General features: G+C 41.0%; 6 protein-coding genes and 1 long non-coding RNA gene across 9 annotated transcripts; all 7 read right to left on the reverse strand.

The window, feature by feature from the left end:
- Positions 1–2,380: 2,380 nt before the first annotated feature.
- On the reverse strand, positions 2,381–4,125 carry LOC120045466 (homeobox protein Hox-B1b-like). Its single transcript, XM_038990355.1, has 2 exons — positions 3,469–4,125; positions 2,381–3,154 (listed from the first exon to the last, which is right to left on the reverse strand). Exons 1-2 carry the CDS (start codon positions 4,061–4,063, stop codon positions 2,850–2,852), a joined length of 900 nt encoding a protein of 299 aa, XP_038846283.1. The 5' UTR covers positions 4,064–4,125; the 3' UTR covers positions 2,381–2,849.
- An 888-nt stretch (positions 4,126–5,013) lies between these two features.
- On the reverse strand, positions 5,014–12,076 carry LOC120045467 (homeobox protein Hox-B3a-like). 3 transcript variants are annotated; one of them, XM_038990356.1, is made up of 4 exons: positions 11,933–12,076; positions 10,692–10,789; positions 6,757–7,172; positions 5,014–6,486 (listed from the first exon to the last, which is right to left on the reverse strand). In XM_038990356.1, exons 3-4 carry the CDS (start codon positions 7,079–7,081, stop codon positions 5,855–5,857), a joined length of 957 nt encoding a protein of 318 aa, XP_038846284.1. In that variant the 5' UTR covers positions 7,082–7,172; positions 10,692–10,789; positions 11,933–12,076; the 3' UTR covers positions 5,014–5,854. The 3 variants fall into 3 exon arrangements, with proteins under 3 accessions (XP_038846284.1, XP_038846286.1, XP_038846285.1); XM_038990358.1 differs by lacking the exon at positions 10,692–10,789; XM_038990357.1 differs by lacking the exons at positions 10,692–10,789; positions 11,933–12,076 and adding an exon at positions 10,437–10,538.
- A 9,421-nt stretch (positions 12,077–21,497) lies between these two features.
- Positions 21,498–22,857, reverse strand: LOC120045468 (homeobox protein Hox-B5b-like). The gene is made up of 2 exons (XM_038990359.1): positions 22,266–22,857; positions 21,498–21,745 (listed from the first exon to the last, which is right to left on the reverse strand). Exons 1-2 carry the CDS (start codon positions 22,855–22,857, stop codon positions 21,498–21,500), a joined length of 840 nt encoding a protein of 279 aa, XP_038846287.1.
- Positions 22,858–24,011: 1,154 nt separating this feature from the next.
- LOC120045470 (homeobox protein Hox-B6b-like) lies at positions 24,012–25,717 on the reverse strand. Its single transcript, XM_038990360.1, has 2 exons — positions 25,153–25,717; positions 24,012–24,573 (listed from the first exon to the last, which is right to left on the reverse strand). The coding sequence occupies exons 1-2, from the start codon at positions 25,568–25,570 to the stop codon at positions 24,320–24,322; spliced, it is 672 nt and encodes a 223-aa protein (XP_038846288.1). The 5' UTR covers positions 25,571–25,717; the 3' UTR covers positions 24,012–24,319.
- A 5,124-nt stretch (positions 25,718–30,841) lies between these two features.
- Positions 30,842–32,553, reverse strand: LOC120045471 (homeobox protein Hox-B8-like). Its single transcript, XM_038990361.1, has 2 exons — positions 31,860–32,553; positions 30,842–31,524 (listed from the first exon to the last, which is right to left on the reverse strand). The coding sequence occupies exons 1-2, from the start codon at positions 32,275–32,277 to the stop codon at positions 31,229–31,231; spliced, it is 714 nt and encodes a 237-aa protein (XP_038846289.1). The 5' UTR covers positions 32,278–32,553; the 3' UTR covers positions 30,842–31,228.
- Positions 32,554–33,373: 820 nt separating this feature from the next.
- Positions 33,374–43,543, reverse strand: ttll6 (tubulin tyrosine ligase-like family, member 6). Its single transcript, XM_038990362.1, has 13 exons — positions 43,446–43,543; positions 42,577–42,695; positions 42,350–42,480; positions 39,670–39,826; positions 39,210–39,353; positions 38,821–38,906; positions 38,477–38,702; positions 37,774–37,952; positions 36,851–37,039; positions 36,541–36,691; positions 35,949–36,191; positions 34,822–35,095; positions 33,374–34,673 (listed from the first exon to the last, which is right to left on the reverse strand). The coding sequence occupies exons 2-13, from the start codon at positions 42,595–42,597 to the stop codon at positions 34,429–34,431; spliced, it is 2,046 nt and encodes a 681-aa protein (XP_038846290.1). The 5' UTR covers positions 42,598–42,695; positions 43,446–43,543; the 3' UTR covers positions 33,374–34,428.
- A 107-nt stretch (positions 43,544–43,650) lies between these two features.
- LOC120045473 lies at positions 43,651–49,976 on the reverse strand. The gene is made up of 3 exons (XR_005476710.1): positions 49,894–49,976; positions 48,800–48,913; positions 43,651–43,812 (listed from the first exon to the last, which is right to left on the reverse strand). It is a non-coding gene; the product is annotated as an uncharacterized LOC120045473 (long non-coding RNA).
- Between the last annotated feature and the right edge of the window lie 5,957 nt (positions 49,977–55,933).

The raw sequence follows: 55,933 nt of genomic DNA on the forward strand, positions 1-55,933 counted from the left end.
TAGCGCTGCTTCGTTACTCTGCTTTTCTCCCGTTCCTGTTTTTCTTACGCCAAACAGCCATGGTGAACTGACAGGCACACCGTGGCAAACTATTAGGGTGGCCATTTGGATCCTGGAGGCAATTCCAGAAAGTATCAAGACGTTAACCCTGGCCCAGCCACTTGTCCCTCCTGGTTAGCCTGCATATAGGGTAGAGAATGAATGCAGTTGCTGGAGCACTCATGAGGGGTTGGCCTGCAAGTTGGCTTGGGGATGCAGATATGAATGAGCCTCCCAAGGAGGAGGAGGATTTTTGGAGACACTTACCTTGGCTCAAATGAACCACTGTCACAACAAAGGAATCACGCAGAAGCGGGACATGTGCCATTCTCTTTGAGGCCTACTGAACACCTGTAAGAAGCTTTTATCCTGGTTCTAAAATGTTTAGGATACCACCCTGATTTCTGCCTCGATAATCAACAAAAGGGATCTCTCTGTGCTGCCCCTGAACTCCCCAATCCCCAACCCCCTAACCTATGAATACTGTATCCAGTTCAGATCCTTTGAAGCCTGCTGTCCCTGCCTTGAAGCCTGCTGTCTCTGCCTTGAAGCTTGGTGTCCCTGCAGTGTGACGTGCCACAGTGGAACCAGAGACCAAGGAAGTGAGCCAGGCATTCAACTTGTAAAAGAGCTTGCAACAACTGCAACCAGCATGGGGCTCACTATTCATTTCTTTGGTGTCAGAAAATGTTACAGTGAAGAGATAACGATGTTCAAAAAAATGTTACTAAATGTTGACTTGTTGCTATGTATTATCGATCTTTATGTTTCAGCTGGCATTCATGCTATAGCTTACGCCATTACCATTGTACCTAGTAGTATTCTCTGCCTGCGTTTCTGCCTTTTGCCTCTCTTTGTTCATTGCATGTTAAATCCCTGGCCCTGCTTGTTTTACGTTCTCCAGTTAGAGCTGTAGTGCCACACTGACAGGCTGGTGAAAAATCATCCTCCATCTCCCTGGTTGAACATCTGTCTCCATGGTGCTGGCTCCTCCATTGCTGGCTGTGACGCAGGTGGAGAGCCCAGTGGGAGGTCTGAGGTATTACCGAGTGAGAGGACAGGAATCACACCTCTGGGTTCAAGTCCTGCACTTAGTCCCTTCCCTGTTTTTGTTGGACCTGTCAACCTTCACTATATCTACCGCCATCACCTCCCAAGGCCCCATTGTGACTGTCAGGGTAGAGAAAAGATACATGGCAACTAACCCGACATATTCTCTTTGGTGACGCTCAGTGTAAAGTTTAAAGTGAAACGATGATTGGTTGAAAATCTATCAATTATTGACGCCAATTGCTAGAAGAGAACGTAAAACCTCATTCAGATGTATTTCAAATCATCATGGCTTGCCTGATGACTGTTTGTTTCAAACAGTCTGATGGGGCAAATGGGAGGAAGAGAGTCAGCTTCAAAAAGAGACAACGAGGGAGAGGACCACATGGGTTGTGGCAGGAGGCAATGAGGCAGATAGGTCTTTTAATGGAATGATCATCATCAAGCACCAGTTCCCTCTTTGTTAATAATTCATGGTAAAAAAAAATGTAAGGAACTATGATGACACTACAATTGTCTAATAAGCCATACAATATGTAGATGAAAAAATATCCCCTGCCGCTTTTTAGTCTTGAATATTAAAAGCAAAGAAAAGGAAGAGGGGGAGCCCTTCAGTTGACTCGTCGAAGCCATTCTGGTGTCCTGACAGATTGACTAGAGGCCTTTGTGAATCCATTTGTGGGTGAACTTTGAATGAACCTCAGCTTTGGGGGAGAGGGCACTGACAGGCCAGTGCCGCTGGGGCAGGAACTGTGCAAACCTAACACCCAGTGCAAATATTGAGCCTGCCTATAACATCAGGAGATGAAACAGGGTTGTCAAGCCCCTGCCAGCTTTAAGGAAGAGCTGAGGGCAGCATACAAGGTTCAACTATAAATTTAGCTCTAGTGGTGGTAGAAGATTATCCAATTACTTTTCTAATGAACTATTATAGCAATCAGAAGAGAAAGTGGCAAGTGTAAGTGAGAACCTGTACCAATTGTTTGTGGATCTCAGGGCATGGCATTTGTGCATAGCCAAATTGAATTTGGGTAACAAATCTAGTGTGAAACCTGGCACCCTGGAGTTTGTTGTCATGTTTAGAAACCCTGGGGATATTCTGAGGTGAAGAGGTCATTGGTAGCCACCCCATGTGTGGTGAAAGACTCCTCATGTCACATTATGCAAAGGAAAAGAATGGTTTAAACTCAACAGCAATGAAAGACAGAACATTATATATTTGTTAAAGTTTAATTTTGTAAAAACTATTATATAGAAATCAGTAATATGTGATTGTCATTATGAACTGCATTTCAATGAAAATTACATATTTTTCCATCTGATTCCTAATTTCATGAGTAGGCAGATATAAAACAGTTTCAACAACAGTTAAACAATGTTGACTTCCAAAATACTATTTGCGTAGAAAGAACATCGAAGAACAATTCAATTAGTTCCATAGATTTAGATTTTCTTATCCTTATTGTCACATTCAATAAATACTTTATAGCCTACTGTATGGGAACATTTCATTCGCTCACAAATGTACAAATCAGCACAAATACAGACTTTTCAAAACAAACATTTTATTTCTAACTTCTCACATAATTATCTAAATGTATTTGTAGAAAATACCCGTAAATAGTGCAAACATTAAACTAAATTGTTTGCAGAAATTAGTGCACCTAAACCCTGAAACCTGCAGTATCCTTGAAAATGTGACAAGTAAAGTGCAGCACCATGAGTGCGGTAATTCAAATGTTATTTGTAAAACGATTGCTTTATGCGGTCTTCGAGCTTGGTGACACATCAGGAGATGAGGCGATCTCTCCCAAATCATTTGCCGGTACTGCTGTGTTTAGAAAGACAGTGCCTGCTTTCTCACGCTTTTTCTGCTTCATCCTGCGGTTTTGGAACCAAATTTTCACTTGAGTTTCGTTGAGCTCGAGAATAGCGGCAACTTCCACTCGCCGGGCCCTGGTCAGGTACTTGTTGAAATGGAACTCCTTCTCGAGCTCTGTCAGCTGCTTTGTGTTGAAGTTGGTACGGATTACATTCTGTTGACCAGGGACTCCATATTCTGAAACTGTAAAAGTTAATGAATGAATGAAGGAACTGATGGAATAAATTGAATTTTAAATTAAGGAATGAAAACAGGAATAAACTGTATTATGATTATGTGATGATTGTGAGCAGCCAAGCAAACAGATTCTGTATTTGATCATTTATTTTACGCACCACGGCACATTTTACGCAATAACATGCAAAGCACAAACATTGATTAGGCAGTGTCTCTATGTATATATATATATATATATATATATATATTGTAATATTGTCTATAAATTACCCTTTGTCATGACAGTGTTATTTATGACCATGTCCCAGGAGCTAACAAACCTGTTTTAGGGGGATTCCTCTTAACTTTCATCCAGTCGAAAGTTTTTGAAGTTAAATCTGCATTGAAATCATCCGAATCCTTATCACTATATTGGGAAGGAACTAATCTCGAGTAAATACTCTCCAAGTATTCTTGTTGCCCCTGTTCTCCACTGCAAAAGTGCAGATACTGGCTGCTTGGTGCAGACCCTGGCTCACTGTTCCCTTCGGCCAGGGGGGGCATGTTCGTTCCAATGGCTGACACAGGAATCCCAGGCGACTGAATGAAACCTCGTTCTTGTTCATGAATTAGAGCGTATTGATGAGGTCCATAATCCAAGTTTGGCCCTGTTGGCGAGCCATACACCGAGTTTCCCGTTGAGCCAAACTGGAGATCTATATGATGTAGCAGGGGCTGGTGGAGAGGGTGGCTCGAAGTCTGGTGCACCGAAGAACCGCCAACTAACCGCCCATCCGACACAAAACTATCACTTGTTGCGCATGAATTGGAAGATAAGGAGGACATGTATCCATGGTTTAAATGGTGGTATCCGGCATTGGCGTTGAATATGTTAGTCCCCCTGTTACAAATGGTATAATCTAAGTAAGAGTTCATCCTGTATTGTTATGGCAAAATTAATGAAGACGGGTCAGTCCACCTTAATTGCTCTTCCCTGTGCCCTACAACCTCTAGGTAGTATGTCAAATCTGTAAAACTGCCTACCAGGCTCATATCACCTTAGTGACAGACCATGTGACTCACTTTACGCCAATGGCAATTGGGACCTATAGCAGTTTGTCAGGTCAGGATCGTCCATCAAACGTCTCACATTTACATGACAAATGCTTCAGTCAAACTCGCCCATCAATCTGATAAGAACACAAACACGTCACACCACTTCTGCAAGGACCTTCTGGTCAGAGTGAGGGAGAACGATAGTCTGAAAAAGTGAAAGATTTAGAAATTATTTCAATTTCGTCTCTCGGTAATTTAGAGTTTGAAGCAAACAGTTGATTGGATGGTGTATGTGATCGAAATAGTATTTTGGCTGTGCTTTTTTAACAGTATTATAAGAGTAAGTAAGTTTAGTGAACTGAAATGTTTCCATTGTCATTCATGCAGTTAACAAGAGGATATAAGATTGGTGTATAATACCAGGCGTCCTCTATGAGAATTATGTTGCCCAATGTGTATAAGTATAGCAGCTCATGTGAATTACTTGATTAGCTCGGCGTGTTCTTCTGTCTGAGAGCTAATTTTACAGAGGAGTCTTGAAATTAATGCGACGATCAATCTTCTGCTCCTCTAAACGCTTGACAGCTTGTTCTCCAATTTGCTCGAGAGAGAACAAAGAACAGCCTAAATCATTGTGCCTTTATGGACTTTTAACAATTTATTATTGTATATAATCTTTACCAGACTATACCTAATGTGGCCTATTTCATTTGACATATTTGAATATATTTTGTATGTATTTTACTCTAACTAGACACATTTAGACTATATATAGGTAGATCAAGCTCTTTTTGATAACAAGATGTGTAAAAAAAACGTTCTGCAGAAAGTCTGAACAACAAATGCATTTATTCAACAATATACAGAAATTATTCGTCAGCATAGCCTACACATGCATTTCAAAGGGTATCCAAAAGGATTTCACAATTAAATTACATTTTGAGGAACATTGATTCAACTGTCCCTGAAGCATAAGAGTCTGTCTGTAAACACTAAGCCCTATGATAAAAAATAACAAAATACATTACATTCCCATAAATTAAATTAATAAATAACATATAAACAACATTGTAATAAATATGTTTGTAATATTCCAATGCACACAGTTGGGTCATGACCTGCTCCACTTATAAAAGTGCATAATGTCAAGTCTTGTACAAAAACATAAGTGAGAAAAGTTTTTGCTTGATATTGATTTAAATTCAATGTTTTACATTACCCGGTGGTTTCATATAATTAAATAATTTCAGGTTTATCCTATATGGATAAGAAATCAAAATAGAAAAACAGAACTGTCCAACAGGATCGAATAGCCTATGCAGGTGCTGATCTGTGGGCGGGATCACGTTGACTCTAGCAATACTTATAAACACTCTATTCGAATTAACTCTGTGTTTAACCTCCGACTCTAGTGGTCACAATCAGTCGCTTAATTCCCAAAATAGTTAAAGCTGCTCTTTTCGAGTAAAATATGAGTAACTCTGCTGTAATGACTCAACACTATTTGCATGCATTTGGATACAGCGAATAATTGGCCTTTTGCGCAACAAAAAAATATTTTTACGTGTGCATACCTGAACTTTGGATTCGGTCCACTAAGGATCTGATTATGGTCAAGGGACATATTGACTACATATGCTATAAATGAGTCCGTTTAGGAGCTTGCTTGATTCATTCTTGAGAAGAATGATGCCCCAATAGGTATGATGTGTTTGGATCATATAGTGTAGGTTTAGGATGGTGTTGGCTTGACGTCATCTGTGCAGTATGATTACACTGGTTATTTATCCCGCATGCAGTGAATGGCAAGTTCACATCAACATGAACAGGGTCAGCTTGAGCATAATGAATGGAAAAACTACTATCATTGTCCTGCATACTGCAAGGAGCATATTCTGGGGTTGTGGCATATTTCTGTTGCCCTTTCATTGAGTTTGGATAGACTGATGCACTGACATAATCGTTTTGTTGATGCTTTAAAGATGGCGGGGAAACAGTGTCATAATCCTCCCCCATTGCATTAATATAACCAAGATTGGTAAGAGTTCCAGGGCTACCTAAAGAAGAGCACAGTCCTTTAAACTTTCCATCTTTCTTGCACTTCATTCTCCGATTTTGAAACCAAATCTTGATCTGCCTCTCCTTTAGACTGAGTTGGCTAGCCATCTCCACGCGCCTGGGGCGGCAAAGGTAACGATTGAAGTGGAACTCCTTCTCGAGCTCAACCAACTGGGCGCTTGTGTATGCAGTGCGCGCCCTTTTGGAGGCTGCAGTTGTTGGGTTTTCCTCGTCACCAAATAGTTCTGCCGAGAGAAAATGAAATGTAACATCATTCATAAATTGAATAGGCCTACAGTACCTAAACAAAATCTTAACAACATTAGGTTATATTACATAACATTATATCAACATGTAAGCTTCTATCGAAACTGGAAATGCAATTAGCCAACGCCCATTGGTCGTAATCATATAATACAATTAGGATTTATCAAGCTTAAAAAAGTATTATTTGTAGACCTAAATGGGAATTTTACTGTCCAACTATTTATTGGGCTAGGAATTTGAATACACACCATTAACTTCTAAGGGATTGTCTCCGTTGTTCTTTATACAGTTCTGAATTGTCGACTTCTTCATCCACGGGAATATGCTTTTAGTGAAGGTAGAATTTGAGTTAGGGTCAATCTCTTTTGGGTGCTGTGATTTGCTGTTGCCATTTGACTGCGATGAGCAATCCAACTCCTTCAAGTTGATCTGGCTCTCCAGGTAGGCCAAGGGTTGGTGGGCTGGTGCGTCATGATTGGATCCAAATCCACTGGCACCTTGGTATGGGGACTCTCCAAATATTGCTATGGCGTCTTGGTAGGTATTTCTCTGCATTGTCAAGAAATGTCTCATCAGCTACTGGGGCCCTTTTGACCTTCTGAAGGAACATTGGCAACCAGAAGTCACGTGACAGTTTCCTTCCAATGACCTCTTGGTTGCTGTTCTGAAAGGTTATGAAAAAACACAGAATAAGGGAGGTGACAGTATGAATCCATCTTATCAACTCAATAGCACCATGACGTGAATAGGACCCTTTCAACCTGCTTACAGAGGCAATGTCAGACTATACGATAGTCTCTAATATCTACTTTCCCTTCTCAACCCTAAAAAAAGTAATTGTTTGTTGAGAAACAAGTCACCAGTTTTTAGTCCAGTAGTGTTATTCAGCATAGGCCTACTTTTGCAGACCCGTCAATGGGCTTAAACAAATAAGAATGCAAACAACAATGCAATTTGAATTCCATAAAGGCAAGACATTATTTTATATTTTCAAGAATTTAATGCTAGAATGCTTGAGGCCTGTAGAACTTGTGTGAAACTATGCTATTTTAGAGAAAAACTAAATAGCCCTACATGTTAAATTACTAGCCTAAATAAATACAACTAATTAAAGACACATAGGCTATAGGTCTTACATAGGCTAATGATAACATTATTATAATATACAACTGTCGTTAAAGATTTAGCCAACAAAACTCGACAAAAAAAACAAGGTAACTGTGTCAAGTCTCCTACATAAAGCCCAATATAGGGGGAAGAAAACAGCCAATTTCTTTATTCAATATCAGATCAGCTTAACCGTTAATGGTAGCCTATAATTGTATATGTCTAATCACGTTTCCTTACATTTCCATTGAAATCTTCAACATGAACAAAATATTCAAGGTCTCTGAATTCATTATAACGATTATGCTGACTATGCCTTTATAAGCAACAAAAATAAGTAAAAACAGAAGATGATTAAATAGTTTAAGAGAAAACGAATGTTGGATGGTATGGAGGCATAGCGTACAGCTTTATGAACTCTGCTTGAACCGCGCACGAGTCATATGGTCGTAAATCACAAAGAAAATAGCCGACCATTCACCAGCTCGGCTTACCTTAGCGTATAACGTAGATCCCACGAATACTGACTAGATATGATTCATTTCACATCCAGAATCAATAACGACAGGTCTCTCCTTTCAAAAACATCGAGGAGTATTATAATCCACTTGCAATGATAGGCTTGCTATTAACTCATTGGGAGTCGCCCACAGCATGGAAGATGTCGAACGAGAACATGGGTAGCCTTTGCGCAGTTGACTAGACAGTGAAGAAGAATTCTGGCCACATCGCCAATTTGAAAACACTATTCGCCGAAAACCATGACCTCAGTCCGTAAATTATGAGACAAATACATGTGGATACATTACTCCATGATGCTTTGTAAGGGGCTGTCTGCAGTTAGAGCAGCCTATTTTAAAATGTGTGTTTAGGATAGCCTTTTCACAACGAAAATTATGGTAATTGCAGATGTGGTGGGACGGGGCTAGTGGCCTTTGATCGATTTGATTCACACGAGAGCAATCTGCATTAATGAACTGACCTGAGGCCCCAACTTTTCTCTATGGCATAGCCATAGAGCTAACATAGCCCAGTCTATACTTAGGCCTACTCAAAGTAGCCTATCTCATTGGATGTTATATGTCAGATTTTACCAACAAAATAAATATAAAAATCAAGAGACCAGTGTTTGGAGATGACAACAGAAACCAAATAACAATTTGAGAGTAGTAGCCAAAATATGGAATGGCATTGGTGTCTTAAAATAAAGAAAGGAAATCAAAACGCACCAATTGAACTATGCCAAACTAAATTGTCAAAATGGGGTTATGATTTTGATTTGGTCAATTTATGACTTTGCGTACTATTGCATGACTCCTGCATTAATAATGTATGATGTCAATGTGAAATTTGCCAAAAAGTTCGTGTTGAGTGTGACTGGCTATCAATATAATGTATTTCCATGATATATGAATTTAGATTTCAAGATTATGCGGTTGTCTAACCTGGCAGACAACCATATCGAAAAGTTAACTATTTTGCACACATCAGGACAAAACACACCAACCCAACACTCAAAACACACCAACACTCATATTCAGTTTTGGAGAGGTAAATTAATATTCCAGCATATTAGTGCTCAAAAGGCCATGGACCCAAATTGCGTCAGTTTCTTTTGAGAACCATCTGCCTCTTGGCTGTACAGGTTAGACATTGAGCCTACTGGAGGTGAGGATCAAACATGCCGCTATAGGATTGTTGTTAGTGGATCGATACCCATTGGGACTGTGGCGGTGCTTTGATCTCTTATGTTAACCTTTTAATTGAAAATGCTCAATCCCCTCGATTCATTCATTAGGGACAATAGTTAATACCCCAGGCAGGATAGCTAATGTTTAACTACACGAAAGTAATTAGGCTACAACACAAAATCATCTAAACATTGACCAGTCTTTTGATCAAAGACGTCAGGACTGCCAATCTAACGAAATTTAGCCGAGGTAATTTAGCCGTGACCGGTTCAGACCATGCACATGGATTTGTTGAATTTAGCTATCAAATGGATAACGTACATCTCCCACTTTTTCTATCTACATTGTCATACTACATTTATAGGATGTCTGCCTATAGCCTAGCTATATAATCTTTCAGTGATCAAATATATCTGTGTGCCTATTCTTCGAATCGCAAGACAAATTCCTGCCATATACACTGTCATGAAAATACTATAATAATCGTTTCAAATCATATTCCATAAAAAGCTCCTATCCTGGGGGAACGATGATCAATTCGAAATGATGCATGAATATGTGGCGTCGAGATTAGACAATGATTTATTTCAAGGTTCTATGGCTTAAAATTAAACGTTAAGGCTCTGTAATTGCCAAGTTGATGTAACCCGAGACCTCCAGGCATAAAGTCTTTATATCGGTCTGCTCAGCCCAGATGAAGGATGGAGAAAGACAATTAAGAGCACCGATTAATCGTATCACTTGTGGATCTGTAGATTAATGCACATACAGCTATAAACAAAACAAAAAGAGTATTCCAGAAACACAATGGCAGCTGTCTCTGACATTGGCTCACATATCATTAGGCTATAAATCAAAATGGAACGACTGGCAGACAGGAAAGAGAGGCAGACAGTGTAGGATGAAATGTATACATCACCTAAACCATCGAAATCAATTAAATAGAGATAGATAGTCTAGCCCATGGATCTCTCGCCTATTGAAACTTCAATATAGAAAATCAAACAACATAATGTGTCATGCTTGTTGTAACATTTCTTGAATTGGACCATACATTTCCTGCAATGTCATTCATATAGCCTAATTAATACAACATCAGATTCTCCAAAAAATGCTATCCATATACTTACAATACATTTGCAGGATCTTCTTCATTCCAGCTATGTAGACTTTAAGAAGATACATTGTACACCAGCGGGCAAATCACTACAGTGGTTGGCCTGATGAATGCGTGCATCTACTCTGCAACCTCTTATTTAATGAATCACGTGACATGGATGGTTGCTCACCAGGCTACTCTGACCTATGATGTGGGAACTGGCTTCAGAGCAATGCAACTGTGTTGTATTATTTGCACGGCGCTGCAAATATAAAATAAAACCTACCCATATCGCTTTTGATTTGCACTGTAGTGCTCTCTTCGAGAACGGAGATAAGAACTCTGTGATTTCTTTGGCAGACGGTCTGGTCCTCTATAGATAAGCTGTATAGCAAAACAAAAGTGTATTAAAGAATGAAGAAATACATGTTATCCTGAACGATGCACACATCTTAGGCCTATACTGAAACGTCGAATGGAGCCGTTCATTTCTCTGTCAGAAAATGGTTGGTCGGTTAGAATCTAAACTCATGGATTAATTCAGATTGTTACATGGCAAATTATTATTTAAAACGGCAAGGGCTCCTGCTGACCTCATGCAACGGCAATTGATAACAGGCGCATAAATACAATAAACAAGATTTACAAATCAAATGGATTTACTAATGTTCAAACAACTGATTATAGTCTATAAGAGGCTGACATATTTACGCCAGCAATTAACTACCCTAAATAAATTTAGGTAAGGTAAATAAGTTAACACACCCTCTGAGTTTTGTCTACAACAGCGAAAATAATTTTTTAAATGCATGAGGATATAGGCAGTTTCAGACCCAAATATTCATTTCAGGCCTCATGGTCAGCATGACTAAATTTAGGACAGCATACAGTAAACATTCTAGCATTCAGACTTGAACCAAAACAGACTGCCTCGTCAAAGTATTGATCCATCCCTAACCGTGTGGGTGTGGGTGTGTGCGTAAAAAGTACAAGTAGTATAAGTATAATGAACGTTCAAATGATAATGGGTCCAAAAAGCATGTCTCACCATGGGTTTGGTATACAAATCATCTTTGATAATATTTAATACCATGAAAAATAACATCTTATCCAACTTCCTTACACTTTTAATAAAATGTAGTCAGCACTAGCCCAGTTTGCACTAGCCCAGTCAATCAATATCGTATAGGCCAGGGCTCTCCAACCCTGTTCCTGGAGAGCTATACTCCTGTATGTTTTCAATCCAACCCAGTTGTAACCAACCTGATTCAGCTGATCAACCAGCTAATTATTAGAATCAGATATTATGATTGGAGCCAAGACCTACAGGACCATAGCTCTCCAGGAACTGTTTTGGAGAGCACTGTCATAAGTTGGAAAGCTTTCATATAATAACGCTTTGTAGAATAGATATAACACCTCATGGCTTACACATCAGTTGCATTGAAAATACATGAGACGTGCATTTCGTTATGACAATAGACCTATGTTTGAAAACTGGAAGTAATGAGCAACAGTGGCACTTACCGAGGTTCTCCAAAAACGTATCTTATTATCCAAAAGACAAAACTCGGGCGTGAAGGTTAGCACTCGGTATTCGCCAGTAGCTAGTTTTGCGCATTAGAGTTTTCAAAGGAGACATGATGGATATGTCGGCGAAATGAATGCAGACGGAAGGCTATCGTCAGTAGTAACATGGGGCTGTCTATAGACGGGGCACTTGACGCTGAGTGGGTAGGGCTACCTCCCCGAACAATGTAAACCTTGGCTCGCCCCATGTCATTGCTGTTAATCTTTAGACGGATTCGCGGTCATTACTAGCCAAATAGTATGGATTATATTCAAAGTAGTGATCCTGGGATAAGAAAAATAACAATTTTGATCTGGATCGTGTGTGCATTACAGCAACAGGATTAAATAATAATTAAAAAAGGCATAATGACAGAAAGTTTATAAACTAGATTTGGCACACATCTAGTCAAACATGAGGCTCTCTCTGTCAAAAAGGTCAGCAGGCTCTGTAGAGGGTAAATAAAGAATTGCATGTATCCCTGTTGCACAGTGGCTCCAAAGCCCATGATTGACATCTCAGCCTGCACCTTCAGTGGGGTATGGGGGGAATAGATTACAGGTATTCTTCAGTGGCGCCTAAATCAATAGCAACGAAATCCTAAATGTCTTGTTTAAGCATTTTTTTGTGCTCGATGCAAGAGAACCACGTTTAGGCTATTTGTTTTATTTCCAGCCTTATTGATCTTCAATGGAATTATGTCAAGGTGGACCAAACGATTCTAATTAGCATGATATACCTACATGTAATTGCCAAAATAAAGGAAACACAAACATAAAGTGTAATTATTTTACACTGAACAGAAATATAAACGCAACATGTAAAGTGTTGGCCATAAGATGAAAAAAACAGAAATGTTCCATATGCACGCATATCTCTCTCCTTTGTTGTGCACAAATTTGTTAACATCCCTGTTAGTGAGCATTTCTCATTTGCCAAGATATTCCATCCACCTGATAGGTGTGGCATATCAAGAAACTGATTATTGCTGGGGACAATAAAAGGCCACTTAAAAATGTTCTGTTTTGTCACACAATACAATGCCACAAATGTCTCAAGTTTTGAGGGAGCGTGCAATTGGCATGCTGACTGCAGGACTGTCCACCAGAGCTGTTGCCAGAGAACTGATGTTAAATTCTCTACCATAAGCCACCTCCAATGTAGTTTTAAAGAATTTGGCAGTATGTCCAACAGGCCTCACAACCACTGACCACATGTAACACGCCAGCCCCCAAGACCTCCACATCAGACTTATTTACCTGCAGGATCTCTTAAGATATTTTGAAATTGTTTCATGTTGTGTTTATACTTGTGTTCTGTGTAATTTGGGGGGAAAATATATATTGTACATAATAAATAACATCTAAATATTGCTCCCAGCGTTGATCAAAGCTCAGAAGGCTTATATTCTTGATCTGACGGAGTTCTAATCGCGCCTGCATCTTTGTGAACGAGTGGAATCATGAACAGTGGTCTGTTCGTAATGTTCACCTGCGTCTCCTGGATTTGCCTCCCGGATTTGCCTTTTTAGCAGCACATTCACCACTCTCTCAACGGCTAACTCCGCCCTCTCGTGCACAGGCCGAGGGCCTGAGACGTGAAACTAACCAACCCAGCTCGGAGTCGGCTCAAGTAGGTAACTAGAGACCCTGTGGAGTGTGTTTGCGAGATGCCGGACAAAAGGCCATTTTAAAACCGTCCCGAGACTCCTGCCGTGTCTACAGACATCCCCCAAAACAAACAAAAACCGTCTTTCAAAGAATGAGTGCACAACTGGTAAATAGTCTCTTATAAAGACAGTATGTCGGTCGGGTGGCTAGCTGTCGCAGAGACTTATATTGCAGGCTCTGTATTCGGCTACTTGGCCAACTATAAGGATGAAGTAAGAATCGAACGTTAAACGGAGCATACCTCAGCAGGATAATAATAACGTTGCTTTACAGACAATAGGCTATACTGAGACAGCCAGTGATGTGGTGAGACTGAGGCAGGCATGTAGGAAGAAGCAGAGACCGCAAGAAAGCGGAAACAAGCAAGCAGGGAGAGAGAGTGGTTAGTAAAGTGGTTCCCAAACTTGTTAAAACTTATGGAACAAGTTGTGAACTAAAACAAATATATATATATATATATATATATATATATTTGTTTTAGTTCACAACTATACTTCCATAAGTATATATATATATGTTTCAATATGAACATCTCCACATGGCCTATTTTCCCTATAGGCCTACATTGTCTAATCAAAAAGCAAACAATACAGTCTTATATCGATCGCCCACTGGAGTTTATAGTTTACCCATCACCCACCTTTTTTTTACCACTACATCACTGATATTAATACAGAATTGTAAGTAACGTTCTAATAATTCATGTGAATGCGATAATACATACGATCATCTGTGTGCTCCATTGACGTCTGTGTGGCGCTTGATGAGCGCTAGGAATACAAACGTGAACACTATGGAATTTGAGAAAAGAGATATCTATGTAAAGAGTTGATGGTTTTATACAATTCATCATTACAACCGACTGAACAGTCGCTGATGCTATGTGTCAGTGTGAATCATTTCTCATATTTTCCCCTTTCAAATCAAATCAGGCGTATAACATTACAATTGTCTAAGCTAGCTAACAGGCTGTGTGGTTGTTGATTGACTGAGGTGAAAGAACTAGCAGCCAAAGTGATCATGGCTGGGGTCATTTTTCTGTTCACCAAAAAGCATTTTAACGTTTTTTTATTGAATAACAAACCTCACTAAAACTCAAACCCTGGTTATGGCTCTGACCATGATCGGCCAGAAGAGCTTCAGTGCGCATTGGCATAGATTCTACAAGTGTCTGGAAGTCTGTTGGAGGGATGCGACACCCTTCTTCCACGAGAAATTCCATTATCTGGTGTTTTGTTGATGGTGGTAGAAAACGCTCTCTCAGGACACATCCAGAATCTCCAATAAGTGTTAAATTGGGTTTAGATCTAGTGACTAACACACACACCCTTTAAACCCCATATGCTCATTTGAAACCCCTCTTCTTGTCACTGAGGTCTCTTCTTCTAGCCAAAAATTGGCAACTGGGAATTTTTATACGTGACCCTACGCATGACGGGATGTTAACTGTTTAATTAACGTTCAATATAATTCGTATTCCTCATTTAGTTGAAGTCGGAGGTTTACATACACTTTAGCCAAATACATTTAAACTCAGTTTTTCACAATGCCTGACATTTAATCCTAGTAAAAATTCCCTGTCTTAGGTCAGTTAGGATCACCACTTTATTTTAAGAATGTGAAATGTCAGGATAATAGTAGAGAGAATGATTTATTTCAGCTTTTATTCCTTTCATCACATTCCCAGTGGATCAGAAGTTTACATACACTCAATTAATATTTGGTAGCATTGCCTTTAAATTGTTTGACTTGGGTCAAACATTTCAGGTAGCCTTCCACAAGCTTCCCACAATAAGTTGGGTGAATTTTGGCCCATTCCTCCTGACAGAGCTGGTGTAACTGAGTCAGGTTTGTAGGCCTCCTTCCCCGCACACGCTTTTTCAGTTCTTCCCACAAATTTTCTATAGGATTGAGGTCAGGGCTTTGTGATGGCCACTCCAATACCTTGACTTTGTTGTCCTTAAGCCATTTTGCCACAACTTTGGAAGTATGCTTGGGGTCATTGTCCATTTGCGACCAAGCTTTAACTTCCTGACTGATGTCTTGAGATGTTGCTTCAATATATCCACATAATTTTCTTTCCTTATGATGCCATCTATTTTGTCCCTCCTGCAGCAAAGCACCCCCACAACATGATGCTGCCAACCCCATGCTTCACGGTTGGGATGGTGTTCTTCGGCTTGCAATTCTCCCTCTTATCCCTCCAAACATAACGATGGTCATTATAGCCAAACAGTTATATTTTTGTTTCATCAGACCAGAGGACATTTCTCCAAAAAGTATGATCTTTGTCCCCATGTGCAGTTGCAAACCGTAGTCTGGCTTTTTTTATGGCGGTTTTGGAGCAGTGGCTTCTTCCTTGCTGAGCAGCCTTTCAGGTTATGTCGATATAGGACTCGTTTTGCTGTGGATATAGATACTTTTGTACCCGTTTCCTCCAGCATCTTCACAAGGTCTTTTGCTGTTGTTCTGGGATTGATTTGCACTTTTCACACCAAAGTACGTTCATCTCTAGGAGACAGAAGGCGTCTCCTTCCTGAGCGGTATGACGGCTGCGTGGTCCCATGGTGTTTATACTGGCGTACTATTGCTTGTACAGATGAACATGGTACCTTCAGGCATTTGGAAATTGCTCCCAAGGATGAACCAGACTTGTGGAGGTCTACATTTTTTGGAGGTCTTGGCTGATTTCTTTTGATTTTCCCATGATGTCAAGCAAAGAGGCACTGAGTTTGAAGGTAGGCCTTGAAATACATCCACAGGTACACCTCCAATTGACTCAAATTATGTCAATTAGCCTATCAGAAGCTTCTAAAGCCATGACATAATTTTATGGAATTTTCCAAGCTGTTTAAAGGCACAGTCATCTTAGTGTATGTAAACTTCTGACCAACTGGAATTGTGATAGTGAATTATAAGTGAAATAATCTGTCTTTGTTGGAAAAATTACTTGTGTCATGCCCAAACTATAGTTTGTTAACAAGAAATGTGTGGAGTGGTTGAAAAACGAGTTTTAATGACTCCAACCAAGTGTATGAAAACTTCCGACTTCAACTGTAACTTGTCTCTCTCCTGATTTAAAAACATGGCCTGATGGAGCTACGTCATCCGAAAAATCCAGATCCCAAAACACATACGAGGTGGACACGAGCTTTCTGATTAATCTCGATTTTGGACGTACAGCCTTTGATAGACACCGCGCCTCACGAATCGCATGGCATTTTAATATTTGTTAGAAGCGGTGACCTGCGTTTCACCCCTTCCTCAAGGCCTCACACATGAACAATTTCTGACTTGTTCGATGATATTGAGTAATGTAGGACCTACTCCTTTTACCAAAAAGGGAGCAGGGGCCCAATATATATAGGAACCAGGCTCCTGTGAGTTATTGGAGCTGATAATTCTGAGCGCAGAGAGAGCAATGACATGTATAGTGATTTACAGTTAAATAGCAAACAGTGGGTAGGCTAGACCTACACCCCGAATTAAAACATAATTCCAAATAAATACATTATTTTGATCCAGAATGTTTTTACATTTTACGGTACTCGAGAAAGTGAGATAATGGGAGACATTTTGTTTTATCTCCTCTCATTGGAAATATAGGCCAGGCATTGTAATATAACCACAGATTTTCTAAGGTTTGAGACTTTTTTTTTTACACTGTGCTTAATTTACAACTTAGATGATCGATTGAGCGGGGCAACAGTGAAGCCGGTCTGAAGCGGGCTCTGCTGGTGTGCAGGTGGCGTTACATCACGTCACTGAATAAGAATTGGCCTATGCTCCAATCGCATATTTTAAGATTTACTTTGAGGTCACTTTGTGAAGCACGATTATTATGCCATCTATCCATGCATATTCAAATATTTGTGTCGACTGCTGTAAGACAAGTTTTCAGATAAATAACAAATAGCCTGTTCATCTATCAATGCTTTTTCAATGTAAAACTTGATTCCCAACTGCTCAATAAAAAGGCCTACGCACTAATAAAGGTGTCAATAACTCCATGCAATTGTATCGAATATAAATAATAAGTAGGCCTATAAATGTAAAACGAAACATAGACAATTCTTAAACAAAACACTAACGTATTTTACGCATTAATCCATCCATACAGAATAACCAACACAAGATACAATTCCATAGGCTACCATGTATGCTTCCAAAAGCACAAATTAAAACAATTATTCAGACTGTCTTTTTCGTTCGTGTAGGCCTATGGATTTCAAGGATGTTGACGATGTCTGAGAAACAGGCCTATTGGTATTGTAGGTTAGATCCTCAGCATCTGTGGCTCTCGTCTAGTGACCTCGCGATGATCCCCGGTCTATGAATTATTGATGAGATCCGTGCACAGATTACCCCTATCAATATGCAATACTTATTATCCTGGTTAAATGGCTATTTAACAGTTATGAATAGTGGAATTGTTTCAACCCAATACAAAACATTGGTGTGTGTTCTTTAGCACATTTTTTAAAAATATATAAAATGATTTAAGCAAAAAAAGTTTGAGACATCGGGAATATGTATTGCATTTAGGTACATTTTAGATGAATAAATGACAGCTATTGACGAAAGATGTCAAAACCAGTGTTTTCATATTGCCCTAATTTGATTGGATATCACCACGCAGAACTGCGATTGCATGCTGATTCATATACAATTTGGTCAGGTAGGCTTGCTACACAATGGGACACATACAATTTAGCCATGGTGGCAACTACGCAAAGACATGATTCATTAACATAGGCTACAAACACACAATAGCAACTCGTTATTATAATATAACATACAAAATTGGGCGTAATTCCAAGTTTTTACCATCAGGATCAGTGTTTGATGCGTTTATATACTGAACAAAAATATAAAAACGCAACGTGTAACAATTTCTAAGATTTTACTGAATTACTGTTCAAATAAGGAAATTAGTCAATTGAAATAAATGAATTGGGCACTAATCGATGGATTTCACATGATTGGGAATACAGATATGCATCTGTTGGTTACAGATACCTTTAAAAAGCCTCAAAATGGGCCTCAGGATCTCGTCACGCTATTTCTGTGCATTCAAACTACCATCGAGAAAATGCAATTGTGTTCATTGTTGGTAGTTTATGCCTGCCCATTTCATAACCCCACCGCCACCATTGGGCACTCTGTTCACAACATTGACATCAGCAAACCGCTTGCCCACACCGACGCCATATACCTTGTCTGCGGTTGAGAGGCTTGTTGGATGTACTGCCAAATTCTCTAAAATGATGTTGGAGGCGGCTTATGCTAGAGAAATGAACATTCAATTCTCCGGCAACAGCTCTGGTGGACATTCCTGCAGTCAGCATGCCAATTGCACCTCCCTCAAAACTTGAGACATCTGTGGCATTGTGTTGTGTGACAAAACTGCACATTTTAGAGTGTCCTTTTATTGTCAACAGAACAAGCTTCTTGATATGCCACACCTGTCAGGTGGATGGATTATGTTGGCAAATGGGGAAATGCTCACTAACAGGGATGTAAACAAATTTGTGCACAACATTTTAAAGAAATAAGCTTTTTGTGCATATGGAACATTTCTGGGATCTTTTATTTCAGCTTATGAAACATGGGACCAACATTTTACATGTTGCGTTTATATTTTTGTTCAGTGTGGAATAATAAAGCCTAATATTTATATGATTAGACCTCCATTATCCAGCATAATTTATTCAAATCGACTGAGGTCTGATTCCCAACGTTTACAGTGGATTCACCTATTCTGTCCTTGGAGAGAGACGCACTGTTCAACGGCTTATCTTGGAAATTGATGGTACACACAAAACCCTGTTGAAGGTCGTGCTTTACCTTAGGCCACGCTTTTATCAAGACGGTCTAATTTTTGGATACAGACTTGAATTTCACTTCAAGTTTTTGTCAGTTTTCTGACTTGAGTCTATAGGCCAGAGACATGCATTATCCAATTTCCCTTCTCATATCAGCACCTCTGACACTGATTCCACGAGGTGCAATGCAGTTATTGCAAAAAATTGAATTAGTTTGTGTCCTGTTCGTGAAGAGGCAGAATTTCCCCCAGTTTTACGCTGAGCAAAATGAATTAATTCTTATTTGCTGGTGTTTATAGATAATTCGATTACAATCCATGGATTCTCAAAATATTTTATTTTGAGGCTAATTCCAACATTAATAACATATGTTTGGTATATAATCATAGACAGTGGAACACTTATTTAAATGTATCACTGCATTTCTGATATTAACTTTCTATCCTGATATCGAGGATATCGCCACTGCCCAGACTAGTGCTGTACAGTCCACAACCCTGTCTAATCCCTTCGCAGCAGTTAAACCGTCACTTTCATTCAAGAATGTGAATTATATAGTACATTGTCTACTCCCCAAAACCATAAAACTAACTTTATGGACCCCACGTGACCTTTCAGAGTCAGTAAAGGGATTATATGTTCTACGGTACGGAGGCATTTAGTAAATTCGAGCCATGTAACTGTAAGATAGCCTACATGTTGGGACATTTGATGTGGAAACGAATAACTAAATACAAGCAAACAGAAGTGCGACTCAAGCCAAAGAAGTCAATAAGAGGGTAAGTTTAAAAGGTTTAGCGTTTGTTTTTCTGGTAAAGAATGGCAGCATGGAACCAATAATGAATCTAATAACCTTGACATGATGGTGGGCACTTTATAGGTGCATGGTTAAAACAATATAGCTTGGACGAAAACAATGCAAATATTTAAATCAGCAACAAACCTGACTCAAATGTAATGCACGTCATAGGCCTATACCAAAAAAGTAATCTCAAGCCAATGTGAAGCATGAAAACGTCCATGGAAATTATTCTTGCTAATGTGTTATTTTATAGCAGTGTAAAACAGTACAAAATCTATAGGAACATGTTGTTTATGAAGTTAATTTGTTTGAACGTGTGGCAAGGTTAAGTAAGCCTAAATTGTTGATACAAGATGTCCAAAATGCCATGAATGGTTTACGTTCACCAGTGTTATAGCCTATGTGTGTCTATAGAATAGTGCATTAAAACATGTGTAGGCCTAATTCATTAATTTACTATATGTTAAATGAAGAAGAGGTTAATTCATTGCAATTACTATGCTTCAAATATATCAAGCGATGGAGAGAAACTTTATTTCCAAATCTATAGATTCACATAGAAATACAAAAAGCTTAATTGGCAAAATCTTTACCATCACTGTAGGCGTATAATCCACCGAATACCACTCCCTTCCTGTCCACTATACAAATTGATCACATTGAAAAGGTTCAATACATTTATGCAACTTAATAAGTACTTAGTTCTAAACAATTACAATTGGATATATTTGTGCACAACGTGTTATAGGCTACATAACAGATTTACCTGTATTTTTAAACCTGGAAAACGTACTGCGCTAACCACGATAATCAAGCATAAATACAGCATTAAAAACTTACACTGAAGCGCTTTGAATGATCCCATCATCTATAGGTTTACATTCAATGAAGAGCAGCATATGTTTTGGAAACATAGGCTACTGTACACTTTACACCTGTTAGAATGTTTAGAAATTACACAATATAGGCTAACAGCTCACGTGAAACATGACAACATTCAAGAGATAAAACAGAGCACATGACTTTATACTACCCTTAGACAATGAGTCTAACTTTTTTTCTAGTTCCAAAGATAACTACAGGCTACCGTAACACAACGTTAAACTAAACGTCTGTTAAAGACCACAGAATATTTTTTCGTCTAAAATCACAACAACATGCTGAAAGGTGCTGCGCTGTAGCTTACAGTACTCCGGATTTCCCCCTTATCACTTGCAGTTCGAGCTCAGTTATGGAACGCGCTACCTCCTGTAACCAGACTCATACTTTTCAGTTTATTGTCCTTCTTCCATTTCATCCTTCGATTCTGAAACCAGATTTTTATTTGTCGTTCCGTGAGGCACAACGTGTGGGCTATCTCTATTCTCCTCCTCCGGGTTAGGTATCTATTGAAGTGAAATTCTTTCTCCAGCTCTAGCGTCTGGTAGCGGGTGTACGCTGTTCGGGCCCTTTTCCCATCTGGTCCAGCCATTTCTAAATTGCATGAAAAATCCAAATTAGAAGTGGACAACAGATAGTGGAAATAGGATTTTAAACATTACAAAAGGAAACATGTTTAACAGCACATATGAAATATTAAGCAATTCTGGGTGTTGTATAGGCTGCACGCGGGCGCGTGCCATGCACGGATTGTCGCACAACTATCCTACATTACCAGAAATAGAACTTGCATTCAGCTATAGCCTAAACATAAATACCCACCAATTTTCCAACATTTAAACAATGTTTCTCTAAATGAATCTTTATTACAATTAAAATATACTTTAATAGTCTAACAATTATGTTTTATCTTGCACTAAGACATATATTGTACTGGACAATATCATAAAAGCAAATCCGTTGCCATATCCTACCATCCTTACGGAGTTCATGCAACACTTGACATATTTGTGACGCTACAAATTTGTACTATAGAAAATCACATCAGCGAGCATGCAATTCACTCCAAAGCAAGACCACCACAAAACACAGTAAAAGTAGGCTATGTATGTACCATGGTTAATGTGCAGTTTCCGCATCCATGGGAATATTTGCGGCGTTTGGCAATCGTTTGAGATTGTCGTGGAGGTTGCGTTATTGGACTCCTGTTGTAGTTGTTGTGCCCGGGCAGCCATGCTGCTGGTACTGCTTGTGTGCGCGCCTTCCTCGGTCTCAGAGACAACGCTGGTATCCTCTATCTCTGTAAAATGACTGTTGTTGCCTTTGTTGAGATTATTGTTGGCGATCGAGGTCGTGCTCCGGTCAGGTGGAGGAGAGGGGCTTTTTAGTTCCAAAGACTCGCGGTTGGCGCAAGGAAGGGGATCTGGAGACGAAAGCGAGCAGGTCGGCAATCTGTACCGGGCATCCGGGCCAGTGGACTGAAAACCACGGGTATCCTCTCCAACAGCCGCGAAGTGGCTACCAGTGTCGGGGCGATTTACGGTTAGGTCCATGCCATTGTAGTTGCATCCGAAAGACCCAGAGTGCATGGTGCCAGGGTCCCTGAACGTACCGTTCACAGTGCCGTTAGTCCCATAATTTAGTAACTGATAGTCGGAGCCATTCGGATAGCGCCCTGAAAACGAGTTAACAAAGTAAGAGCTCATTTGCTTGTTTTTAAAGGCTCGATTTGTAGATCTTTGTCGCTATAATCCTCTGCTTCACGATTTATGATGTAATCATGAATTATAGCAATGAAGCCTACTGTACTTTGCCAGGTATGCGGCCAAATATGGGAGAGCGCTCGGGAATCACGTGCATTTGTTGACCAGTCGTAAATTCTCACTGATGACTTCAAGAGGTAATTCATGCTCTACGGTTACAAATGATGACGAAATGATGGTCGTTATGCTCGAGTCAATGGTGCCTCCCCATTTCGCCCTGAGATCCATGTAGGCAGACAGCGCCATCTACTGGCAGTGGAGGTAACTGTCAGAGAGGGTGCTCTGAATACTTTTTTTCATTGTTCATTTTTTTTTTAAACATTGACTGTTCTAGGACACAAAAGTAGGCTAAACTATTTTACCAATAGGTATCTCAGACAGGTATCCCAGTATAAAAAAGTTATACAAAAATATATATTATAGTAGGCCTAATACACTAGGCATGTGTATCATTAAAGAGAAACTAGCCTATTTAAATGTCCGGCTTGCTCAACTAGGTCAATTTTACAGGACATAATGATAATAATAACTATTATAAGACTATTTCCTTCACATCAATAAAACAAGAAAACTTTCTATGAAATATTTACAGAAATTATCAACGCTTTATTTGCATTTACAAAAGATAACAAAAACATGTCTTACATAATATTGCACACGACATCCAGATGGCAAGTGCACAATAAACAACTTGTGAAAACATTATCCAGTTGAATATGACAAAGCGATGTAAAAGCCTAAAACGAACAAAATACAACACACACACACACTATGGTAGGCTATTAGGCCAATGCATCTCTCTTGTATCGATAATGGGGCCATACAAAATATTTAATTATCGAGTATTTTGACTAGGCTTGTTTTTGCACTTCTCCAACGCCGCTCCAGGAAACCAATATGTGCGAGTGTAAGGCCTATTTCACGGTCGTCACCAGTTACCACAACCACAAAGTCATAAACCCCGCCTATTTCTACAATTGATCTTCCTAAAATGTAATTTTATACTTTTACCACACTTCTAACCTTAACCACACTACCTAACCTTAAATTAAGACCACATTTCTTTTTTCATGAATTTTTACGATATAGCCAATTTTGACTTTGTGGATGTGGTAAACCCTATTTTACTTTCAAGCAACAATATTGGCAAAACAAAAAATACAAACACAATCAAATAAGAATAGGCTAGCCAGCTTCAGTTCTTTTTAACCTGTTTCTAACCAACAGACGTTATTTCATCGTGCAAATATATTTATCTAGTAGGCCTATTTACATATTTTCACAAAAATGTGTAGGCCTATGCAGCTATTTTATGAAAAACAACAACCGACAATAATTAAACATCTCTCAATTCATGGTACAACAGTTATAGGATGGTTTGTGTAGCTTTTTTACTCAGTGCCTTTCAATCTGTCTGCTTTTCCTCCTCTTCATCGCTGGGTTTCGAAGGATTCATAACTTTGTTCTCCTTTTTCCACTTCATTCTGCGATTCTGGAACCAAATCTTTATTTGACGTTCAGTGAGACACAGAGCATGCGAAATCTCGATTCGACGACGCCTGGTGAGATACCTATTGAAATGGAACTCTTTCTCGAGCTCAAGAGTCTGGTATCGAGTATAGGTCTGACGGCCTCTGCGTCCACTGCTGCCCAATGTCCCTACAAAAAAAGAATAGCAAACCAAACCCAGCAATTATGTAAGAAACAAAGACATGGTCAGGATGGATACCTTTACACTATCATCACTGTTATAGACTATTGTTACAATCACTATTATGGATGTAATAAATTAGCCTATATACATGTAAAATAGCCTCCATTAGTAAAACCTTAAAAATAGCATAGCGTAGTTGAAATTATCCATTTGATTCACATGATAGCCCACTGTATTTTGACAGTTTAACGCATTTCCTATACAAAACCAGTTTCTGTTCATATATTTTTCATGTCAATCACGTTCTCGGCGATAGAATCCAATACATATCCCAGTCATCAAATCATCATGCATGTGTTCACACAACGACTTGTAAAATTCTTCCTCTTTTCCCGTCTTAATTTCAAAGCAATAGTTACTTATAAACTACAATGTCAATGCATATTATGGACTTTGCCAGGCAACACTGTTACAGTAGTCATCTGATTGATAGGCAACATGCTGATTGTAAACCCCCTTTCAATAAATTAACAATGAAAACACGTTAAACGTTAACAAAAATCAAAAGTAAAGGTTTCACTGACCGGCGGTGCAAGAATTCATCCTTTGCATCCACGGATAAAGCAGAGAAGACTTGTCGTCCACAGCAGTGGTTATGTTTACATTCTGCTCGAGGCACTCTGACTTGCGCTGGTCCTGAGTTACAAAGAGCGGCTGCTCCTCTCGATTTGCGAAAGCGCACGAGCGGTCACTGTAAAAAGTGGCAGCTGTATAGTCGCAGGGAGCGCTGGTGCTGGGGCGACCGTAGATACTAGTGGTTTGCTGGTAATATGAGGTTGGGTAAACCTTCTCTTGCATATTGGCAGCTCCATATGTAGCGTTGGAAAAGTGTCTTAAAGGGTCAGTATATCCGGAGGAATATAAAGGTATCTGAGCGAGGAGAGACTCCTGTCCTCCGGGCAGAGAAACAGGAAAAGTTGAGTTGACAAAATAGGAACTCATTGGATGGACAAATATGCTCCGAGGAATATGATTTGTAATGTTTTATAGTCCAAGTGGTTTTGCCATTACTTTATCGGAGATTTGGTTTTAGCTGAAGGGGGCTTGCGAGGTGCCACTCAATAGGGCAGAAGGGAACTGTACCATCTGATCAACGTCCGGCCAATCGCGAGCGTCTGGTTGCAATATTGCTCTCATGGGGGGCTCTTGTTGCGCACAGGGGTCCCCAGTGACTCGAAACGAAGCGCTCAGGCTTCTCGCGCAGTCTTTCCACATATCAAATGAGCTTGCGCCCTCTGATTCATTCAACATTGAAGCATTTCGTTTTCGTTCTTAATTTCGTTGCAAACAAACGATATAAATAAATAATATAATGCTGGCAACACCACCCTCTCTCTCCACACACACACACACACACACACACACACACACACACACACACACACACACACACACACACACACACACACCATTTGACCCTTATATGATCTTTATTCGATCTTTGGTTTGCATGAAATAATCACTGTACAATTTCCCCTTTTATCAAATTGACTTAAGAAGAATAATGTTGTTTGTTGGTTCTTTCAATTACCCACAAATGTAAAGTATTGATTACTAGAAGTAGGCTAGTTGCACAATCAAAAGTGGGCCTATTCAATTGATCCAGCTGAATTTCTACTTTCATGCAGCTGTTATTTTAAGCTGTTTGACATCATTTATGTTTCATCATTCGTTCGCGTATAAGTTAACGTGTTCGTTATGTTTTCTAGGTATTCCCACACTGGCCGGATAAAAAGTAAAACACGACCAAGACGTCTACACTGACAAATCAACTCACAAAAGGCAAAAGGATTTTCCAACTGATCAAGGCCAATGCAGAGGATATTACACATTGGTTTCAACATTCATCACTTAAAGATTGCGATTCATGTTTCGGGAAGTAGACCACATTACATGCAGCATGTTTTATTATTAACCACTAAAATAAATAATCTGTTTTCGAATATTATCAAATAAATATATTTACATTAATATAAACATTGTCATGATCGAATCTCGTCTGATATTATTTTGACTGCTTCTTATATCAGTAGACCCATATTATTGAGTTGAATAATATTATTTAATATTTATTATTATTATTATTATGCTATTATCGTTATTTTGTTGTTGGACTAAAACGTTCAATACATTTTAATAAATAAACAAAGCCACTGTCTTTACAACAGGATGTATTTCCTTTTTCCAATCAATGATATTTTCCGTTCACTGTAAAAACCTTGTTTAAGATGATATTTCAACAAAATAATTTTGTATTATCTAAACTTGATAGTTAATAGTCTGTGTAGACTTCCTTCAACAAAATTATGTTTCCACAAATAATCAAACATTTTAGCTAAGTATCCTACGACTTGTCTGTATACAGAATGACAGTTATTCAACGTCAATAGCGTTTGTTCAAAATACATTTTAGTTTGCTTTAGTTTAATTTGATAGTAAAAAACGAAAGAAAAAAAGTATAATTTGTACCAATACGTCAATATGTCATTCTGAAAGCTTCTGTCTCAAGAATTCGGTGTCCAAATGTAGGCTTATTGTCGCCACTAGATGGAGTCAAAGAGCAATACACGAGATCAGGTTGTAAAGAAAATGTGTCAGCATACTGCTGTATAAATGGGGTGAATAACATACAGCTTATCAATTAATTGATTGAGGCTCGACGATAAAGTTGATGATGATGATGATGATGACGACGTCGAATAGTGCAGATGATTGTAAAGTGGATTCTGAAAAATTACATTGGACCATTGAGAACATCGCTTACATCATGTCTCAATTTTACTCTTTAAATGACACATAAAACATTTTGGGTATGAGTCAATTGTAGCATATCTACTTAGCATTACAGCTAGCTCAAAGGTAATACAAATGTAGGCTACACACAATAAAATTTAAAAAACACTATACATCGTGGAAATCTAAATCTAAATATTTTGGGTTGTCTGATTTTCAGTGTGTGCACATGATTGTGGCAGCTTCCAAGAGGTATCATATAGGCCTACCTATTTATCTGAAACCTTCGTCAAAATACTAAATGCATTTAGGCCACAGTCACCCGCCAAAGATACTGCTGCCATCTTGCCACTAACACACTATAGGTATTGCAAATCGATACAATGCTAGTACACTTTAAGACACTAGCCATTTTGTATGTTACCAATGTTAAATTTGTAACGGTTTTTATCGAACATAATTTGCACCTCATGACCTACTCAACATTTTATCATTTTAAAAACCTTATAAGACAGGCTTCAAGTATGATTGTGGTGATATAGGACATTGAGATTTAACGACCTACCTTTTGTTGATAATTCATCATTTCGCATGTGGGTATTCCGGATGTGATTATCACGGTTCTTTTTACGTCTTCCATTACTGTTAATTTGGTATATTGCATACGGGTAAGTAGCAATAACTAAACGATTCCCTCTGTGAAAAATAAAAAATAAAGTATTCCATTGTCCTTGCGAATATTGAGTATTCTTTGACGGTGTAATTCAGAGATAGCCACATTAGCATAGGCTAACATTGGATGAGAGATTCCTCATTGACTCCATCTCTCAGTTGGTGGAGCTCCGTAGATACAGAACACATTTCTACCAGAATTCAACTGTAGCTTATACAAGAGCCAAGAAAACGAAGGTGTTACTGAATGAGCGGTCGAAAACAGACAGCTGCAATATAACCTCAAGGGGAAAAAAGTTCCCTGTCCAGAGTCCACATGACCAACCTCAGCCAATCCCAGAACCCAGCCAGTCGTAAAGTTCCATCATAAAGTTGTACATTTTCATTAGCAGACTCTAATTTATTGCATTTTTCAGGAATGCTTCAATAGAAGGCATTTTTTTCTTCATCGCCATCTTTTTCTTTCAAAGATGGGATAGCATTTTTGGCTTTTTTTAAAGCTACGTTGTCTTTAAAGCGAAATGGCTAGGTCTAAAATATTTCAGGCCGGTATCCTATTTAGAGCATTTGATGATCATGCCTTATCAATTGAATATTAAGCTACAAAAATGCGGAAACGTTTGACCAAATTTTAGTTCCATACAATAGCATATAGGCTTATATAAAACATGTACATTGTCTTATAGGATAGTTATTATAAGTTTACTTAAATTATTGATAAAAGCCTATAGGTAGACTATGTAAACGGATAATTATTTAAGGCCTACTACATTTGCATTACGTTTAGTAATGTAGTTAAGTTAAACTAGTTATATATCAAGATAATCAAGCGTGAACCCTTTATGAATCCATTAGATAGCCTATAGACCTACCTTCATTGCACTAGCACAGATTTTCAAACAAATGCGACAAAATATGATAGGGATCCATGTAATTAGCCTATACTGTTGCAATAGCCCATTTTAAGATTTTGCTCTCATATAAAACAGTTGTATGTTAAGATATATAGACCAAAGATATCCCTATATGAAAACACCCACTGGGCACACACTGGTTGAATCAACGTTGTTTCCACGTCATTTCAATGAAATTATGTTAAGCCAACGTGTAATAGAGGTTGAACTGACGTCTGTGCCCAGTGGTCATCAGGCATGTATATAATCATAAGGTAAAATATTTATATAAAATGTATGGAAAAATGTTCCGTTACTGTTTGGGCAGGGTTGTTTGCATGGTGCCCCGTTAAATTTAATTTCATTGACAAAAGGATTTCCGACGTTTATAGATGCAATAAAACCATAAAACCCCCCAATGCAACCTATTCCTTCTGCAAAAGGTCGCACAGAGAAAATTCGGCCTAATCTCCCCAAAACAGGACTAGCCTAAACCGAAGATGTTCTAGGAAACTTGCAATGTTTTTTATTGAAATTAATTCTGGAATGTTTTTCATTGGTAAGACCAACCTCCACGACAATAAACGGTAAATTCCTTTTTTATAACTATTTATATAAAATTCGTAAATATTATGTAGACTTGGAGGTTGTCAAATGCAGTTTGAAATTATTCTACTTTGGATGAATGTGACCTCTAGGTAGTTCTATAGGCCTACGTTGGAACATTGTATTGCAGTCAAAAAAAATGCTAACAACCTATCAACAATAAACTAACATGAAGCATTTTGATACATTATAGTTTTCATTAACTACAAAGTATTTGCCTCATAAAGGTGGATAAAATTTAGCTGAAATTGTGTGTTTCCACAATTTCAGACTGTTTATTAACCTTCAGACACTTTTTTAAATCTAGGCCCAATGAATATACAATTGGCATGAATTCAGCCAGGCTTATATTAGACTGAATGATGGTGCACAAAATATCAGTTACCCGACATAGTAAAACAAATATTTTTTTCTATAATATCTTTAGATCTTTTGAATTTGTTATGCTAGTGCCAAACTGTATAGGCTACTCAAAATGTCGATATAACACGGAGGAAACTGGATACAGACCTGCAATATGTGATCTTGGTTGTTAGCCAGCTTAACTCCTCCACAGAGTTGAGCAAAGATTCGTTTTTTTTTAAATGAACCTCCGACTCCTTCAATTAGCTATGCGTCGACACTTCCAAATGTTAATTCCTTAACGCTTACTGTGTACCTGTTTGTCATCTGTTGTTGCATGCCTTTCTTTGTTTTCTGAAACCCATACTTTTTAATTAAACGTTAATCAAATACAACCACCGACTGTTTCTTCGTTACTGTTGCTCTATGGCAACTCAGCGCAAATGCGCATGTGCCAATTAAATCTATTCAAGAAAACAGTTGGTGGTTGTATTTGATTAACGTTTTATTAAAAATGTATGGATTTCAGCAAACAAAGATCCGAACAATTACACTATTAGGTAGGCCTATATGTTTCACAATAAAGGAGAGGCTTCGATTTTAAAAGGTTACATTTTATTTACAGTTTACATCCAGTAGCAGCCTTCACAGCCAAGGCCTGACAACAGCTCTAGACACAACATTGACAACACAGATGCCCATTGGAGGTTTGCGCAAAATTCTTTATGCACATCTTAAGTTAGGATTTAGTGCCAGCTTTTTTTTTTTTAAATACACTTTTAATTGATCATTTTTTTAACTAGGAAAGTCAGTTAAGAACAAATTCTTATTTACAATGACGGCCTACCCCGGCCAAACCCTAACCCGGACGACGCTGGGCCAATTGTGCGCCACCCTATGGGACTACCAATCACGGCCGGTTGTGATACAGCCTGGAATCGAACCAGGGTCTGTAGTGACGCCTCGAGCACTGAGATGCAGTGCCTTAGACCGCTGCGCCACTCAGAAGCCCATCTAATGATGAATCATTATTATTAGTGTCAGAAAATGTGGGAGCTGTGCTACCATACTGCACTAAATTACAGAATTATACATTCTAACAACATAAATACCTGTTCAGACTATTCTGCAGAAGTGATTCACACGTGCAAACCTCTAATTGGAATGATGCGTAAAATGGTGCGTAAAAGCTATTTTGCGCACGTCTTCTCAAATTTTATAGAATTTAATTTGACAATGAATTATTAACAAACACAATAGATTTCACTGTTGATTTTTTAAATTCGAAATGCAATTTATAAATAACACATTTGTTATCACTGTGTGACCTCCCATCACCAAGTCTAGGATAGTCTTATCCTTTACCCTCATCTGACGTCTGAATATTCTTGTAAATTTCTTTGCTCTCTTTCTTGATTTCATTCTGATCCGGCCTGTTTATTGGAAATGTGTCCTTCTTGTTCTCCTTCTTCCATTTCATGCGTCTGTTTTGAAACCAGATTTTAATCTGCCGCTCGGTGAGTGCCAGAGCGTGCGACACTTCAACCTTGCGCTTGCGGGTCAAGTAAGAGTTGAATAGGAACTCCTTCTCAAGTTCCAGAGTCTGGAAGCGACTGTATGCCTGTCTGCCTCTTCTCCGTCCGGTAGCTGCTGAGAGACAAAACATTTTAGAGACATTTAGATGAACATTGACTCAATAGGCCGAAACAAAGGCTACCACATACCACAGCTGTTAGCGAAGACACACACACACCTAAAAAGAAAAAAAAGAAAATCAGGCGAAGCAGAAACTTTTCTCACATCATAAAATAGATTTACAGTTTCTTTTTGACACCATAACGAGCCATTGTCCTCTCCAGAAATGCTGGAAAAACAACGAAGTTTATTGGGGGTCATTTGAAACGAAGTTTATTGGGGAGGTGTCTCACATATCTCCGATGTCAACCAAATTCTCAAATTAGGTGTTTTAAGGGTCATTGACTCACCTTGTGGTTTCATCCAGGGAAAGAGGTCCGGTAGAGAGAAGCACTGTTCTGCGCACACGGAATCATTTGCAACCCCGGTGGATTTTAAATGATAATCACTGTACTGGATACAATCCGTATTATGGGATGCGTAAAAGGTTGGTCTCTGTATCACATCGTGGGCATGATACAAGCTGCCCATTGGCAGCGATAATACGCACGGATTTAGTTGGTGTTGGTGAGCGGTTTTGGACAACGATGTGCCATTGTAGAATTCCGTTAACTGCGTGGGATGCTGCTGCTGGATGGTGCCACCGGCACCGTATCCGTACGATACAGAGGATGTGCTTCCCAAATCATGTGCCAGCCCATAATCGGAATGCCAGGACTCGCTGTTGCTGTTTTTTGAGAATAGAGCATTAACGAAATAAGAGCTCATTTTCAACTTCGATGTTTAAAATCTTATTTAAGTCAGGCTACTAGCATATATTACACTTCATGGAATAAACGCAAGGTTTTTTAAGTTTAGGCATGACTTTCCTCGGTGAAGACCAACATTTCCATGTCATTTCAATCGCCTACCTCTCTCAAGTCCATGAATGATGGGGCAGACTAGACTATATGGATTATAGCTTCACAGGGTATATCCTGCCTTGTTTTGGATACGATGATGTCTCCAACCGAAAATCTCCAGACAACAGACAAAGCATTGCGCGCTTGAATGCAAAGTGAGAGAAACCAACAGAGGGAGGGGGTGATAGGGAGACGAGGGAACCCACTGGGCACACACTGATTGAATCAACGTTTTTTACACGTCATTTTGAACCAGTGGAATAGACGTTGAATTTACGCGAACCTGATACAAATATTAAACTGTGAAGAGCTAGCTATTAGCTGAAATACTAGAGAATATTGATGCATAGGCTAGTTCATTGGATCGAATAGACAACACAGCTTACATTTCATGATTAATTTCTAACAACAAACTGATAACCTATGTTTTTAATTGGCATTCAATAATAAGAGCATGTTCATCATCAGCAGCCTGTTTCAACGTGAAAAGTAAAGGCTACTTTATTTTGGCGATTACAAATCAATCATTATTCGTATATACGGGGCTTGAGTTATTGTGTTTGTAGATTACAATAAAATGTGCTTTTATTTAAATTTAAATATTGTGATAAAGTGTGTTGAAAGTTATATAAAACTATAACTAAACTGTAATTTAACTATGTAACTGAAACTATTGTTATGACGATAGCAACAGCTCATAGGTTTTGAGCTCATAGACTCATAGACTTGAGATCACGCGCATCGAAACTCAACAAAGGCCTACATATTCCAATCGAAAAATACATCATTAAATGATTTCGATTGTAATTAAAGCCTACTTTTCCAAATAATTCTTGAGGTAAAATGTAAACACATCGACATATCGAATTACCATTTAAATACAGTAGTAGGCCGACAATGTTTATGAGCTTGATGAAATAAAATAATAAAAAATCAAACAAGATCATTGTTAAAGAAAATAACCTTACATTTTCATTGAAATATTAGTTTTCATTTCCAAAGATTTCACTCATAATTTGTAGGCCTACAAATGTGCAAATCTAAGATTTCCAAATAATTTACATAGTTTCCTAATTTATTTGATTATTCATATGGAGTATATATTGATAATATGCCTAGTACTATTATCAATATAATCCTGAATTGAACAAATATCCTAATTTCTACATGAGCAATGATCAACACATATAATTTCTGAAGGCATTTGTCTATATTTCTCACCAACTCAAATAAAAGAATGCTCAATAAGTAAATGTACACCCCATCCCAGATCTAAAATAACCATATGAAAATACTGTGGGTAAATTTGCAATTAAAATCAGTGAAATGTGAGGAGTATTTGTTAGTCCAGCTTGGTGGTCATTTCAGTATCTCATTTCAGTATCCTGAGCTTTTCTTCTAAGGTTTGGCACACATGATTGATTATGGTTCACGTTGCAAAATTAGAATTTCCTGCTTATCTAAACAAAAATCAATATGATAACAAAGCATAGTAGCAAAGTCATCAACATCAAAGTCATACAAATTTGCTATATGACTACATGGTCACATCTTCCCTTCAGATTTCACATTACTGAGTAAAACGTCCAGATTTCCAGAATTATTAAAAAAAATGTGTTTTCACCATTGGCTCAGTGGTTATAGTGATATTTGATAAGACACAGATAGTATTCACTTGCATTCAATTCTGTAAACGCCACAGTGTTTGCGTAGACATATGAGATGACACGTCTTCCTACCAAGTACCACAAGTCACGATAGGCACCATTGCTTCAATATTTTCACAATAAGACCTATTCCATTTATCTACTCTCCATTTCTCTTCAATTAATTCTCAGTAGCTCAGTGCTAATGTAGAAATGAATTTCATTTTGATGATGTAAAAGTGAAGAAATGTACACAGTATAGGGAGAGGATTTCAGGGACAACTTGTGTACAGTTTTGTCAGGAAAGCTTGTTCACTCTCCCCCGCTCGTGGTTTATGGCACTATGGCTGGACTGGTAAAGTCCCTGCTCCCTAGCGCCCTTGTCCGTGCTGGGGGACTTTGCGCGAGGGTTTGCGGATGGGGTGGGGGAACTCGGGCCTCTGGATCAGTAGGGCTGGGGTGGAGATGACAAACAGGCTCTGGAGGGCCTTGGGGTCGGAGGACATGGGGGTGCAGTGGAGCCGTCCAGGTGTGAGCTGGGAGATATTTGACACTGTGGCCCGGGCCTTGGACTCTGCATAAGACGAGCTCATACTGCCCTGACGAGCACCATTGACTGAGAGTCAAAGAGAGAGAGAAAAAGAGAGAGAGGTAGAGAAAATGAATACTATGCCATCCAATTATCCAGAAGTACAATGTCCAACTTCAGATCAGTGGCGGTACAGTAATGACACAATAAAGTGAGGTGCAGTGGGTGTGCTCACTTGTCCATGGGATACGCTGGGCACTGTTGGTCCTCCTCAGGTCCCCTGGCGCCCGGCGGACCGTCTCTAGGACTTGGTCCTCTGGGGTGTAGTATTGAAGGCAGGCAGACTCAGTGTGAGCGGGCCCCCTGTCCAGACTGGGCCAGGGCCAGCGCTGCTGCAGCAGCTGGGAATGGACGTACTGACGGCAGGGCTTGGCCCCTGGAGGCAACTGGTGTTGGATCACAGTACAGTGACGCTTCGGTCTCCAGGAGAACTCAGTCAGGGAGTCCAACTGGCAAGACATTACATAGGACAGACTTAAGCGTCTCATTACTAATGGAGTAATGTTTGAGACAATGCAGTGACCATAGAGAGCAAGAGTAATGGTGTATTTTTGTAGGCACTAACTCCGCCATAACTCATTGGTTAAACAAAGCATATGGAGAAATTAATGTTTTTTTGTAGGGTTTTTGGATAAAAGGCCGAAAATAAGGTCTGTAGTAAACACAGGCTTAGGAGATCTTATACATTTTGTTCTATGAGATAATCTTCATCAGCTAACATCACTTCATTATTATCTATGCATAAGTCACTTTAATAACTCTACCCACATGTATATATTACCTCAATTACCTCGACTAACCGGTGCCCCCGCACATTGACTCTGTACCAGTACCGCCCTATATATAGCCTCGCTATTGTTATTTTACTGCTGCTCTGTAATTATGTTACTCATATTTCTTTTTTTTTGTTGGTATTTTCTGAAAAACTGCATTGTTGGTTAAGGGCTTGCAAGTAAGGACTCCACTGTAAGGTCTACACCAGTTGTATTCGGCACATGTGACAAATACAATTTTATTTGATATTATCTCACAGAACAAAATGTATAAGATCTCCTAAACCTGTGTTAATCTCTGACCTTATTTCAGCGTTTATCCCAAAACCTCATTCTTTTCCCATTAATTTCCCCCATAAGAATGCTTGAACGAACTAGAGGTAACTCATTTCTGTTTTTTAGGACTACAAGCTGGCGAGCTCTTTATCCCATTTTAGGAAAAATATGGAGGACACATTTCCTTGCTAGGGAAACAATAAAAGGAACTTACTAAACTGACCAGTGAGTGACTATGGAGGTGTAGCCTTACCTTATTGGCTCGTTCATGTCTGTGTAGGGGCAGCTCATTCTGCTCACGGGGGGGTGTAATGCCATTAGGCATGGACTGGCCTCGCCCCTGCAGCAGCTTATAGATCTGGTCCACCACCCCCAGGTCCCTCAGTAGACTCTCCCGTTGGAGCAGTCCACTCACCCTCTCCACCTCCTCATCAGAGAGGTCCTGCACCGTAGGGGAACCGTTGGTAGCAGTAGGCAGGAGGGGCATGGTCAGGAGCTGGACAGCCACAATTCACACCATACAGTAAGGAATAAGTTAATCACAGTGTATAATCATTCTTCAGTATTCATTGAGATGCTTATGTAAATATGATAAATGGCCATTATATAATTTGGTAGCTGGACATATATGTAAGGTGTTCAGTGGAGAAGATATTTGGCTCCCTCTTGTGGCCACTGAAAGGCCCTGCAACTACAAGTCCACTAAGATTGCCACCCCCAATGATACGACAAGACTTTGGACTTCTCTTTATGGTTGTTGACTGCTAGATTCTGTAGGCAATAATACATTCAAAACCTGAGGTAAAATGTTACATAAAACTGATGGGCAGGGTGATGTGACTCACAGTAACCTGTTGGGAGTTGGTCTGACGAACTTGTACTCTGTGTGGTTTGGCCTTCTCTCCTGCAGACTCCCCCTGCAAGTCTCGTCTACGGCTCCCCTTCTGCTCCCTCTCCTTCTGCTCCTGCTTCAGACGCAGCTCCTGCAGCTGCTGCCTGAGCGGACAGTCACACACAAACAAGTTGTACATGAAACAATGAAAAAAGTGAATTTAAAGGTACAACTAATTTTTATTTTCTGTTGAATGTTTTCATGGTATTGTCAAGAAGCCTGTGCGTGCGTATGTGTGTGAGTGTTTGGGTGATAGTTTCTACCTGGCACACTCCTCCCTGGCCTTAGAGGCGGCAGTCTCCTGAAACAGGGAGCTGCTGTGTTTGAAGTACTTCTCGTACTTCTCTCCGCCCTCGCGGGGGTAGATCCCACGGAAGCCACCCAGGTGTTTGGCCTCATACCTCCGCATCTGCTCTACACTGGCTGCCTGGGACTGACGCAGTTCCTCACTCCTGACAACACAAAAATTACCACAACTGAATGAATGCATACACTCAATATACACTGAATGTACCAAACATTAAGAACATCTTCCTAATATTGAGTTGCAACCCCCCTTTTGCCCTCAGAACAACCTCAATTCGTCTAAGCATGGACTCTACAAGGTGTCGAAAGCGTTCCACAGGGATGCTGGCCCATGTTGACTCCAATGCTTCCCACAGTTGTGTCAAGTTGGCTGGATGTCCTTTGGGTTTTGGACCATTCTTGATACACACGGGAAACTGTTGAGCGTGAAAAACCAGCAGCGATGCAGTTCTTGACACACTCAAACTGGTGCGCCTGGCACCTACTACCATACCCTGTTCGAAGTCACTTACATCTTTAGTCTTGCCCATGTCTCAGTTGTCTCAAGGCTTAAAAATCCTTCTTTAACCTGGCTCCTCCCCTTCATCTACACTGATTGAAGTGGATTTAACAAGTGACATCAATAAGGGATCATAGCTTTCACCTGGATTCACCTGGTCAGTCTATGTCATGGAAAGTGTTCTTAATGTTTTGTACACTCAGTGTATGTTGGCTTGAGTTTGGTCCAAATCACTTTGTTTGTTACATGTCTATAACGATGCTAATTTATAATAAAATGACCCATCATAGCTTATTGTTACATGGTCAAACTGATCATACAAGCGCACTGAAATCAAAGTTCCGCATTGTCTTCCCATCCATTACATGGTCCTGACTATACCTAGCCTCTCTGGAGCGGTTCTGCTGCAGCCTCTCCTTCACCCTGCGCTTCTCCTCCTCAGTGATCTTACGGCGGTCACAGGCACCCAGGTTTATAAGGACCAGTGTGTCATACAGCAGGCTATCCTTCACCTCCCGGTCCAACCGCGAATCAGTAGTGAAACTGGGGGAGTGGTTCACCTGCACAAACATTAAAGGGATACTTCAGAATTTTGGTAATGAGACACGTTATCTACCTCCTACTAACTAACTAACGCTAGCGCAATTGGTAACTAGCGTTAGCGCAATGAGTACGTTTATGGGTCTCTGCTAGGATGCAACACTCCCATTAATTGTACTAACGCTAGTTAGCATTGGCTCGTGAAACTACCTCAAACTTCCTTCATACTGGACACAGAGACATAAAAATTGCATCTACGAGCTCATCTGACTCTGGGAAAATAGATAAAAAGCCCCATTGTCAAAATCCCGTATCCCTTTAATAAACACGCCCATATATTAATGTGAACATAATTGAACATCCTGAATATTCCTTGTTTGCTATCTAGCTTTAATAATAAAGTTATTATAAGTTGCTAGCGAAATGCCTATTGGACACTGCATGATGAGAGTGTAGTAGATTAGAATAACACGTTTCTTAGCTCAACAAACACTGAACCGGAGCCAAATCAATACATCATCCTGATTCTTTAAGAAGGCCTCACCTCCAGCAGCCAGGGCCTGAGTCGATGGTCTAGTAGCACATCAAAGCCAAGGATCTCAAAGCAGGCGCTGCCGGCCGCGTGATTGGGGAAACAGGTGTGGTAGTTGTGTTTGAGGATGGGGTGGGCAGAGATGAGCGTCTTAATAATCACGTCCTCAATGTCCAACCACATCTTCTCTGTGTCGTAACACATGGCCTCCAGGTGCTTGTTCAAGGTGGACAGCTTCCTGGAACGACAGGGAGGAGGGAACTGAGATGCAAGCCTTGCATCGAGATGAATTATACAAACAAACAAAGCTAAAGGTCAACTCGAGAGGTATTTGAAGTAAACAAACACCTGCTTACCGTTTGCTGCCCGTGTCGTCATCACGGACAAAGTTCTCACTGTGCTTGTTGATGGCATAGTTGGTCAGATGCATGCAAACATCATCCTTGTACAAATATAAAGTTTGTGAGGGAGAGCCGGGGATGTGTAAAGGTAAAATAAGGAATCAGAAAGGACACCGTAGAAAATATACTATCATTCTGGAATAAACATATGAATACTGTAAAGATGCGATCCCCCATTTTAAATGATTATCTAGAATGCTTCAGAGCATCAACGACACAACCAACACCACAACTACCAATTAACTGTCAAAGAACAGGGTGAGATAGGACAATAAGAAGTGTGTAATGCTGCGTAACAGTTGGCATTAGAAGTGTTAACGGAGTATCTGTGTTGTCCACCTCACCACGTTGCCATTGCTGGGCTCGTTGTATTGTGTAGTGCAGAAGCGAGCCAACCCCTCATTGTACAGGAAGATGCGGAAGGGGTCACAGGAGGTCACCAGCACATAGATACGCAGGTCAAACTTGAAGCCGTCAATAACGAATGGCTGGGGGAGAGGATGGTTGGCATTATGATATATCTAATGACATCAACATAACCCTGCTCTCTGATTAGTCCCTTCGTAATAACATTGTCATAGCCCTGCTCTCTGATTGGTCCTTTCATAATGACATTGTCATAACCCTTCTCTCTGATTGGTCCCATAAATACTGTCACATAATAAGGTATCACATTTATTGCAACTGTCATCCTGCAACCTTGAACTACGAGTTGAACTACGAGTTGAATTGATTGTGCAGAATATTACACAATATGTACAAAAGTCTAGAAGGATCCCTCTCTGAGAAGGGAGTGAGTCTCACCCGGGAGACGTACACCTGGCAGATCATGTGTTCCCCCGGGCGAATGTCTTTGCTGGACTTGGTGAGTAAGATGCCTCGCCCTTGGCAACCGGAGTCTGGCTTACAGATGTATGTCTTGGGTTTTTTGGCCCTAGTGTAAGCTTGGAAGTCACTATAACTGCGGAGATACAAAAAAAACACTTCCATTCTCAATTGATTACTCTCCTGATCATTTACAGTACCAGTCAAAAGTTTTGGACACACCTACTCATTCCAGGGTTTGACTTTATTTTGACTATTTTCTACATTGTAGAATAATAGTGAAGATATCAAAACTATGAAATAACACATATGGAATCATGTAGTAAACAAAAAGTATATTTTAGATTCTTCAAAGTAGCCACCCTTTGCCTTGATGACAGCTTCAAATCAAATCAAATTGTATTAGTCACATGCGCCGAATACAGTGAAATGCTTACTTACGAGCCCCTAACCAACAAGAGCAGCAGTAAAATAACAATTGCGTGACTATATTTATGGGGGGGGGGGGGGGGGGGGGGTACCGGTACAGAGACAATGTGCGGGGGCACCAGTTAGTTGAGGTAATATGTACATGTAGGTAACGTTATTAAAGTGACTATGCATAGATGTTAACAACAGAGAGTAGCAGTGGTGTAAAAGGGGGGGTGGAGCAATGCAAATAGTCTGTGTAAATATTTGATTAGGTGTTCAGGAGTCTTATGGCTTGGGGGTAGAAGCTGCTTAAAAGCCTCTTGGACCTAGACTTGGCACTCCGGTACCGCTTGCCATGCAGTAGCAGAGAAAACAGCCTATGACTGGAGTCTTTGACAATTTTTAGGGCCTTCCTGTGACACCGCCTGGTATAGAGGTTCTGGATGGCAGAAAGCTTGGCCCCAGTGATGTACTGGGCCGTTCGCACTACCCTCTGTAGTGCCTTGCGGTCGGAGGCCGAGCGGTTGCCATACCAGGCAGTGATAAAACCAGTCAGGATGCCCTTGATGGTGCAGCTGAAGAACCTTTTGAGGATCTGAGGACCCATGCCAAATCTTTTCAGTCTCCTGAGGGGGAACAGGTTTTGTCGTGCCCTCTTTGCACACTCTTGGCATTCTCTCAATCAGCTTCACGAGGAATGCAGTCCCCACATATTTTTTTATTTTATTTAACCTTTAACTAGGCAAGTCAGTTAAGAACAAATTCTTATTTACAATGAAGGCCTAGGAACAGTGGGTTAACTGCCTTGTTCAGGGGCAGAATGACGGATTTTTACCTTGGCAGCTCGGGGATTCGATCTAGCAACCTTTCGGTTACTGGCACAACACTCTAACCACTAGGCTACCTGCCGCCCATCACATATGCTGAGCACTTGCTGGCTGCTTTTCCTTCACTCTGTGGTCCAACTCATCCCAAACCATCAATTGGGTTGAGGTCGGGTGATTGTGGAGGCCAGGTCATCTGATGCAGCACTCCATCACTCTCCTTCTTGGTCAAATAGCCCTTACACAGCCTGGAGGTGTGTTTTGGATCATTGTCCTGTTGAAAAACAAATGATAGTCCCACTAAGCGCAAACCAGATGGGATGGCGTATCGCTGCAGAATGCTGTGGTAACCATGCTGGTTAACTGTGCCTTGAATTCTAAATAAATCACAGACAGTGTCACCAGCAAAGCACCCCCACACCATCATACCTCCTCCTCCATGCTTCACAGTGGGAAACACACATGCGGAGGTCATCCGTTCACCTACTCTGCATCTCACAAAGACACGGCGGTTGGAACCAAAAATCTCAAATTTGGACTCATCAGACCAAACAACACATTTCCATTGCTCGTGTTTCTTGGTCCAAGCAAGTCTCTTATTCTTATTTGGTCCAAGCAAGTCTCTTAATCGACCATGAAGGCCTGATTCACGCAGACTCCTCTGAACAGTTGATGTTGACATGTGTCTGTTACTTGAACTCTGTGAAGCATATATTTGGGCTGCAATCTGAGGTGCAGTTAACTAATGAACTTATCCTCTGCAGCAGAGGTAACTATGGGTCTTCCTTTCCTGTGGTGGTCCTCATGAGAGCCAGTTAAATTATAGCGCTTGATGGTTTTTGCGACTGCACTTGAAGAAACTTTCAAAGTTCTTGAAATTTTCCAGATTGACTGACCTTCATGTCATAAAGTTATGATGGACTGCCGTTTCTCTTTGCTTATTTGAGCCGTTCTTGCCATAATATTGACTTGGTCTTTTATAAAATAGGGCTATCTTCTGTATGCCATCCCTACCTTTTCACAAGACAACTGATTGGCTCAAACACATTAAGAAAGAAAGAAATTCCACAAATTAACTTTTAACAAGGCACACCTGTTAATGTAATGCATTCCAGGTGACTACCACATGAAGCTGGTTGAGAGAATGCCAAGAGTGTGCAAAGCTGTCATTAAGGCAAAGGGTGGCTACTTTGAAGAATCTCAAATATAAAATATATTTTGATTTGTTTAACACTTGTTTGGTTACCACATAATTCCATATGTGTTATTTCATAGTTTTGATGTCTTCACCATTATTCTACAATGTAGAAAATACTAAAAATAAAGAAAAACCCTGGAATGAGTAGGTGTGTCCAAACTTTTGACTGGTACTGTATGTGTTTTGAATAACGAGACTCTTAAGCACATTGACAATGAGAACTCACTCTGCTGGTAGGCACCATGTTCGGGGAAAGATATTGTAGTCTTTGGGGAAGAGCTTTAGCATGCGGTTCATGTTCCGAGCCAGAAGATCCTTTCTACAAATCTCACTCATCCCTGGAAAATGGTTGATCTTCTGTAAGGGTACAGCAGACACATAGCATTGAATGGGGCAGAGGAATCTTTTCAGAACTCTATGAGGAGAGAAGTGCACTTGGGAGATGTTGAGTACCTGGTAGCGCTTCATGTCCATAACTCTGTCCAGTGAGACAGAGCAGTCTGTCCAGAAGAGAGTCCAGTCCTCACCCTCCACTGCTTCCCAAAGGCCATATCTGCGAGCAGCACGTCGCACTGACAGGGTGAGGAAGAAAGACTACCTATTAGATTACATATATTAATCTACACTAAGTATACAAAACATTAAGGAACCCCTGCTCTTTTCATGACATAGCTTTCGCCTGGATTCACCTGGTCAGTCTATGATCCCTTATTGATGTAACTTGTTAAATCCACTTCAAATCAGTGTAGATGAAGGGGAGGAAACAGGTTAAAGAAGGATTTTCAAGCCTTGAGACAACTGAGACATGGATTGTGTATGGGCAAAACAAAAGATTTAAGTGCCTTTGAACGGGATATTGTAGTAGGTGTCTGGTGCACCGGTTTGCGTCAAGAACTGCAACGCTGCTGGGTTTTTCACGATCAACAGTTTCCCGTGTGTATCTTGAAAGGTCCACCACCCAAAGGACATCCAGCCAACTTGACACAACTGTGGGAAGCATTGGAGTCAACATGGGCCAGCATCCCTGTGGAACGCTTTCGACACCTTGTAGAGTCCCTACCCTGACAAATTGAGGTTGTTCTGTTGGCAAAAGGGGGTGCAACTCAATATTAAGAAGATGTTCCTAATGTATGCAATACTCAGTGTACATCTGTGCTTCAAATGTATTTGACTAGACCAAGTAGCAAAACTGTGACTGTGAGGAAATAAATGGATGGTCTCGGATTATCCCAACATGTGGGTAACAAAGCAAGTGACATGGGTGATCTTTGAAAATATAAAATCACACCAATCCACACGTTGGTATATGCAGGATAACTCACCACTTTCATATTTGCAGTTGACGATATTGATCCACAGTCATCTGGGAGAGAAGAAATAGAGAGAGGGGGACAGACGTGCCTTGCTGCAAAGTTGTAATCATCCTTCCCCAATAACTTCTGCCTCTCCCAGCGTTCTGGGGAAGAGGAAGCATCAAAGCACTAGTACATCCATACAGTTACATATTTTAACTTTAAGTACCTCTTTTTCCTTTTCTTCTTCCTCTTGCCAGTGGATGGAGGAGTAGGGGTGCAGGCCTCAGGTTGACTATCGCTCCCCCAGCCCTCGCCCTCCTCTCCTCCCTCAGGTCCACACTTGAAGGCATCATCTTCAGAGTCTTTGTCAGGGCTCTCTGCTCGCAGGTCCATCCTGAAGAAGATACACAAAGAGGAAAAAAAAGGCTTACATAACAGTAACACTCGTTAATTAACTTGAGTTATCAAGCATCAATTAACACAAATTAAAATACATTGTTTTCCAACCTACATTAAGCAATTTGCATACATTTACATAATTGTGTTTTGATGTGGATACAAGTACCCCCACCCTGAAATACAATCAACTGGATCAGAATGCAGGTTGTTATGTACACATGGAATCATGTTTCTATTTCCATTTCTCTTCTCAGGTAGGTACTCGGCCTGTCAACATTCCATCCATAGCAGAGGATCATTCAAGAGTTATTGGGCAGCGAATCAAGTTTGCAACAGAGTTCAGACGGATCACTCCGTTTGGAAAAAAACACAAGACTCCTCAGACAGTAACTTAGCCTAAATCCCCTTGAAGTGTCCTTGTGTGCCCTGACCATCACTGAGGGGTTCTCTCTCCGATCTCACGTTCCTAAGGTGAAGCCTAGGTGAGACTAGGCTAATTTCTGGTAATGATAAGGGTAAGTGCTGGACAGGGCCCAGGGGAGGGTGAGGAGGGACATCCCTGTTAGGCTGCGGGAGGCCTGGGTGCTGGGCATAGGCTGCTAGTGGGAGGAGCTATAGGAGGATGGGCTAATTGTAATGGCTGGAATGGAATCGATGGAATGGTATCAAACACATGATAACATGTTTGACTCCATTCCATTGATTCCATTCCAGCCATTAATCAGCCCATCCACCTATAGCTCCACCCACGAGCCTCCTCTGGTGCTGGGTAACAGTATTCTGAGCCAGTGATCTGGATAATCCTGACCCTGAACTCTTGTTATTGAGCTTGGCTGAGACGGCCCAGTGACCTCTACAGGTATACTGTTACAACAGCACTCTCATAGGATCTCTCTTTAGGACCTATCCAAAAAACAACAATTGCATAAAAATAGTCTTTAAATAGGCCTAGCAGTTATGTGTTCTCAAGCATATTCCTTCTAGTATATCAGATGTAAATTCTAGTCCAAGAACGATATCGGTCTATTACTATCTAATAACTAATTTTCAATTCACTAATCTCTATCCTCAAGATGGAAAAACAAAGTAATTATTTCATGCAAAAGTTCTGAAGTTTTCAGAAGTTTTTGACAATGACAACTCAAATCAACAATTCAGTCAACGACTGACCTGACTTTGCATGTTTTTCTCTGATCAATGCTCACTGCTTTTTCCCTCATTATCACTTATTATCATATTTTATTTGTCACATGCGCCGAATACTTACAGTGAAATGCTTACTTACAAGCTCTTTCCTGACAACACAGAGGTAAAATAAGAAAATAAAAACACAAGAATGAAGCTATATACAGGGTGAACCAATACCATATCAATGTGCAGGGGTACGAGGTAGCTGAGGTAGTTATATATGTACATGTAGGCCTGGGTAAAGTGACTAGGCATCAGGATTGATAATAATAAGACTTAAAAAACTAAGTAGCAGCAGCATATACATTGCATTCGGAAAGTATTCTGACCCCTTGACCTTTTCCACATTTTGTTACGATACAGCCTTATTAAATAGTTTTCCCCCTCATCAATCTACACACAATACTCCATAATGACAAAGCAAAAACAGGTTCTTAGAAAAAATAAACCACCGAAATATCACATTTACATAAATATTCAGACCCTTTACTCAGTACTTTGTTGAAGCACCTTTGGCAGCAATTACAGCCTTGAGTATGACGCTACAAGCTTGGCACACCTGTATTTGGAGAGTTTCTCCCATTTTTCTCTGCAAATCCTCTCAAGCTCTGTCAGGTTGCATGGGGAGCATCGCTGCACAGCTATGTTCGATAGGGTTCAAGTCCGGGCTCTGGCTTGGACACTCAAGGACTTGTCTCGATGCCACTCCTGCCTTGTCTTGGCTGTGTGCTTAGGGTCGTTTTCCTGTTGTAAGGTGAACCTTTGCCCCAGTCTGAGGTCCTGAGCACCCTGGAGCAGGTTTTCATCAAGGATCTCTCCGTTCTTTGCTGTAGACATTTTTTGGTACACTTTCCCAGATCTGTGCCTCGTAACAATCCAGTCTCAGAGCTCTATGGACAAGTCTTTGGAACTCATTGCTTGGTTTTTGATCTGACATGCACTGTCAAATGTGGGACCTTATATATATATATATATATATACAGGTGTGTGCCTTTCCAAATCATGTCCAATCAATTGAATTTACCATAGGTGGACTCCAATCTAGTTGTAGAAACATCTCAAGGATGTTCAATGGAAAAAGGATGCACCTGATCTCAATTTCGAGTCTCATAGCAAAGGGTCTGAATAATTATGTAAATACGGGATCTGTTTGTTTAAATACATTTGCAAAAATGTCTAAAAAATAACTGTTTTTGCTTTGTCATTATGGGGTAGTGTGTGTAGATTGGTGAGGGAACATTTTTATTTAATACATTTTAGAATAAGGCTGTAACGTAACAAAATGTGGCAAAAGGGAAGGGGTCTGAATCATTTACGAATGCACTGTATGATGAGAGTATGTGTACATGTGTGAAAGTGTGTGTGTGGCGTCAGTATGCGTGTGTTGTGTGTGTGCGTTGACTGTGTGTGTATGTAAGTGTGTGTTTGCGTTGTGTGAGTCCGTATGTAAGTGTATGTATGTGTGTGTGTGGATAGAGTCTTGTGAGTGTGCATAGAGTCAGTGCAAAATAGAGTCAGCGCATATAGTCCGGGTAATCATTTGATTATCTATACAACAGTCTTATTGCTTGTTGATAGAAGCTGTCTCGGAGCCTGTTGGTCCGAGAAACGTTGCCCCCGTACCACTTGCCGGACGGTAGCAGAGAGACCAGTCTATGGGTTGGGTGGCTGAAGTCTTTCGCAATTTTTCGGGCCTTCCTCTAACGCCGCCTGATATCGAGGTACAGGATGGCAGGGAGCTCAGCCCCAGTGATGTACTGGGCCGTCCTCAACACCCTCTGTAGAGCTTTGGGGTCGAGGGCGGTGCAGTTGCTTTCCAAGCAGTGATGCAACCAGTCAAGATGCTCTCAATGGCGCAGCTGTAGAACCTCTTCAGGACCTGAGAGCCCATGCCAAATCTCTTCAGCCTCCTGAGGGAGAAGAGGCACTGTTGTGCCCTCTTCACGACTGTGCAGACCATGTGTGTGGATCATGTTAAGTCCTCAGTGATGTGGACACCGAGGAACAGGATCCAGTTGCAGAGGGAGGTGTTCAGTCCCAGGGTCCCGAGCTTGGTGATGAGCTTGGAGGGGACCACGGAGTTTAACACTGAGCTGTAGTCAATGAACAGCACTCTCACATACATATATATATACACTGCTCAAAAAAATAAAGGGAACACTTAAACAACACAATGTAACTCCAAGTCAATCACACTTCTGTGAAATCAAACTGTCCACTTAAAAAGCAACACTGATTGACAATAAATTTCACATGCTGTTGTGCAAATGGAATAGACAAAAGGTGGAAATTATAGGCAATTAGCAAGACACCCCCAATAAAGGAGTGATTCTGCAGGTGGTGACCACAGACCACTTCTCAGTTCCTATGCTTCCTGGCTGATGTTTTGGTCACTTTTGAATGCTGGCGGTGCTCTCACTCTAGTGGTAGCATGAGACGGAGTCTACAACCCACACAAGTGGCTCAGGTAGTGCAGCTCATCCAGGATGGCACATCAATGCGAGCTGTGGCAAGAAGGTTTGCTGTGTCTGTCAGCGTAGTGTCCAGAGCATGGAGGCACTACCAGGAGACAGGCCAGTACATCAGGAGACGTGGAGGAGGCCGTAGGAGGGCAACAACCCAGCAGCAGTACCGCTACCTCCGCCTTTGAGCAGGAGGAGCACTGCCAGAGCCCTGCAAAATGACCTCCAGCAGGCCACAAATGTGCATGTGTCAGCATATGGTCTCACAAGGGCTCTGAGGATCTCATCTCGGTACCTAATGGCAGTCAGGCTACCTCTGGCGAGCACATGGAGGGCTGTGCGGCCCCACAAAGAAATGCCACCCCACACCATGACTGACCCACCGCCAAACCGGTCATGCTGGAGGATGTTGCAGGCAGCAGAACGTTCTCCACGGCGTCTCCAGACTCCGTCACGTCTGTCACATGTGCTCATGTGCTCAGTGTGAACCTGCTTTCATCTGTGAAGAGCACAGGGCGCCAGTGGCGAATTTGCCAATCTTGGTGTTCTCTGGCAAATGCCAAACGTCCTGCACGGTGTTGGGCTGTAAGCACAACCCCCACCTGTGGACGTCGGGCCCTCATACCACCCTCATGAAGTCTGTTTCTGACCGTTTGAGCAGACACATGCACATTTGTGGCCTGCTGGAGGTCATTTTGCAGGGCTCTGGCAGTGCTCCTCCTGCTCAAAGGCGGAGGTAGCGGTCCTGCTGCTGGGTTGTTGCCCTCCTACGGCCTCCTCCACGTCTCCTGATGTACTGGCCTGTCTCCTGGTAGTGCCTCCATGCTCTGGACACTACGCTGACAGACACAGCAAACCTTCTTGCCACAGCTCGCATTGATGTGCCATCCTGGGTGAGCTGCACTACCTGAGCCACTTGTGTGGGTTGTAGACTCCGTCTCATGCTACCACTAGAGTGAGAGCACCGCCAGCATTCAAAAGTGACCAAAACATCAGCCAGGAAGCATAGGAACTGAGAAGTGGTCTGTGGTCACCACCTGCAGAATCACTCCTTTATTGGGGGTGTCTTGCTAATTGCCTATAATTTCCACCTTTTGTCTATTCCATTTGCACAACAGCATGTGAAATGTATTGTCAATCAGTGTTTCTTCCTAAGTGGACAGTTTGATTTCACAGAAGTGTGATTGACTTGGAGTTACATTGTGTTGTTTAAGTGTTCCCTTTATTTTTTTGAGCAGTGTATATATGTTTTTTTTTAAGGTACACAAACCTGTGCTGTGCATTTAAGGTGGATGGAAATGCTAGACGATGCCCTCCACCTGTCCAACTCACCCACTCTGTTTGTTGGTCGTGGCCCCTCAGTTTCAGGGGCCCAGCAAGATGTGGTCGTTCCCAACAGAAGGCAGCTCACAAAGCCACATATCCACCTCTGGTCTGGTCCTAATTCTGAACAAAAAGAGCACATTTGTACTATGAGCCCAGGGGCAGCCCTACTCAGATTGACTTACATCCTAATAGCAGGGCCAGAGGGTCAGGTGGCCAATAAGAAACTAGGGAAAAACACCTGACATAGAGAGAAAACGATGAGCAGGAGATCACATTGTGGAAGTAGAGAGGGTTAATCCCTCATATTTGTTCAAGGTAATTAGACAAGTGCTTTGACACTGAGAAATTCAAATCTGTGCTGAAACCACTAGCTACAGTGCACATTAGCAAAATGAATGCTTTTCATTGACCATGGAGAAATCTGCACTACAGATAATCGTTACTGAACCGTAGTTGTTCAAAGGGATGCTCTGGTCTATTTGTTACCATAACCTGTGGATTTAAAAATAATGTCTGCTCTATCAACAGCATGCTCAGTTGATCTTTCATAGCTATATTTGTTTTATTATAACCAAAGATGAGTTACAACTAGCCCCCCAGCATACAGAGATTAAAGCCTAGGAGGCAATTTGATCTGTGTGGGGGTCACTTTACCTTATGTTTCCTTGTTGTCATGGTAACTAATAGGTATCAGTCATCTCCTAACTAGTACACACACACTGACCGAGTCTCTGCTATGTTAACACTTGCTTTCTTCCTACCCCTAAATACCCTCCCTCACAAGCTGCAAATGTTATTTCACACATTACAGTTCATCCATTCCCTACTGAGCCAACAACCTTTTTAGAAAAGTAACTGAATAATTGTCATTGCAAATAGTGAGTTCAAAATATAAACCCACTGTATTAACTTGACTTCCCTGCTGCTATGCTAGTTAGCTTCTTGGCTGGATAGCGCATGGCATTGCTATGGTAACAGAACGCTCGCAGACTGCAGGGCAAGCAGCAGCAAGTAGGTATCAACACCTGAGTCTCAAAAATGTTCTCACTCACCCGAAAATGGCAAACCATACACTGTCAAAATAAAAGAGTAAAGCTTACCTTCTACTTTTCGTTCCGCACAATATGTGTTAGTGTGGCAGGCACACGGTGTCAATATTGTTTAAAAACATTCCCGACGTCCTGTTCTTCTGCCCTAAAGTTCCTCCTACACAAACAGGCTGTAGTTTCGTCCAATCACACAGCCCATTGTTCGTTCGACAGCCAACGGGCTATCAGCAACGCCTAGTGGGGGTTTGTACCTAAAAAAAATATATTAAAAAATAAGCGTATTCTACAGATTATTGTACAGGACAATAAACAATATTTTTTTAAAGGTCATTTGAAAAATACATTTTATTGAGTAAATGTATATATTGGTTCTCTTAATTTTGATGAGAGATGAACATGTAATTAAATGAATGTTATATGTTGATGTTAAAGTAGAAATGTACCAATTTTAAGGTTGTGCCATTGGATTTGGAGTGGGGTCACGAAAAAATGGGGGCCCTGTTGAAAAATGTGAAATACCACTGTACTAACTGATGACCTCTGCACCAGAGAAACACATCAGCCTTTGAGGTTAGCCTGTTGCTTCTTAGCACAGCGCGCATCCAACCCGGAAGCCAGCCGCACCAATGTGTCGGAGGAAACACCGTGCACCTGGCGACCTTGGTTAGCGTGCACTGCGCCCGGCCCGCCACAGAAGTCGCTGGTGCGCGATGAGACAAGGATATCCCTACCGGCCAAACCCTCCCTAACCCGGACGACGCTAGGCCAATTGTGCGTCGCCCCACGGACCTCCCGGTCGCGGCCGGCTGCGACAACGCCTGGGCGCGAACCCAGAGTCTCTGGTGGCACAGCTAGCGCTGCGATGCAGTGCCCTAGACCACTAGGAGGCCCTAGTTTGCGCCATCTAGAGGCGATGTTGACACTGACGTTCAGTTCACTAAAACTCAAATACTTCTGGAGGATTATACTGAGGTTCAGGATGCTGAGAAAATGTAATACAAGTAAATTATTGTATAATCTGAGCACTATTCTTCAGTATAGTGTGAAACATTTTCAAAATAGGAAACAGGTGGTATTTAGCCTACCCACCAGGGTGCACAGAGTATCTTCAGAGATGAAAAGACGAAGTGAAAGGTTTCACTCTTTCCAAAATCTGTTCAAAATAAGCCTAGTGCGATTCTCTGGGCTTATTTTGGATCTAAACTTGTCATTTCATTATTATATACAGATCTGCGGTATCGTTAAATGAAGCAGCACAGGACAACAAGGTCTTGATCAAATAAAATGGGGCAGAATTAAATTTAACCTGGAAACATTAACCTCAAAATCAACAAACCATCATAAGAATAAATCCTTCAAAAGATGCAATATGGATCAGATCAATGAAAGAAAAAGAGCCAAAAGCCAAACCCGGCCTTCAACAGGTGCATAGAGCATTTCAATGCTCCATTCTGTGCCTAATACTACACTATCCTGGCTAACGTCAGAAAGGTTAGGGTTATGCATAGTGTGTTTTAAGCTGGGCAATACATTGGGGAGCTGCTGCCTGTTCAACTAGGCTACACACGAGTCACACTGACACCTCTCTGATAGAGCGCTCAGCAGGTTATCTCCTTTTGTACACTGAACCAGGGAAGCAGAAGGAGAGCAGTGGGCTAGTGTCACAGGAATAGCAGCACCAGTGTGTCACCTGGAGATCCAAGATGGCGTAGCAGTCAGACGTCTTTGTCTTGTCCTGTCGTGTCCCTTGTATACATCTTTTTCTTTGCATATCTTTTAAAAATATTTTCCTAAACCTCAACTTCTAAATACTCTCCTGCAACCCGCCTCACCCAATGTGGCGTGGATCTGTTTTTTTTCCTAAAGTATTTATATTTACTTCGGATCAGGAATCCCTCAACTGAAGCTAGCCAGCTAACTACCTACCAGCTATCAGTCAGGAAACCACTGCTTGCGGTCATCAGCTAACCTTTATCTCTGAAAGCTCTCCGAGTTCGTACAACGTGACTCAAACCAGAGCATAATGGACCTATTTTTTTTCTTCTCTCCATATCCCGGATTCCTACCGCAAACTCTGAACATTTTCATCTGGATCTTTGCAACTAGCTAACCGCAATCCCGGGTGACTACTCCTGGCTAGCGTTTCCATCCCGGAGCAAGCACCAATTAGCCTGAAGCTAGCCTGGCTAGGGCTCCTGGGCTACCACCGAAGCCCACTCCTGGGCTACAATATCCAGACCCCTTCTACTGCCGGTACGGGGCACGGAACCCCGCTGATCCTCTACGACTGGAATACCGACATAATCTGCCCAAGGATTCCAACAGGCCCCTCATGCACGACGTCTGCTGAAGGCCCATTCTGCTAACCGCGGCCTGCTAGCTACCTAGAGCTACTTGGAACCCTACTAATCCATGACTGGGGTCTTATTGGGGTCATATTGCACTTCCTAAGGCTTCCACTAGATGTCAACAGTCTTTAGAACCTTGTTTGATGCTTCTACTGTGAAGTGGGGGTGAATGAGAGGGGAATGAGTCAGAGGTCTGCCAGAGAGCCACGAGCTGGCCACGCGCGTTCACGTGATAGTTAGCTTGCGTTCCATTGCATTTCTGAAGACAAAGGAATTCTCCGATGGAACATTATTGAAGATTAATGTTAAAAACATCGTAAAGATTGATTCTGTAAATCGTTTGACATGTTTCTACGGACTGTAACGGAACTTTTTGACTTTTCGTCTGCACCTAGTGATCACGCGTCCTGAATTTGGATTACTGGGCTAAACGCACGAACAAAAAGGAGGTATTTGGACATAAATGATGGACATTATCGAACAAAACAAACATTTATTGTGGAACTGGGATTCCTGGGAGTGCATTCTGATGAAGATCATCAAAGGTAAGTGAATATTTATAGTGCTATTTCTGACTTCTGTTGACTACACAACATGGCGAATATCTGTTTGGGTTGTTTTGGTCTCTGAGCGCTGTACTCAGATTATTGCATGGTGTGCTTTTTCCGTAAAGTTTTTTTGAAATCTGACACAGCAGTTGCATTAAGGATAAGTGGATCTAAAATTCCATGCATAACAGTTGTATCTTTTAGCAATGTTTATTATGAGTATTTCTGTAAATTGATGTGGCTCTCTGCAAAATCACCGGATGTTTTGGAACTACTGAACATAACGCGCCAATGTAAACTCAGATTTTTGGATATAAATATGAACTTTACCGAACAAAACATACATGTATTGTGTAACATGAAGTCCTATGAGTGTCATCTGATGAAGATCATCAAAAGTTAGTGATTAATTTTATCTCTATTTCTGCTTTTTGTGACTCCTCTCTTTGGCTGGAAAAATGGCTGTGTTTTTCTGTGACTTGGCTCTGACCAAACATAATCGTTTGTTGTGCTTTCGTCGTAAAGCCTTTTTGAAATCGGACACTGGCTGGATTTACAACAAGTGTATCTTTAAAATGGTGTAAAATACTTGTATGTTTGAGGAATTGTAATTATGGGATTTATGTTGTTTTGAATTTGGCGCCCTGCAGTTTCACTGGCTGTTGACGAGGTGGGACGCTACCATCCCACATACCCTAGCGAGGTTAAACTCACAGACATTATTTAAACAGTTTTAGAAACTTCAGAGTGTTTTCTATCCAAATCTACTAATAATATGCATATCTTAGCTTCTGGGACTGAGTAGCAGGCAGTTTACTCTGGGCACCTTATTCATCCAAGCTACTCAATACTGCCCCAGCCATAAGAAGTTAACATTAGAAGCCTACTCCCTAAGTTTGTTTTACTCACTGCTTTAGCACACTCTGCCAACCCGGATGTCATAGCCGTGTCTGAATCCTGGCTTAGGAAAACCACCAAAAACCCTGAAATCTCCATCCCTAACTATAACATTTTCCGCCAGGATAGAACTGACAAAGGGGGCGGTGTTGCAATCTACTGCAAAGATAGCCTGCATAGTTCTGTCTTACTATCCAGGTCTGTACCCAAACAATTCGAGCTTCTACTTCTAAAAATGCACCTTTCCAGAAACAAGTCTCTCACTGTTGCCGCTTGCTATAGACCACCCTCAGCCCCCATCTGTGCTCTCGACACCATATGTGAATTGATTGCCCCCCATCTATCTTCTGAGCTCGTGCTACTAGGTGACCTAAACTGGGACATGCTTAACACCTCGGCCATCCTACAATCTAAGCTTGATGCCCTCAATCTCACACAAATTATCAATGAACCTACCAGGTACAACCCCAAATCCGTAAACACGGGCACCCTCGTAGATATCATCCTAACTAACTCCCCCTCCAAATACACCTCTGCTGTTTTCAATCAAGATCTCAGCGATCACTGCCTCATTGCCTGCATCCGTAATGGGTCTGCGACCAAACAACCAACCCTCATCACTGTCAAACGCTCCCTAAAACACTTCTGCGAGCAGGCCTTTCTAATCAACCTGGCCAGAGTATCCTGGAATGACATTGACCTCATCCCGTCAGTAGAGGATGCCTGGTTATTCTTTAAAAGTGCCTTCCTCACCATCTTAAATAAGCATGCCCCATTCAAAAAATGTAGAACTAGGAAAAGATATAGTCCTTGGTTCACTCCAGACCTATCTGTCCTTGACCACCACAAAATCATCCTGTGGCGTTCTGCATTAGCATCGAATAGCCCCCGTGATATGCAACTTTTCAGGGAAGTTAGGAACAAATATACACAGGCAGTTAGGAAAGCTAAGGCTAGTTTTTTCAAACAGAAATTTGCATCCTGTAGTACAAACTCAAAAAAGTTCTGGGACACTGTAAAGTCCATGGAGAATAAGAGCACCTCCTCCCAGCTGCCCACTGCTCTGAGGCTAGGAAACACTGTCGCCACCGATAAATCCACTATAATTGAGAATTTCAATAAGCATTTTTCTACGGTTGGCCATGCTTTCCACCTGGCTACCCCTACCCCGGTCAACTGCCCGGCACCCTCCACAGCAACCCGCCATAGCCCCCACCATTTCCCCTTTACCCAAATCCAGATAGCTGATGTTCTGAAAGAGCTGCAAAATCTGGACCCCTACAAATCAGCCGGGCTAGACAATCTGGACCCTCTCTTTCTAAAATGATCTGCCGAAATTGTTGCAACCCCTATTACTAGCCTGTTCAACCTCTCTTTCGTATCTTCTGAGATTCCCAAAGATTGGAAAGCTGCTGCGGTCATCACCCTCTTCAAAGGGGGTGACACTCTAGACCCAAACTGCTACAGACCTATATCTATCCTACCCTGTCTTTCTAAGGTATTCGAAAGCCAAGTTAACAAACAGATTACCGACCATTTCGAATCCCACCGTACCTTCTCCGCTATGCAATCTGGTTTCAGAGCTGGTCATGGGTGCACCTCAGCCACGCTCAAGGTCCTAAACGGCATCATAACCGCCATCGATAAGAGACATTACTGTGCAGCCGTATTCATCGACCTGGCCAACGCTTTCGACTATGTCAATCACCACATTCTTATTGGCAGACTCGACAGCCTTGGTTTCTCAAACGATTGCCTGGCCTGGTTTACCAACTACTTCTCTGAGAGTTCAGTGTGTGAAATCGGAGGGCCTGTTGTCTGGACCTCTGGCAGTCTCTATGGGGGTGCCACAGGGTTCAATTCTTGGGCCGACTCTCTTCTCTGTATACATTAATGATGTCGCTCTTGCTGCTGGTGATTCTCAGATCCACCTCTACGCAGACGACACCATTCTGTATACTTCTGGCCCCTCTTTGGACACTGTGTTAACTAACCTCCAGACGAGCTTCAATGCCATACAACTCTCCTTCCGTGGCCTCCAATTGCTCTTAAATGCAAGTAAAACTAAATGCATGCCATTCAATCGATCACTGGCCGCACCTGCCCGCCCGTCCAGCATCACAACTCTGGACGGTTCTGACTTAGAATACGTGGACAACTACAAATACCTAGGTGTCTGGTTAGACTGTAAACTCTCCTTCCAGACTCACATTAAGCATCTAAAATTCAAAATGAAATCTAGAATCGGCTTCCTATATCGCAACAAAGCATCCTTCACTCATGCTGCCAAACATACCC

This window comes from Salvelinus namaycush, chromosome 4 (genome assembly GCF_016432855.1).
Source record: "Salvelinus namaycush isolate Seneca chromosome 4, SaNama_1.0, whole genome shotgun sequence".
NCBI lineage: Eukaryota > Metazoa > Chordata > Actinopteri > Salmoniformes > Salmonidae > Salvelinus > Salvelinus namaycush.

Coding starts and splice junctions, on each gene's coding strand:
- LOC120045467 (XM_038990358.1), bottom strand. CDS start 7,081: ATGAGACATTTCTTGACAATGCAGAGAAATACCTACCAAGACGCCATA. Junction 6,487..6,756: donor CAATCCCTTAGAAGTTAATG/GTGTGTATTCAA, acceptor TTCTCTCGGCAG/AACTATTTGGTGACGAGGAA.
- ttll6 (XM_038990362.1), bottom strand. CDS start 42,597: ATGGACATGAAGCGCTACCAG. Junction 38,907..39,209: donor AGCCCAGCAATGGCAACGTG/GTGAGGTGGACA, acceptor TATTTGTACAAG/GATGATGTTTGCATGCATCT. Junction 36,692..36,850: donor GCCAGGGAGGAGTGTGCCAG/GTAGAAACTATC, acceptor CTGTCCGCTCAG/GCAGCAGCTGCAGGAGCTGC.
- LOC120045471 (XM_038990361.1), bottom strand. CDS start 32,277: ATGAGCTCTTATTTCGTTAATGCTCTATTCTCAAAAAACAGCAACAGC. Junction 31,525..31,859: donor TCCCTGGATGAAACCACAAG/GTGAGTCAATGA, acceptor TTTGTCTCTCAG/CAGCTACCGGACGGAGAAGA.
- LOC120045466 (XM_038990355.1), bottom strand. CDS start 4,063: ATGAACTCTTACTTAGATTATACCATTTGTAACAGGGGGACTAACATA. Junction 3,155..3,468: donor GAGGAATCCCCCTAAAACAG/GTTTGTTAGCTC, acceptor TAACTTTTACAG/TTTCAGAATATGGAGTCCCT.
- LOC120045468 (XM_038990359.1), bottom strand. CDS start 22,857: ATGAGCTCTTACTTTGTTAACTCGTTTTCAGGGCGCTATCCGAATGGC. Junction 21,746..22,265: donor GAAACTGCACATTAACCATG/GTACATACATAG, acceptor CATGCAATTTAG/AAATGGCTGGACCAGATGGG.
- LOC120045470 (XM_038990360.1), bottom strand. CDS start 25,570: ATGAGTTCCTATTTTGTCAACTCAACTTTTCCTGTTTCTCTGCCCGGA. Junction 24,574..25,152: donor GATGAATTCTTGCACCGCCG/GTCAGTGAAACC, acceptor CTTTTTTTGTAG/GGACATTGGGCAGCAGTGGA.